This window comes from Halichoerus grypus, chromosome 10 (genome assembly GCF_964656455.1).
Source record: "Halichoerus grypus chromosome 10, mHalGry1.hap1.1, whole genome shotgun sequence".
Taxonomy (NCBI): Eukaryota; Metazoa; Chordata; class Mammalia; order Carnivora; family Phocidae; genus Halichoerus; species Halichoerus grypus.
The window spans coordinates 67073192-67145280 of record NC_135721.1 but is presented as its reverse complement, the minus strand read 5'-3'; the positions used below and the strand labels follow the sequence as shown (position 1 = coordinate 67145280).

Genomic DNA, 72089 nt, shown 5'->3' with positions numbered 1-72089 from the left:
TAAAATTAATCCATCCATCTCCTTATATATTTAGTTTTGTTTTTTGTTTTTTTTTTTTGTGAGAACATTTAAAATCTACTCGCTTAGCAAGTTTCAACTATACAATAAAGTGTTACCAGCTATAGTCACTAAGGGGTTTAAGCCCTTCACCCCTCTGAGAGGACCTGGGAGTTGGGAGGTTCCCTCTTGATTGTATGGCACTGGGCTGGGAGTGGGGTGTATGGCAAGATTGGGTCTCAATCTTGCCTGTTTCCATAGGTATTTTTTCATTCACTTGATGTATAGGAGTCAGGTCCTGGATTTCTTTCAGAGGTAATTGTCCAATGTGTAGCTGTATTGTGTTTATGGGAGGGGGGAGTTCAGAAGTATGTAGTCATTTTGGTCAACCTTGGCTCTTATTTCCTTTTGAAATGGCCTCAGTGGTATTTGATAAACTATGTAATTTATGTCATATCCCAGTGTCCCAGGCTTACCCAATACAGTTCACTAGAATAAAATCAACCTAAATTGGCCATTTATTTTGATTTCTGTCGATATTGGTTGTGCAATATAATCTCTAAAAAAATAATCCGTGTTGTATCAGTATACTATTCTTTTTATTACAATTTAATACACATTTAATTTATTACAATTTGTTCAGTCATTCCACTGTTGACAGATATTTTCAGTTTTTGAATACTATGAATAAGGATATTATGAACATTCTTGAAAGGGACTTTGTAGCTGTATGTACTTATTTCTCTTGGGTGTATAACTAAGGGTGAATTTGCTGAATTATGGGTAAATGTATATTTAGTTTTTTGGATACTGGCAAAGCATTTTCTAAGACTGTTTTACCAGTTTACACTACAACGGTAACATATGCCACCTTGAATTGCTGTACATCCTCACTAACACAGGCATTTTCAATCATTTTATTTATACCATTTTGGTGGTGTTTAGCAGTCTCAATGTTGTTTAAGTTTGCATTTCCATGATGACTAATAATTCTGACCAAATGTATATACTCTGGCTATTTGGACATTCTCATTAATGAAGTTCCTAGTTAAGGCTTTTGGCCAGGTTTTATCACGTACTTTATCTTTTTTAAAAAAATTAATGTGTAGTTCTTTACATATTCTGGGTATGAGTATTATGTCACATATGTGAATTGTAGCTGTCCTTTTCCGCGCTGTGATTTCCATTTGTACTCTGTTAAAGATGACTTTTTGATGAAGTTCTAAAATATTAATTTTTCTGTTTAATGCTTTTCATGTTCTATTTAAGAAATCTTTGTTTTTCTCAAGTCCTTGAAGATATTACACTCATGTTTTCCCTTGAATCTTTATTATTTTACCTTGAACAAGGGATCATGAACTTTCTTGAATAATTTTTTATGAATAGTGAGAGGTGGTAGTAAAAATTTTTCTATGCTACTGTTTAATGGTTCCAGCACCATTTATTGGAAAAACCAATCTCTAGCTTTCTCTAAATTACAGAAGAGTCTTTATATAAATTAGGTAATTATCTATCTGTGGGTTTGTTTCTAGGACCTCCAATATTTCTTAGTAGTCTTTTTGTATACATATGTACCTATATTACATTATCTTAAATATTATAGTTTATAGTATATTTTTGGTTGTTTAAATCTCCCAATTTTATTTAACTTTTCAAAGACTGCTTTGGCTATTCTATATTCCTTGCATCTCCAAAATTTTCCTTGAACATTGAACACCAACTGATACTGAATAGAATACCTACAGAGGTCAGTTAGATCAATTTAGGGAGAATAGAAATGTTCTTATGAATCTCCCCATTCATGAGAATTTATTTAAGTCTTCAATTTTTCTCAGCAATATGTTTAACTTTTCAGTGTAGGTATCTTGCCCAGTTTTACTTAAATGAGTTCTAGATATTTTATGCTACTTTACATAACTGATGATGTTTTATATAATTTCCAGCTTGTTTGTTTGCTAGTATATGGAGATATACATTTTTGGTTTATCAATTTAGTGTGTATTAACTTTACCAAATTCACTTATTAATTATAAATGTTTATGGATCCTTCTGGAATTTTTAAATAAGTAATAGAGAAATTTTGAAAATAATGGTGGTGTCACTTCTTCCTTTTTAATTTTTATACCTCTTCATTCTGTTTCTTTATTGTACTAGCTGGTACCTCTAGTAAAATGTTCAATGGATGGTTATAGTGGACATCTTTGCTCTTTGCCCAAGGCAGAAAAAAAAACATTCAATAATTCTTCCCATTAAGTATGATGTTAGTTGTAGGCTTTTTGTGAATAATTCAGATTATGGAAGTTCCTTTCTGTTCTTAGTTAGCTGAAAGTGTTTTTTGTTTGTTTTGTTTTGTTTTTTATTTTTTTATTTTTTTATTTTTTTATTATGTTATATTAATCACCATACATTACATCATTAGTTTTTGATGTAGTGTTCCATGATTCATTGTTTGCGTATAACACACCGTGCTCCATGCAGTACGTGCCCTCTTTAATACCCCATCACCAGGCTAACCCATCCCCCACCCCTCCCCTCTAGAAACCTCAGTTTCTCAGAGTCCATAGTCTTTCATGGTTCGTCTCCCCCTCCGATTCCCCCCCTTCATTCTTCCCTTCCTCCTCCTTCTTCTTCTTCTTTTTTTTTTTTTTTTTTAACATATAATGTATTATTTGTTTCAGAGATACAGGTCTGTGATTCAGCAGTCTTACACAAGGAATTCTTAATCTCAGGAAACAAACTGAGGGTTGCTGGAGTGGTGGGGGGTGGGAGGGATGGGGTGGCTGGGTGATAGACATTGGGGACGGTATGTGCTATGGTGAGCACTGTGAATTGTGTAAGACTGTTGTTTTATTTTGTTTTTTAGATAAGTAAACGAATGTTAAATTTTATCAAAGAACTTTATTCCTCTACTAAGATGATAGTGGTTTTTTATCCTTGTTGATCTGTGAATGTTAAGCCAACCTTGGATTTTTGGAATAAACCTCATTTGGAAATGGTTTTATTGTATTTATATATTATTATATTTATGGGTTCATGAGAGATATTGGCCTGTAATACTGCTTCCTTGTAGTTTTCTTATGACTTTTGATGTCAGAGTTGTGCTGGCTCCTTAAAATGAGCTGAAAGTTGGTCTCGCATTTTCATTTTTTGGATAAACGTGTGTAATATTGATATTATTTCTCCTTTTACTGTTTGGAAGAATTCATCAGTGAAGCATCTGGAGGCAGGAAATCCTTCCTCTCTCCTTTCTCCCTTCTTTCTTTACTTCCCTTTCTGCTTGCCTTTCCAACTTCCTCTCTTTTGGGAAAATTTTTGGAATACAGATTCAGTTACATTAATATGTATTGAATTATTCAGCTTTCATAATAATTTTTGGCAGTAGAATTAGTCCAATATTTGCTACTCTATAATGACTAGGCAGAAATTGTTTCAATTCTTTTTTAAATTAAGGAAATGCTGTTAATGTATGTTTGTGTACATATAAATAACATTGAAAGATTTTCTTTAAATGGTTGCAATTTTTAACTCTGGATAGATGATAGAGTGACTATTTACTTTTGTCCTTATATTCTTATATATTATCTGATTTAATTTTCAAAAAAAAACATATATAACTTTCAGTCAGAAAAGCAATGAGATTTATTTATTTAAAAATATTTTAATAAGAAAAAGGTACATTTACTCAGGTACTTGAGATAGAGTACTATTTTAATAAAAAACATAGCAGAGGTTATAAGAACGAGGCTTAATATTAATAGAAGTTGAAAATGTTTTCTTAAGTTTTCATCACTGTGACAATCAGTGTAAGCCTCGTGGAAAAAGCAATCATTTGAACCCTATGTATCAACATGCTATGACTGTGTCAACAATTCCTATGACAGCTATTACTTTAATAATCTGAATCATTATCCTGATCATTCACTTCATGTGTAGTGATGCTAAATTTTGATGTAGAATACATTTTTCTATTTTTTTCCATGTGTGTTTAGAGGCAGAATTTAACAAACCGATCAATAAGAACTTTCCAGGAGAATAAACAGAATAAGAAAATAAAATCCTTTTTCTATAGTAAGCCAGGAATGGAGATAATACCTTAGTTACTCTCAAGCATGAATACATAACAGAAGCAACTATTTAGTCCTTTAAAATATAAAATATATTCATTAAAACTCTGACTTAGCAGGTCTAGAGAAGGCTCCTAGGACCCATGGTTCTCAAAACCCTCATAATTCTGAGATCTAATCAAATATGAGAAATATTATTTCATTTATTATTTCTGCTCTCAAGTACCTACAAAAACCATAGACAAATCTATGTATTTACTGTTGTTAGAACAGTGTTTCTCCACCTTGGCACTATTGATATTGATATTGAGGGTGAATAATTCTTTGTTGTAAGGAACTTTCCTGTGTATGGTAGGTTGTTTAGCAGCATTTCTGGCTTCTAGTCACTAAATTCCAGTAGCACACTCCAGTCCAGTCCACTGGCAACCAACGATATTTTCAGATATTACCAAATTGCACCCATTGAGAACACTGCATTGAAACAACTGCCCTACCTAGGAAATAAAGAGAGAAGTTAGACAATCTGACAATGGATAATTCCCAGATAAATAAGAAAATAATAAAACTCAGGAGCTGAACAATGATTGTATACAAGGTACATAGCTTCTTTAAATTAGCAAGTCTGCCTCCCATTCCAGATAGTCAACATCACAAGCAGCTACCAGTGTTTACCGTGTTCAAGGTCCAGAGGCCTACATCCTGACCCTTTTTATATTAACCTCTTTTCTTTTTTTTTTGCTTCTATACTCCAGATCCTTTTTGCTTTGTTTATACCTATATACACTTTTGAAAATTTCATTTGACCTGTGAGACCCATTTCTTGTATGTGGTTCTTTAGTTATTTTTTTTTTTAATTTACTTATTTATTTTAGAGAGAGAGAGAACATGTGCACCCCCCCCACACGTGAGTGGGGGAGGGGCAGAGGGAGAGACTCTCAAGCAGACTCCCCACTGAGATTATGACCTGAGCCAAAACCAAGAGTTGCACACTCAACAGACCAAGCCACCTAGGCACCCTGTGGTTCTTCATTTCTGTTGTCAGGTTCCCTTTGTCGACCAATATTTGAATTCATCTCCTTGACTGTACACCTTTCAGTTGCTCAAGTTAAATACAATACTTATCCAGACCCCAAGTACCCTGCATATTCAGCACAGGGCCTTGCAGGTGGTCTTGTGCCTTTGTTAACATTTGTTAAGTAGACTCCTGGGGTGTTGGATGGTGAACCCCATTTTAACAAAAAGGTCACAAAATAACAGAAATAGAGAAGTTTTTTGCTTCCATGTACACTGGAGAGGCCACACACAGAGCCAGAGAACACCAGGACCTGGAACACATGCCTTTATTAAGGGCCATGGATGGTACTTTGAAGTTCCTCGGACAAGGCCCAACCGGTCAATTCAAACCAAAAAGAGCAGAGTTTTGGTAAGCTTCAGGGTACACAAAAGGTGCATAGGGGAAAGGCTCTGGGAAGTAGGGGTGAGTGCTATCCCAAGGGCAGTTGGGGAGTTGTATCACAACTTAACATTTATTTACGATTCTGCTTGCTGTTATCTAGGGCCTATGCTCACAGGAGGGACCAGTGTCAGTTCAAGACCTGCGTAGGCCACTTGGCCATGCAAAATGGATGCCACACCAGCAATATCATGGAGTAGTTTAGCTAAACTTTTTTTTTAAATTTTATTATGTTATGTTAATCACCGTATATTACATCATTAGTTTTTGATGTAGTGTTCCATGAGTTTAGCTCAACTTTTAACAGCTGGTCACTTAGAAGGCTCATCCCAGCCCCAGACATGTTTCCTAATCACTTTATGTATGGACAGGAATCACAAGCTCCTCCTCTTTCACAAGATCTGAAGGAATAATGTAGCAGGTCTTGTCCAGGACTGCTACTAGGGGAGCTCCTAGAGTGGAAAATCCCTCTATGACTTGCAAGCATAATTTAGGGAAATTCTTAGAATGTAATACATCATTCACAATTCTTATTTGGAACCTTAAAATTGAGTCTGGGTAAACTGGTAGATAATGTGCTGATTTATTGGTTAAGATGTTAATAGCAAGTGCAAGTGCCTTTATTTGAAGTGGATATAAGCCTTAGACAGGGTACACTTAGATCCACTCTTTACTGTGGAGTCTAATGTGTAGTGGTTACATAAATACAATGACGCAAGGCACACTCTAGTGAATGATGAGGCAGGTGCAGGGGACTTATGTCCATTTTATTGCTGGATGCTCCTATGCAGACACTGAATGGCTAACAGCAAAGGGGAAGGTTTAATAATGTTTCCTTCCAAGGTTAATAATCAGCAAGTTACGTAGAACACTTAGCCTGCCAGGCACTGAAAAATGCTGATGAGACCGGAAGAGCCATCTGCCTTGTGCACACTAAACCTGGAAAGATACTATTAATCCTGATCCTGCTTATCATGTATCATTCACACAAGCATCCATGCCAGTTTGAGACACTGAATGCTTCACAACTACCATTACTGATGAAAGCTGCAGAGTTTTCCTGAGGAGAATTGGGAGAAGATTTCAAAACTCATTGCAGTTTTGAAATGAGTTTTTTCCCCTCAAAAACACTAGCTGTAATGACTAAATTTTTGAGATTGGCTGTATTTGAAAGTCTCATAAATAAGAGCATTGTGTAGGGGCACCTGAGTGACTAGTCAGTTAAGTGTCTGACTCTTGGTTTTGGTTCAGTTCATGATCTGAGGGTCATGAGAGTGAGTCCTGCATTGGTCTCCGCACTGAGCGGGGATTCTGCTTGGATTCTCTCTCCCTCTCCCTCTGCCCCTACCCCTGCTCGCATGCTCTCTCTCTCTCTCTCTCTCTCTCTCTCTTTAAAATAAATAAATAAAACTTTTTTTTTTTAAAGTAGCATTGTGTATACTTTATTGTTCTGGAAATTGGCTGCAAGGGCAGGAAGGTAATCTGGAGTGATTGTTTCTAGGACTCTACAACTATGAGCTCAGAACAGACTTTGTTTGGTGTTTCAGCAATACCGGCTGACACCAAAGGTTGTTCTTTTGGCACTAGCTCTGCATTAAAACCTATAAGCATGAAAGCATGTAGGGAGATACAGTGATACTTGCCACATTCATACTGTAAAGGAAATTGAGTGGGGGATATGTTGACTCTAATTGGTATGTTTTCAGCCAGTCGCCTTAGAGCAGTCACTATGACTCAGAAGCAATGGTCATTTGAGGGGCCAGCTTTTCTTGAAAGAATATTCATAACTATATCTATACTAGAAGATAGTTACTTCCTTAGTGATTCAGGGCACTGAACAGAGAAGTGCCTTATACCAGAAAGACTTATACTGTGGATGGTTGGCTGCATATCATAGTAATTAATCAGTCCTGATATTTGATATACTTAATCTTATATTTTTAAGAGACTGAAGCAGACCCATCATTCCAGAACTATAAGAGACTAAGGAATTATTAAGCTTGGTACTAATTTATGCAAAACCCACAGTATGAATGAAAGGATAATAATGTAACTCCACAACTAACAAACAGATGAGAAGAAAAAAATTGATTATATGTGAAAGGATTTTGTTTCTGAAATAAGAGAAAGTTGGTGGGAACACATGTCTTACTAATATGCTGTTGGCCAAATAGAGATGAGATAATTGTTTGTAAATTACCTGGAAATGTCAGAAAGAAACTGATTAGTTTTCCAAGCCTAGGACACATCTCAGGGCCCTCCTTCCATAAGTGTCAAGCACACTCCCTATGTATATATTTCATTAGCCTGTGCCTTAGTGGATTGGTATATCTGAATTTGAAATATCACAGCCAATACCACTGATTCTCATATTAGACATTACAAATTAGATTTTGGATAAGAGTGATACTTATAAAGTACTAATCATTCGATCTATTGATTATGAGGTTTTGATGTGAAACATAAAAACTTACATTAGTATCTGAAAGAAGTTGTTGAGATTAGAATGTATTTTCTTATATAAATACTAATGTAGTAGATAAAGTCAAACATATGATTTATGACATAGCCACTATATAAAATATATTTCAACTATATCACAAGTACCTTAAAAATGCATCAAACTATGGTAGTTTGAGAAATGATCTGCTGCATAACTGCATGGATTCTTATAGTATCATAGATAATAATGGAAGAATATGTGCTTTTATAAGGAGAAATGTACACTTACAATTGAGAAATTTTCAAAATATAGCAGAATGCATTTGCTAATGTGATGTATTTATAAGGAAGAAATTAATTTTCAACAAACCACAGATGAACCCTGAGATAAATGGTCTTGGTTTTCATCATTTGGCTGGAAAGTAAGCATGTGCCTATTTATTATCATAATAATATTGTGTGTGTGGGCATGTGTTTGGGAAAAAAATGTATTAAAGTGTTAACTAGTGGGTCTTCTTATCAGTTTAAGGAGACCATCACTTCAGTCTGTTCAGGAGCCAAAGTTAACCACTTCCAGCCCTGCCAAAGAGCAATTATGGAAGACTGTAATTAGTCTTGCTGTTTGACAAAATTTCTGGAAAGACTCTCTAGTGTCTGTAATGCAAACGTTGACAGATGTCTAGGCCATTTGGTAGAGTAAAAACTATTGGGAACTCAGATATTAAGTCCAGATAACATTGTAGTTAGAATGGAAGTTTATTGATTGAGATGTTACTGACACAATTTCTGGATTTGCCAAGGGAAAGGATACTCAGGGCTCCTCTGAACAGACCAGATTCACATAATCCATATGAGTTATTTAAGGCTGTGAGCTTGGAATACTTTTGGCAGGAGACAAAGAGGCTAGTGGGGACCCATTTCCACCTAGGCTCTTACAAATGTGCAGACTTCTGAAGGAAGAAATAGAAAGTAGCTTATTAATTTATATTAAAATGGATTATTTGGGCAGGCTGGAAGATTTCACTTACATTCTCAGTATTCAGTATACATTCAGTAGAGTTTTGACCACAGTGTTTCAATACATATGGAAAATATGCTCCCACTTACCAAAATTATCTAGTTTTGTTTGGTTTATTATCCACCATTAACAAAATAATGAAATTTTTTAAGGTCCATACTATACATTACATTGCCTTTACACTGAGACTTTCGTGGGTATCTTTTTAGAGAGAGTCCAGAAATTTGAAGGAGGTTAATTTTTATGAACAAAGGGTTAGAAAAAGGGGGCCTCAGGAAAGAATCAGAAGGTGAGGTGTGGAAACACCTGGATGTTTTAGAGCCAGAGAAAGCAAGAGCAAAGAACATCAGTTCTTTATAAAGGAGAAATGAGGGGGAATACTAGAGAGAGTGATCAGTATCCCAGTGAATATATTAGACTCTTCTAGTCTTACTGATCATGTTCTTTTAGATGGACCCAGGGGGACCAAGGTATCCATCATGTTTATTGGTGTTTTGGATACTTATGTTACCCTATATCACATCCTCTCTACCTAACTTTTATTCTGGCCATTGCTGAGGCAAACAGACTCATGCAGATGTAAACTAATAGTGCTTTGCATCACCACAATCATTCTTTCTTGCTTTCTTTTCCTGGGCTTTTATAACTCTGTGTCAAGGAAATTTGTATGACCCCACTTTGCATTTATGCATGCTTTTCTAATAGCTCATGGCAGTGAGCATCCTAATGGGACAACCTTTACATGATAAGAGCTGCTGCTAAGTACTTCCTTTTTTGTTCTTTTTGTGGGCAATTGTGAAACTCCGTATATAAATCTCCCCAGAAAGTCCCAGTTGCATTGAGTACATTTTCCACAGAGGAGAGCTATTCTACAACTCATCCTTCTATTGACTTTCCTTCTCCACTATTTTATTGTGTCATAAGAATATATCCCAAAATAAACTAGCACACACAAAACCTTGCCTCTGCTTACTCCAAATGAATACAGCTACTCTACTCCATCCAGAAAATCTTAAGACTTATAAATGCTAAAATAAGCAAACCAACAAACAAGCAAAAACCCTGCTTATATAGAATTTTCAATATGGTGAGAAGGCAGGCAATAAACAAATGAAATGCATATGTGATATATAAGATAATAAAAATAAATCAGTGTAAGGTACAGAGAATGTTAATATTAAAGAACATTTTTTAAAGATTTTATTTATTTATTTGACAGAGAGAGAGATAGCGAGAGCAGGAACACAAGCAGGGGGAGTGGGAGAGGGAGAAGCAGGCTTCCCGCCGAGCAGGGAGCCCGATGTGGGACTCGATCCCAGGACCCCAGGATCATGACCTGAGCCGAAGGCAGACGCTTAACGACTGAGCCACCCAGGCGCCCCTTAAAGAACATTTTTTAAAAAAACTTTAAGATATAATTCACATACCATATGATTCACACATTTAAAGAGCACAATTCAATTTTTTCAGTACAAAAGTGTTGTACAATCATTGGCATAGTCTAATTTTGGAATATTTCACCCCTTTAAAAGAAAGCTTATGCCATTAGCTGTCACTTTCCCATTGCCTCTCAGCTTCTAAACTTTAAGCAATCAACAGTATTCTTTCTTTTTCTGTCCTAGACACTTTGCCTATTCTGGACACTTCATGTAAATGGAATCATTCTATATGTGATCTTTTGTACTGAGTTCTTTCATTTTAGCATAGTGTTTTCAGTATCAACCATGTTGTCGCACATAGTAGTTTTTTTTTAATTGGCAAATAAAATTCCTATGTTTGGATATATCATATACTTAACGATTCATCAGCAGATAGACATTTTGATTGTTTCAACTTTTTGGCTATAATAAGTAAAACTGCTAGGAACATCTCTATATAAACTTTTTTGTAGATGCATCTTTCTATTTCTCCTAGATATCTAGGTTAAAAACAAATTGCACCATGCTGGGGTTCAATAGGCAAGGGAGACTTTTGCAAGACTACTGCACAAGAGGAGATAGATTCAACTCAGTTCTGCTGAAACAAAAAACAAGAGGATTTTTACATGTTGGAGTGAGCTAATGGAGGTTGATCAACGTTGTTAGGCCTTCTGTGCTTGATAATTGTCTTTTATGAAAGTAAGATTCCTAACGTTCCCCCAAGAACTGGGACATAGGAACACTATCTCCTTAGATGGTCACATTTCAAAGGAATGGCTCCCAGGTCCTTGAGAAAGATATTGCTGGGTTCTAAAACTGCAAGAAGCTGGTAGAAGATTTATATCTCAAAGGGGCAGAGAAAAAAATTTTCAGTTCCAAGTTTTCTAAAGCAAGGGCTCTAAGAAATGGGAGGTTAATGGCTCAGAGTAAGGAAGAAACCTGTCTAAAGCTAAGGGGAACTTTAGGGCTGTCTAGGTTATAAACCTAGGAGTGGCATTGCTGTGTCATATGATAACTCTAGGTTTTACTTTTTGATGAAGAGCCAAACTGTTTTCTTAAGCAGCTGCACTATTTTACATTCCAACCAAAAGTGAGTAAGAGATATACTTTCTTCACATCTTCACAAATAGTTGTCATTTCCTGTCCTATGACGATGATGGTGATGATGATGATGAAGTCATCCTGTTGGCGTGAAGTGGTATCTTACTGTGGTTTTGTTTTGTATTTCCCTAAAGACTGATAATACTTAGTTTTCATATGCTTATTGGCCATTTGTAAATCTTTCAAGAAATATAGATTCAGATTCTTTGCATATTTCTAAATTGCGTTATTTCAAAAATTTCACTCTCCTTTTCAAAACATTTTTCCTTTTTATTATTGATTTGTATGTGTTCACATTATTTAATCCTATTAGCTTACATATTCTGGAGAATGCAGGTGACAGGTGAAAATAATAAATCCTCTCAGATCTCCTTTTTGTTTTGTCCCATGTTAATACTGGAAAAGGTGAAATAGAATTGCAAAGAATTATGCTTTCCATATCAAAATAGGGTACAAAATTCCTTACTATAATTACATCAGATGAATTGAAAGCAATTATATTTTACTAAAATGTAAAACTTATTTTTAAATGAAAAATGCTTGGTGAAAGTATTTGCAGTCCTATCTTGGGACTCAGGGTTTTTTTTTTCTTCACCTTTACCCCAACTCTCTTTAGTTACCACTAGTTGTTAACATTACACTCGTCCTAGAGCCTAGTCCTGCCTAGCCCTTTGGAACTGATGTGTATTGGCCCAGGTGCCTATAGTTTCAGCTTTGCATTGGTTACTGACTCTCAGATTGCTCCAGTCTCTACAAACAAAACTAGGTGCAGTCCTCACTCTGCCTGCACGGGCTCCTAAGACCAGTATCCTGACCTCCTGCTCGGCTAGGCTGGTGGAGAAGAAATTGAACACAAAGCAAATGTGTGTTAGATGGAAGCACTGAGGAAAAAAAGAGCACATAATTGCAGAATGGTGTATAGTATTAAAATATAAACTTGTTTGTTTTAACTTGGTTTCTTTTACATGTGGGCATTTTCATTATCAACTTTCAAGATCTCAGTAGCCCACATCATCAGAAAACAACATGCATTGCCTAAGTAATGTCCACATTTTGAATTAATAAAAATGTAAGTGGTTCTTGTTTTTAATAGCTTTTTTTCTACCTCCCATGTGGATTTACAATTTCCTCTGGTTAAGTGCTGTGAAAAATAAGAATTTAACTTCAGGTAAGTTTCCACAGCCTCACTAATTCTATTTTGAACTGTTGGAGAGACAATCTCCAGGATCTTTTTGCTTCCATGCTGGAAATATTGGGGGGAGATTTATTGAATAATGTCCCAGTCGAGAAATCCCACTCAGGGAAAGTTACAGAGATAAGTAAACACAAGGAAATGCTTCATAGATGATTTATAAGATAAAATGAAGCTGTCTAATGGGATCTTTTACATAGTAGGACCCAAAAAGAAGCGAAGTTATTTGCTCTAAAATACAAGATACAATAATACAGTAACCTCTCTTTATGATAACAAATAATCACAAAAATCTACTCCTAGCTAGTGTTTAACATTAAAAAAAAAAAGCAAGAAAAAAAGAGCAAAAATTGAGCTATTTATAGGACTGGTTAGCTCAGTTTGTTAAGATGTGGTATTAAGCAGGCCTAGACCATATAATTTAACCTTTATAAATAACTTTCAAAATTATCAATTTAAACTATTTCATTATAAAAATGAGAAAAGTGAGGTTTATAAAGGTCAAGTAAATTTTCCAAGAAGGGACTTAAGATTGGTACCCTCCTTTATATAAATTCTGTGTTATTTTCTCTATTTCACATTGTTCCTACATGAGATTTTTTTCCTAGCCTTTTCTGCAGCACATAGATTTCCATGGCTCATATTTTTTGTATCATCCACATGATAGACCCTATATTTCATGCAGTTTATCCATTGTTTAAAACTGTAAATATTTCAAAATAAGTATTTGCATTTCATCCCATTTTATAGTCAAAGAAACTGAGTTTCAGAGGAATTATGCAGATTCCATAAGATCTCAGAGTTAGTAAGTGACATGGCTAGGCTTCAAGTCCAACAGGGTTGTATCAAACAAGTCCATAGTCATTTTAGCAGACAGTGATGATTCTCTAGCTTTACTTCTGCTAAAGAACAAAGAGAGGGTGAAAAAAATCCTATTCTCTTCAGACAATATTGATGGCATTGCACGACAATAAGTATATTTATTGTATTATGTAGATAGGCAGAAACAAAGGATCAAACCAAGAAAAATCAGAAACCAAATCAAGCCAAAACAAAAACACAATCAGACACAGAAAGAAGATGGGAGAAGGAGAAATTGAGAGAAGAAGAATGCAGTTGAAATCTGAAGAATGATTCCCTTAAGTCCTTTTTTTTTTTTTTAAGATTTTATTTTATTTATTTGAGAGCTTGAGAGAGCGCAAGAGAGCACAAGTGGTGGGGAGAGGCAGAAGGAGAGGGAGAAGCAGATCCCCCCCACCCCCAGCAGGGAGCTCCATGTGAGGCTGGATCCCAGGACCCCAGGATCACGACCCACCCAAGCTGAAGGCAGATGCTTAACCAACTGAGGCACCCAGGCACCACCCCCACACTTAAGTCTTAAACTGACTCTTCTTTTTTTTTTAATTTAATTTTATTATGTTATGTTAATCACCATACGTTACATCATTAGTTTTTGATGTAGTGTTCCATGATTCATTGTTTGCGTATAACACCCAGTGCTCCATTCAGTATGTGCCCTCTTTAATACCCATCACCAGGCTAACCCATTACCCCATCCCCCACCCCTCTAGAACCCTCAGTTTGTTTCTCAGAGTCCATAGTCTCTCATGGTTCGTCTCCCCCTCCTATTTCCCCCCCTTCATTTCTCCCTTCCTACTATCTTATTCTTTTTTTTTTTTTTTTTAACATATAATGTATTATTTGTTTCAGAGGTACAGGTCTGTGATTCAACAGTCTTACACAATTCACAGCACTCACCATAGCACATACCCTCCCCAATGTCTATCACCCAGCCACCCCATCCCTCCCACCCCCCACCACTCCAGCAACCCTCAGTTTGTTTCCTGAGATTAAGAATTCCTCATATCAGTGAGATCATATGATACATGTCTTTCTCTGATTGACTTACTTCGCTCAGCATAATACCCTCAGTTCCAACCACGTCGTTGCAAATGGCAAGATTTCATTCCTTTTGATGGCTGCATAATAGTCCATTGTGTGTGTATGTATATATATATATATATATATATATATATATATATATATATATCTCACATCTTCTTTATCCATGATTCTTGATTATGCATAACTAAGAAGCATAACTAAGAAGTGACTTACCAAGTCTGGAAAAAAAAAAAAAAAGAAACCATCAGAAAGGAATAGGCCAAATAATTCCTTGAGTTCATATAGAGATGGGCATAATTTGTATTCCCTCCAGCTAGAGTTGAAGGATCACGTAATACACAGGGCATCTGATAGAGTTCTCAGGATATCACCTTAGATAGGGAGGTAAATTAACACTAGACTCAAGAGTGCTCTGGGCTCATCTTAAGCAAGTAGAAAAACAAGTCTAGAAAGGATCTAACTCATTCCAAATAACTCAACTGCATACCAAAACAAAGAGCAATACTATTTAAAGGATTACAGTATAACACAGAAATCAACAATTTAATGTACAAAATATAGAGCATACAATAAAAAATTATCAGGCTTGCAAAGAAACAAGAAAATATGATCAATAATCAAGATAAAAATCAACAAATATAGGGGCGCCTGGGTGGCTCAGTCGTTAAGCGTCTGCCTTCAGCTCAGGTCATGATCCCAGGGTCCTGGGATCGAGCCCCGCATCGGGCTCCCCGCTCTGCAGGAAGCCTGCTTCTCCCTCTCCCACTCCCCCTGCTTGTATTCCCTCTCTCGCTGTGTCTCTCTCTGTCAAATAAATAAAATCTTTAAAAAAAAAAAAAAAAAAAAAAAAAAAAAAAAAAATCAACAAATATAAACATATTCAGAAATAAATATTATTTGATAACCTACTGCATACTGAGTAATCTTTAGAACAGTGTGAAGCAATGAGAAAAGAGTAAACACGTTAATTACCTCATAATATGGTTAAGTTTAATTCCACTGTGAAAGAATATATTTTATAATGATTATATCCAAATGAGAAAAGAGTGAACACGTTAATTAATTACCTCATAACATGGTTAAGTTTAATTCCACTGTGAAAGAATATATTTTATAATGATTATATCCAAAAAATAAATGTATCCTTATTTTCTAGAGCAGCAGCAACTAAAAAATATATGTGAAAAACTAAATAATAGGAAACTGAAATAGTGTACAAAATAGGAAAAGTGAAAAGTTCTAAAATATTGTAATTTCTTGCATTATTAGAAGTATAAAGATACGTGCACGTGGATAAGCTGCTGGTAGACATGAACAATAATACTTTATTTCAAGAAAATATTATGAGCGCAGTTGTTCTCAAGGTAGTGACAAGACTCAACTAACTTAAAAGTCCAGGTTCAGTATATTTTATTATTCATTCTCCAACTTTCATAACAAAATTTTTTATCATCTATTTTATGTTGATAATATTAAAATGGTTAAAATGCAATCTGCCTTGGCAATAGAGAATACAGAAGATGATTAAGGGGTGCCATTGTGTAGGGGACAGTTACTAGACTGCAGACTCGACTCAGTAGCTAACTTTTCGTCTATACATGGCCAGATAAGAAATAGTTTAGATTTTGTGTGCCACGTAGTCTCTGTTATAACTACTAAATTTGGCTGCTGTAATATGAAAGCAGTAATAGATAAGGCATAAATAAATAGCCATGACTGTATGTTGCAATAAAATTTTATAAAAACAAATAGTGGTCTGGATTTGGCCCCTGGGCTACAGCTTTTTGATATCTGCCCTAAGCTATGACATTTGATGTATCTCTCAATGTAATACATGAGAGAAAATCTTAATAAATTGGCATTATAGGTTTTCAGGGAAATTCTTAGGATGGGTGTAAACTTCTATTAGGATTAATGTAACAGGTGAGTAAAACAGTTAGTTGTAGGAACCAAGGCCTGATTTAGAGCAAAGCAGATCAAGAACTGAAAGCAAAAAGCAGGCTGACACACAAAAAGAAGAAAGGATAGTTTCCATGACTGGATGCAGGTGGGACCTGTGTGTGCCATATGGAAGTTAAGAACCAAGGCTCTGACAGTATTCCAAGAGTGGCTACTGAGTCTAGTCTGCAGTCTCATAACTGTCCCCAACTTGTTTGTTTTTATCAGTGAGGATTTAAGTACAGAAACTGAGAGTAAACATTTTGGAAAATTGTACTACGATTTGACAGATTAATAGCATGTCTTTGAATTTAATAACCAAAAAATAGGACTTTTTTTTGTGCTTTTTAAAAAAAAGTTTTATTTTACTGGTAATATATTTATTGCACATTATGGAAATATCAGGTTGAAGTGAAGGAAAAGAAAAAAAAAACCTCTCATTTATCACACAATGTGGGAAACATGAGAGTTTTTCCGTGGCTATAGACCTGGACTTTCCAATAAAGTAAATATTCCTTTATTTTTTTTTTCTTTAGGATTTTATCTAATTCATTCCCAGTTTAATTCATTTTATCAAAAACAGACTCTAATAGAATAAGAAGAATTTGGCTGTAGCCACGAGGAAATACGCTTATTTTTATCATCTTTAGCTTTTATAAAGCTGAATAAGAAAATATCATTCTAAATGTTTTTATGTGCTATTAGTTGTTTGTGAATGTCTCCTCTGTCTAGCTGTAGCTAATCAAAAAAGTTAAATCTCGTTGTCATTTAATATGTAGCCTAAGTTACACAGGGTGACATTTAGCTTTAATGATTTCAATTTTCTTCCATCATTCTTTCTACTAAATTGTTCTAACTGTAATATTGTACTTTATGTGAGGAGCAAAATTATATCATTCCAAATAAGAAGTGTTTGTTCTGCTTTATCTTCTATAGATTTTTCAAAAGGAATACAATGTATTAACACATAGTCAAATAAAATCAACTTGCAAATGCTTTCCTTTCAGGATTCTAAGAATATTCTAGCTTCTAACATGGTGCTTTTCCTACTGAAATTTACAGTCCAGCCTGAGGGGTTTAGTAGAAAGTTGTTTAACACTTGCTTCTGAGTGAGATGAGCATAATGGCCCAATTTACAGGAAACAGCCAAAGCTAGTATTTATATCTTTTTTTCTTATTTTATTGTTTATGAAGTACTTCATGTATGGTCCCATTTGATTACCTGATCTTAAATTCCATTTCACAAAAGGAGGCAAAGGCAGTGATTGACTGGTGCAGGATCTCACAACTAGTAAAGGATCTGGAATTTGAATCTGAGTTTTCTAAACTCAGTCTCCTGTTTCTCTGTTTGTTCAGCTTTACTCTGCCATCTAATTGCCTATGCCTTTGCCATAGAATTTCTTTGCCTGGCTGTGTTTACAGCCTGTTGATTTAAGGAAACTGTATCAAATCCCCCAGTTATCAGCATGGAAAAAATCCAAACCCTTTCAAAGGTTCACTGTTATTGAATATTCATTAATTGGAAACCACTACCAAAATATGCTGAGTTGTGTTAGGCTCTGAAGTATAAAGAGGAGACAGAGTTCAGATGCATGAGGGAAACCAAACTTCTGAAAATGTTGCAAGTAATTGGCATCCCTTAGACAGTGCCACCTTCCAGGTTATCTGCATATAACTCCACAATCCTAGCATAATTGCATTCTCATAAAATGAAGCATCCTAAAACTATAGAAAAAATTTTCTGGCATTGGTGGGTAAGTTATAACTCTGTAGAAAATGCAATTGCCCTAGAGAAAACTTTTGATATGGAAAATAGCTCAGATTTATCCCAATGCCTCTTACAATTAGCTCTTTTACTAAATGGGCCTATTAATCTCAATATTTCCAGGATAATTGTTTATGGCTCAGTGATAAATATCAAGGCACCATCTGCACATAAAATCTTTTTATATTCCTTTCCTCTTGTTAGTGTATCTTGATGGTAATGCTATTCACAAGGCTATGTATTTACTGGTAAAGAAATAGTACATGTTCCTTATTGAGCTTTCGGTGACTTTATATACACCAAACATATTTTCTAATTTTACCTTTTGTGGGGAACTGTTCTGCTCTGAAAATTAGTAAAAAGTAAGGATCTATGTAACCCGTGGACTTAAAGTAGCAACCCTGGTTCACCTTGTCTTGGAGTTGTACCCATAGGGTAGATAGTACAGTTCAAGCAATTGTGTGGCAGAATACTAAAGATGTTCTCACCAGGAACTTGTTTGTAAATGGTAAATCGTATAGTATGTTTAAGTAATTGTGAAATATGTGACACTGACAGAAGAAAAGAAAACTCAACGTAGGTAATGACCTCTTTTTGCTATACCATTTATAAACAAATGGGAAATGTAACCATTGTGAAATTTCATCAAAATAACCCCAGAGTGGGACGCCTGGTGGCTCGGTTGGTTAAGCATCTGTCTTCGGCTCAGGTTGTGATCCCAGGGTGCTGGGATTGAGCCCCACACTGAGATCCCTGCTCAGCGGGGAGTCTTCTTCTCCCTCTCCCTTTGCCCCTCTCCCCGATCATGCTCTCTATCTCTCAAATAAATAAAATCTTAAAAAAATAAACCCAGCATATTTAAAACCATAATGTGCTTAATTCTTATTATAAAAGAAGAATAATATATTTGTCAACAGTTTTTCTTAACTCTGAGCTCAAATGTGCGACCAACCTAATTCATATCCTTTTGTGGGGCAATGACTTTCAACATAGGGTTGAGGGTGGCATATATCATAATAAATCATGTATACATTTGGTGAAGTGTCTTAATTTCAATTTCACAGAAAATGTGCAGATGCATTGATTGACTTGTTAAAGGTTATTTTCGAAATCTGTATTGACTTTTCTCACTTAAAAATTATTCCACGGATTTATAAAATGGGAGATAACATTTTTCACTATTCACATCTCCATTTCTTCATTCCTTTGTGTGGGTATTTACTAAGTGGGAACAGCTGGGCATTATCTTCATAAACTATTTCTTGTCATGTACTACTAGGTTTCAGAATCATACAACATTAATTCATTATTTTAAAAAAAATATCCTGAGTGTATTCTGTACTATGTATCTTGATATGCAGATTTACTTGTCTGTAAAATTCTCCCAAGACTGCGTGCTGTAGGTACAATAACTTCTCTTTCACAGATGAGAAAGAAGGACCAAAAATCTTAAGCCAGTAGCCCAAAAACATGTATCCAGTAAATGAGAAAGAAGGAATTGGGAAATTAAACTTCTAAATTAAGATGAGGGTTCTTTCAGTTCTTTCCAGTCGCTTTTCAAACAAATGTTATTAACTTTATTCAGACACTTGCCTATGACATCTCCAGAAAAGGGCAGAGACGGATTAGAAGCGAATGCTTATGGTCTGAGAATATGGAGAAGAGTAGAAAAGAGAACACTTACTGAATACTTTTATTTTCAGGTACTTTATATTTTTATCTTTCTAAATTTTATCTATAAAGAACACTATAGATTATATACACTGAACAATATAGTCAGAGCAAATAATCCATCCAAGATCATACAGTTTATAAGGAGAGAGGTGCAAATCCATAATTTCTGTTTTCAAGCTAAGGTTGTCATTCAGTATTTGGCATTTCTCAAACATTAGTAGGCTGCTGTAACAACTACGGACCAGTTAAAGCACAGATTCCAGAGCAGTGACATCAGCATAATGGTGGAGCAGATTACTCCCAAGTCTTGTACTCACACAGAAACATCAGAAGAAAAGAAAAGAGAAAAAACAGAAAATGTCAAAACCAACTTTGATGGAACCCTGGAAAACAGTTAAAAGTTTGTCACAACCAAGTGAATGCTGAATCAAAAACAAGGCAACTTGAAAACATAAGGAAAGTTTTCTGGTGTTTTAATTTGCCCTTGCCTCACTCCTTCCCTGAAGCATGCCAGTCCTAAATCAGAGGCAGCCCTATTCTCAGTGTGGGATGCTAGTTTCAGGTACCAGAGTGAGGGGTGCAGATCTCATTTGCAGATTATTGAGTTTGCCTGTTCTGCGCTGTCTGGGGCTACCGGAAGGAATGTGCAAGTGCTCCTATCTATTTTGCCTACCTCACAACTCGAGCCATAGAAGTGGTGAGCATGGCTGGAAAACTCTGCAAGGTGAACTAACAAAACTGCAGATGCCTGGGGCAAGAGATTATGTATAAAACACACAATTGACCATCAAAAGCATAGGAGGAAAAGCTGGGTGAGATTATGTCAGAAATTAGGACATTCAAAGGCACTTGTGTATACAGAGTGTTTAGAAAGCCACGTGCAACAAACAACAGAACACCAAAAATATATAACGCAAAAAATGACAGAATTGTAGGGGGAAATAGACCTATGATAATAGAGACTTCAGTATACCACTTTTTAATAATAGAACACTTGTATAAAAGATCAGTAAGGGAATAGAGTATAATATAATAATAATTTATAATATAATATAATATAATATAATAATATAATATAATCAGTAAGGAAATACTATAAACAAACTAGACCTAACAATGTACAGAATGCTCCCCACAACAGGAGCAGAACTCCTTCTCAAGTGCACGTGAGACATTTCCAAGATAAATCATATGTCATACCACACACAAGCCTCAATGAATTTATAAAGAATGAAATCATACAAAGTATCCTCTCCAACAATAAAGGAATGGAGCTGGAAATCAAGAACAGAAGGAAAACTAGAGAATTCACAAATATGGGGAAATTAAACTACACTCTCTTAAACAACCAGTAGGTCAAAGAAGAAATCACAAGGGAAATTAGAAGATAGAGACAAATTAAAATGAAAACACAACATACCAAAACTAATGGGATGTAGTAAAGACAGTGCTGAAGAGAAACTGGTAGCTATAAATGCCTGCATTAAAAAGGATCGCAAATCAATAACTAACTATACATCTTTAGGAAATAGAAAAGATGGGGGCACCTGGGTGGCTCAGTCATTAAGCATCTGCCTTTGGCTCAGGTCATGATCCCAGAGGCGTGGGATCGAGCCCCACATCAGGCTCCCTGCTCAGTGGGAAGCCTGCTTCTCCTCTCCCTCTGCTGCTCTCCCTGTTTGTGTTCCCTCTCTCATTGTCTCTCTCTCTCTCAAATAAATAAATAAAATCTTTAAAAAAAAAAGAGAAATAGAAAAGATGAACAAACTAAAACCAAACAGTAGCAGAAGAAAAGATATAATATAGCCTAGAGAAGAATTTAAAAAAAAATAGGGAATAGAAAAACAATACCAAAAAACAGTAAAACCAAAATTGGTTTTTAAAAAAATCAACACAGAGAAAGGAAGAAAGGAAAAATTAATTTGCAAGTATTAAATAATCAGAAGCATGAAATAGGCTTCTGCAGGACTAAGTTTGATAAAATGTGTGTAGTGTAATATAATGTGGGACCTATATCATTTCACACTTATATCCTTGGTGAATATCTTAGAAAAGATCACCATGAGCATCAGTGGAGGAGATGGACTATCTTAAATTGCAGAACCTTGGAAATTTAAGACCAAACTAACATTTCATTGTTTATCTTTGATCCATAAAATTATTTGGAGCAAGTAAAACAATATCTTAGCATGGTTTGGGTAGGGCATAATATTTTCTCTACTGAGTTCCCAGTACCTTAATTTCAAACTTCTGAAGACATATGTTATGACCTTTAGAAGAGGATGTGAATTCCTTATGAAACTAGTAAAACTGAAGGGAAAATTGTTTAAATCTTTATAGAACCTTTCCTCAATTACATGTGCAATATAAAATATATGTCTTCTGGGGCGCCTGGGTGGCTCAGTCGGTTAAGTGTCTGCCTTCGGCTCAGGTCATGATCTCAGGGTCCTGGGATCGAGCCCCTCATTGGGCTCCCTGCTCCGCGGGAAGCCTGCTTCTCCCTCTCCCACTCCCCCTGCTTGTGTTCCCTCTTTCGCTGTGTCTCTCTCTGTCAAATAAATAAATAAAATATTTTATAAAATAAATAAATAAATAAATAAAATATATGTCTTCTTAACCCATCCAGGCTCTCTAAAGTAACCTGTCTTTGTTTATCTATGATATTATTTACCTCTTTAAAATGTTTCTGTTAAAATCTTCATGATACCTCCTGAATCTGAAATTATTTATTTATGTATCAACTGTGTATCTAATATATGTTTTCTCATTAAATGTAAACTGCTTGAGGATTTGGGCCTCTTCTACATCACCAGCTCCTGTAACAGGGTTTATTTATTTATATATTTATTTTAAAGATTTTTTTTATTTATTTGACAGAGAGAGACACAGCGAGAGAGGGAACACAAGCAGGGGGAGTGGGAGAGGGAGAAGCAGGCTTCCCGCGGAGCAAGGAGCCCGATGCGGGGTTCGATCCCAGGACCCTGGGACCATGACCTGAGCCGAAGGCAGACGCTTAACGCCTGAGCCACTCAGGTGCCCCTGTAACAGGGTTTATAACATAGCAAGAGCTCAAGAAATATTTTTTAAATGAGTGCTAAAGGAAAATGTTATTATCCTCTTTACCCTAAATATGGAGACTTTTCTTACCACAAACCTATTTCCTCGTCCACACTTACTGACTTTTCTCTTTGTCCTCTTTTTGTTCTGCCTGTTCCAGGATTTTTAGACACTTTCCATCTGATTTTTGTCACTAATCTTTTACCTATTCTAGGTAGATGCCAGATATTCCCAGTGATTACACTTTAAGCACCTACGTGACCATACCATTGCTATGCTCAAAATTAAACCAATAAAGTATTCAAGGCCTCCACACTTCAACTCTATCCTCAGTTTCTGAACACACCAATTTCCTATCAACTCTGGCTCACATGCACCAAAGTTCTCACTCTTATCTTAACTCCGGCAAGAATGACAGCTCTAGTCCATAGTTCCTTGCACACCAGGAACTACGTTAAGCGCTAAAATTCATTATCTCATATAATCTTCACAACACTCCTGTAATTTAGATGCCACTGTTACATTCATTGTTATTTGCACGGGACAGGAACTTTGTCACAGGGTGCAGAGGGTCAGAGCTGGGATTCTAGTTGCTGTTGCTCTGGCAGAAGATCCTGCCCTCCCTGCCACTGTTCTTCATGCTGCCCCTGTTTCCTGCTCAGAGAGGTGTTTGTATGCTTGCTCCCCAAGTATTTACAATGGATCTCTCAGCTTCAAGGCGCAATTCAAATGCCACATCCAACTTGATGCTCTGAGTTGTAATTAAATTCTTGTTTTTCTACATTTTCTTATCCTTTTTATACTTATATAGCAACCTTTGTGTTTTTTGCTGTGCTATAGTCAGGCATATGGAAGTCTGCTTTTATAATCCCAAACATATTTTTATACTCATTCATGCCTGGCCTCCAAATGCATTCATTAAAAAATTTCTGAGATGTTTTTCTTAACAATCTGAACAAGAAATGTAAACAACAACAACAAAACTCCCAAACATTTCCATGATATTTTTCTTGGTTGTGTTTGTTAAAACAAAACAAAACAAAAAATCAAAGAGGCATATAATGAAATGTCAGAACTTAAGGAGAATAACAAGAGGGAATTGTTCAACTCTACTTCTAATAGACTTAGCTGAATCCCAGGAAGGCAAAAAGGCAATTTGCAAGTTAAATCGCTAATAAACCCAAACCCAATTTTGTAATCACTTTTCCTGAGCTGATAAGCTGCGGGTTCATGAGGGAACACTGACTATTTCCTAGAAGGCACCAGAGAACACCCAAGCTCCTGTCACTTCCTCCTCCAGTTTATCTCCTCCTGCTTAAATAAGCTAGAATCAGTAAAACAGGTTTATCTTTTCCAAAAAGGAAAGAAGGGAGAGAGGGAGGGAGGGAGGAAGGAAGGAAGAAAAGAGGGAAGGGAGGAAGGGAGGGAGGGAGGAAGGAAGGAGAAAAAAGGGAAGGATATTTGGAATATAAGGATCAACATCAGAAAAATGAGAGAAGAATTAACTTATATTTTAAAAATATTTCTTCTTTCTTAACATAGTTCTTTTTTGAATATGTTAAATTCCAGTAAATCACACAGCATGTTATAAACTTACAACGGTTATCAAAATACATAAAACCTGGTCTCTACATGTGTGAACAAGTCTAAACAAGTATTTTCTAAAATGTGTTGTGTGGACTATCACTAATCCCAAGTGATAGACATTGAAAAAAAGATATCTCCAAGAAGAATCCATAATGGCATTTTATAATGTACACGTGTTCTTGATGAAGAACATTAAATATTTTAATAATTCTAGAAGTAAAGTACTTGTTTAATTCTGGCTGACAATGAATTTCTCAAATTAATTTGAGCAAGTTACCCATCCCCTTAACATCTTTTTACATTTGAAAAGAACCTATGTAAAAGACTGTCTTAGCACCCCAGGTTATTGCTGCATGACCCATGGAGAAAAGCCTGTCACAGAGTATTTTAAGTGAGTTTTATTAATGTTTGGGAAAAAGTCTGAGTATTACAAATGTCATAGGACACCTCAAATAAAATTGTTATAAAATCCATACCTTGATTTTGCCCTACCTATTTAGGGTTATACTACTGGACAATAAACTAAACACAGAATCTCTCATTTTAATGTTCAGATAAATTATTTGGCCTTCTATTACTTGTAAAGAATGCCATCCTGGAGAAAAAAGACTATTTAATGATTTTTAAGTGTCATTTACCCCACCAGTGTCCAGAAAATATTGCATTGTCATGGGTCCATATAATTGAGTTAAAGATTGCCTGTTAACTAGCTAATTCTTACCTGTGTAATCAGTGAGTACAGGGTTGGACGATTGCCCAAGAATTATTTGCACTATTTTCCTATAGAGGGAGAGAGAGGCATAAAAAGAGGTAGGGGTCTTTTTTGGTATATCTTGGGGTCACTCTCCTGTGAGTTTTGACACTGGGATATGAGAGTATAATCAGTTACATGCTGATGTTACCTAAGGAAAGAAATCCATCTCCATTTTGAGGAAAATGTCTATATTAGCGTAATGTCATTCTTTTCTTAATGATAGCTTGTTTGCAGTACAGTAAAGATGTAGCTGTCTTTCTAGTTTGCTTAAACATTATCAGTATTAGGTGTTGAGCTTTATTCAAGGCCTTATTGGCATTCGATTTTCTGATATAGTATTTGATATATTGAATGCTCTTTCATTCCTGAGATAAACCTACTTAATCATGTTATTATGTTGCAATTATTCTGTGGAATTCAAATCGGTAGTATTTCATGAAGTATTTGTACATCCGTATCAATAAATAAGATTGTTTATGACTTTATACTCCTCTTCCACATTAAGTATATGCTTGTTGTACGATTAACATAGAAATGATTTTCCTTTCTTTTGCTATCTGAAGGAGTTCCTCAATTTAGATAATTTGCTGATAAAAATATCTGCACCCAGATTCACTTTGGGAGATAATATTGTAATATTTTATTAACCTCTCATTTGGATATTGATGAATTTTACTATTCTTGGTCTTCTCTGATTAATTTTGGTTGCTTATATTTTTTTAATAAGCTACTGCACAGAGATTTTTCAAAATAAGCAGACTTCTGCAATACTCAATGTCTTTGTTAGTATTCTTTATTTTTATCTCTTCTTGTTTTGGTTCAACTTTCCAAATTTGTATGTATATTTATTGCCATTTTAAAAAGAAATACATCTAGTATTTATTAAGTCTAGCTTTTTTTCTCATTTCCAGTTCATTCATATTGACCTTTTTCTTTATTATAACTCTTTGTGAAGATCTATTTCTTAAAATGAATATATGGCTCTTTTTTTTTATTTTTTTTTATTCATATAATACTCCATGAATTTAATGTTATATGTTAACAAATGTATCCTAGAATATACACTGTAGATTTTCATTACATGATTGTCATCTTATTAGTTAATAAAGAATTGGCAACTTGAGTGTATATTTCTTCTTTAACCCAAGTATTATATAAGCTATTATTTCTCAAATTAAAAAGTAACTTTGTCTTGCTTATTAAAATTTGCACATATTATCAATATCAATAAGCCTTTTAGAATTCTTATGTTGACACGTTAATTTGTCATTCTACTTCTTGTTCTTTTTCATGTATATATATATATATATACATATATATACACACACACACAAATATACGTTATATTAAATGATTACTATAATGTATGCCTGATGACTATAAAATATAAAATTATATGGATATTAACTTTAATTCAAACCTTAAATTTTTCCCATTTTACTGGTGATTTTAGCCCATTTACAATTTTAGGATATGAAGACGTTTTTGAAATTTAAATCACATTTCATGTTTTATATCTTTGTTCATTATAATTCATTATTATCCCTTTGTGCTTACTCAATTTTTAAAATTTTCCTAGAAATATGGTATTTGTATATTAGACATTTTTAATAGAGTGTTTTACTTAGAAACTTTTGACAAATTATTTTGAAAAATGCTTCCTCATTATTTCTGTAAAAAAAGTACATATTGTTTTGTTCACAACATAAAATGAAAAATGTATATTTATTTTTCTCTACACCTTGCAACACAGTTCTGTTTTCTGTAGTCTAAAATTTAAGAATAAAATTTTAGAAATACAATCAAACTTTGTAAATAGGTATAGTCATGAACAATGTGGTCTTAAAAATTAAATATTTATAATTATTTATATAAGGTTTATAATGTTAATAATCATATGTATGTGTTAACATACCTGTGTGTGTTTTTGTATGCATGTGTGTTTCTAATACTACTGCTTATGGATTATTGACCTATCTTAATTTTTAAATTATAAATATGACTGTTGTATAGTCTAAATTAGTTAATTGTGGTCAAATATAAATTAATGAATATGTTTTATATGTTTATATTTCAATAGTAATTAATTATAATTATGACATAAGCATAATCTTAATAGGTTATTTTAGTTTTTAAAATAGTTACATTTATAGAAAAAAACCTGCATTTTTCCCATCACAATATCACAGAGTATTTTGCATATCCATATGTCTAGTTAATTATTTTAGTTGCTATGAAGTATATTTCCTGTGTGGAATGGATATAGCATATTTAATTTAGTTAAGCCCTGCAAGTAGGTATAAAGGGTTTTAATGTACAATTTAAAAATAATATGAAATGGATATTCTTGCATAGTCTTCCTGCATATGCACAACTATTCTTGAGGCTAGAATAGAACTAATAGATTGCAGGGTGTGTGCATTTTTAATTTTCATAAGGTTACTAAATGGACCTTTGATTAGCTTTGCCCTTTTATATACCTGTCAGCAAGTATGAAAATACCCATATCTTCATATTCTAGCTAACTTAATAACATGAATCTTTCTAAAAACATTTTTAATCTAATAAAATATAAATTCAGAAAAAGGCATGGTTGTAAATTGTTACTAATTAGGAGGAATTTTTAAACTCTTTTTACCATTTATCAAACTCCCAGTTCACTAGCCATTTCCAATACAGGTAGACACTAACCTAATTCTAAAAGCATAAATTAGTATTCCCTATATTTTTACTTTATATAAATGGAATTACATAATGTTAACCCCTCTGCTTGCTTCTTTTGCTCAATCTTATGTTTTTGAAATAATTTCCACTGTCTGGGAAGTTGTAGTTTATTTACTCTCACTACTTTGTAGTGTACCCACTGTGTTACTATGCCTCAGTATATTTACCTATTGCATTGTTGATTGGCATTTGAGTAGTTACAGGTTAAGGTTGTTGTGAATAGTGCTGCAATGACCATTCTAGTGCATATATATATATATATATATATATATATATATATATATACATATATATTTATATTTTTATCTTTATTTATTTATGTTGAAAATATATCTAGTAATTAACTTGCTATGTCATAGGCATGGGTATATTTAACTGTAGTAGATACTGTCGAACACTTTTTCCAAAGTGGTTTTACAAATTTACTATTCATACACTAGGTAGAATAAATGTAGACTAGAGAAAGCAGAAGAACAGATCAGCAACCTGGAGGACAGAGTAATAGAAAGCAATCAAGCTGAACAGAAGAAAGAAAAAAACATAATAATGATAAATGAAAATAGACTAAGAGAACTCAATAACACCATCAAGGATAATAACATTTCCATTATAGGGATCCCAGAAGGAGAAGAGAGAGAAAGAGGGGCAGAACATTTTCTTGAAGAAATGATAGCTAAAAACTTACTAAATCTGGGGAAGGAAACAGAAATCCATATCTAAGAGGCACAGAGAGCCCCCAACAAAACTGACCCAAGGAGGTCCATACCAAGACACAGAAATTAAAATAGCGAAAAGTAGTGATGAAGAGAGAATATGTAAAGCCACAAGAGAAAAGAAAACAGTTACATACAAGAGAAACCCCATAAGACTATCAGCTCATTTTTCAGCAGAAACTTTGCAGGGAGTGACATGATATATTCAGAACACTGAAATAAAAAAACAAAAACAAACAAACAAAAAACCTGTAACCAAGAATACTCTATCCAGCAAAGCTATTATTCAGAATAGAAGGAGAGGTAAAATTTCCCAAACAAAACTTAAAAGAATTCATCACCACTAAACCAGCCCTACAAAAAATGTTAGGGCGCTCTGAGTGGAAAGGAAAGACCATAAGTAGGAATAAGAAAAGTAAGAGGCACAAAAACAGTAAAATCAAGTATATCTATAAAAATGAGACAAGGGATTTACAAAATAAAAGGATGCAAAGTATGATACCACATACATAAAAGGTGGGGAGGAGATGAATAAAACTTTACTACTTTTAGAATGGGTTCAAATTTAAGTGACCATCAACTTAATATAAGCTGCTATATGCAGAAGGTGTTATATATAAACCTAATGGTAACCAGAAATCAAAAACCAGTAATAGATATGCAAAAAATACAAGAGAAAGGAATCCAAGTGTATCACTAAAGAAAGTCAGCAAACCATGAGAGAAGAGAGCAAGAGAAGAAAGGAACAAAGAACTACATAACCAGCCATAAAATAAGTAACAAAATGTCAATAAGTACCTGCCTACCTAGAATTACCTTGAATGTAAATGGACTAAACACTCTAATCAAAAGACATAGGGTGATGGAATGGATAAAAAAGCAAGACCCACCTATATGCTGCCTACAAGTGACTCATTTTAGACCTAAGGACCCATGCAGATTGAAAGTAAAGGACTGGGAAAGCATTTATCATGTAAATGAAAGTGAAAAGAATGCCAGATAGCAGTACTTATATGAGACAAAACAGACTTTATTTTTATTTTATTTTTTTTAAAGATTTTATTTATTTATTTGACAGAGTGAGACACACAGTGAGAGAGGGAACACAAGCACGGGGAATGGGAGAGGGAGAAGCAGGCTCCCCGCTGAGCAGGGAGCCCGATGTGGGACTCGATCCCAGGACCCTGGGATCATGATCTGAGCCGAAGGCAGACGCTTAACGACTGAGCCACCCAGGCGCCCCCAAAACAGATTTTATTTTTATTTATTTATTTATTTATTTTTTTTTTTAAAGGTTTTATTTATTTGAGAGAGAGAGAATGAGAGACAGAGAGCATGAGAGGGAGGAGGGTCAGAGGGAGAAGCAGACTCCCCGCCGAGCAGGGAGCCCGATGCGGGACTCGATCCCGGGACTCCAGGATCATGACCTGAGCCGAAGGCAGTCGCTTAACGAACTGAGCCACCCAGGCGCCCCAAAACAGATTTTAAAACAAAAATGGGAATAATAGACAAAGAAGGACACTATGGAATCATAAAGGGAACAATCCAACAAGAAGATATTACAGTTGTAAATGTTGTAAATATTTATGCACCCAACATGGGAGCATCCAAATACATAAAGCAGCTAATAACAAAGGAAGTAATTGATAGTAATATAATGATAGTGGGGGACTTTAACACCTCATTTAAAAAAATTACCATTCAATCGATTTCTTCACATCTTTGCCAACACTTGGTATTTTTTGTCTTTTTATTTGAGTATTATTGTGGGTGTGTAGTGACATCAGCTAGTTTTGATATGCTTTTCCCTGATGACTAACATTCATCTTTAGTTATGTTTAGTGGCCATTAGGAAAACTTTTGCCCATTTTTCTACTGAACTGTCTGATTTGTTCTTGTTGTTGGTTTGCAGTTTTAAGGAAGAGTCTTTAGTAGGATGCAAGTAGAGCAAATAATTTCTCTTACTCCCCTGATTTTATTGTATGTTTAAATGATAGCTTTCTTTCTCAATGGCTATACTAATTTGCATTTTAATTTGCATTTTCTTAGTTACTTCTTGGGAGAAATATTTTTACGTTTATTGGCCATGTTATATTCTCTCCAGTGAAATGTCTTGTAATGTCAGAGTGATTATCTTGAGTCATTGTCTTTTTCTTATTTATTTTCGGTAATTTAAAAATTGTCCCTGGATATTAGGTTTCTTTTTTTTTTTTCAGTCACAAGCATTTTCCAGGTTATGCTTGTTATTTAACTTAGTTTAATTTGCATATAGCAAAGGTATAAATTCTTATTTTCCCAGCTTTATTGAGATATATTTGACATATTAAGGTATGCATTGTGATGATTTGACACATGAATATATTGCAAAAGGTTAGTTAAAATCTTTATCACCTCACATAATTACCTTTTTTAATGTGGTGACAACATCTAAAATCTAGTATCTTATTATATTCAAATATAATAATACGGTATTGTTAACTATAGTCACCCTACTATACATTAGATTCCCAAAGCATTCATTTCATAATTGGAAGTTGGTATCCTTCAACCAACATCATTCCATCATCCCTTACCTCAAACACTTGGAAACCACCATTCAACTCTCAGTATCTATGAGTTTGACTTTTTTACATTCCACATATAAGTGAGATCATACAGTACTTGACTTTCTGTCTGACTTATTTCACCTGGCGTAATGCCTTCAAGGTTCATCTATATTGTCACAAACGGCAGGATGTCCTTCTTTTTTATGCCTGAATATTATGTCAATATATATATATGTGTGTATATATGTACATAATAATATATATAGTGCATATATAATATATATACAATATACATATATACACACATATAATATATACACATATAATGTATATATAATATTTATATATACATGTATTTTATTTTATTTTATTTTATTTTATTTTTTTTTAAAGATTTTATTTGAGAGCGTGGGCGAGAGAGAGCAAGCACAAGCAGGGGGAGGGGCTAGGGGGAGCGGGAGAAGCAGACTCCTCTGAGCAGGGAGCCTGATGTGGGGCTCGATCCCAGAACCCTGGGATCATGACCTGAGCTGAAGGCAGACGCTTAACTGACTGAGCCACCCAGGCGCCCCACATGTATTTTATATATATATATATATATATATATAAAATCACATTTTCTTCATTCAGTCATCCATTGATGGATACTTAGAATATTTCCATGTCTTGGCTATTATGATTAATGCTGTCATGAATATGGTGGTGTAGATAACCCATTAAGATAACAATTTTATTTCCTTTGGATATATACAAAGAAGAGGATTACTGGATCATATGGTAATTCTATTTTTATTTTTTTTTAGTAATGTTCATAATATTTCCCTTAGTGTCTGTAAAAATTTACATTCCCACCAGTAATGTACAGGATTAGTTTTTCTCTACAGCTTTACCAACATTTCTTATCCACTCTTTTTGATAATAGTCATTTTAATAGCTGTGAGGTAATACCTCATTTTGGTTTTGATTTGCTGTTTCCTGAAGATTAGTGATGTTGAGCATCTTTTCATTTACCTGTGGGCCATTTTTATGACTTCTTTGAAAAAATATCTATTCAGGTCCTCTGCTCATTTTTCAATTAGATTATTTTTTGATATTGAGTTGTATGAGTTATTTTATTTTATTTTATTTATTTATTTTTTAAATCTTTTTTATTTTTATTTTTTTATTTTATTTTTTTATTTTTTAAAGATTTTATTTATTTATTTGAGAGAGAGAGAATGAGAGAGAGCACATGAGAGGGGGGAGGGGCAGAGGGAGAAGCAGACTCCCCGCTGAGCAGGGAGCCCGATGCGGGACTCGATCCTGGGACTCCAGGATCATGACCTGAGCCGAAGGCAGTCGCTTAACCAACTGAGCCACCCAGGTGCCCGTATGAGTTATTTTATATTTTGGATATTTTCCCCTTATCTGATATATGATTTACAGATATTTTCTCCCATTCCATAGGTTGCCTTTTCATTTTGTTGTTTTCTTCTTTCTGCTAACCCTGGAGTTGTTTTTTTCTTCGTTCTCTAGCTCCTTGAGGTATAAAGTTAGGTTGTTTATTTGAGATCTTTTTTTTTTTTTCTTAATGACATTTATCTCTATCAACTTTCCTCTTCCAGCTGCTTTTGCTGTATTCTGTAAGCTTGGTATGTTGTGTTTCCATTTTCATTTGCTTCAAGATGTTTTTTATTTCCCTTTTGAATTTTTCTTTGACACATTTGTTGTTCAGGAGTGTGTTGTTTAACTTCCATATATTTTTGAATTTTTCAGTCTTCCTCCTATTATTGATTTCTAGTTTCATACCATTATGGTCAGAAAAGATACTTGGTATGATTTCACTCATCTAAAATTTGATAAGGCTTGTTTATGACTTAATATATGATATATTCTGAAGAATGCTCTGTGTGTACCTGAAAAGAATGTGTGTTCTGTTGCTGTTCAAAGGCATGCTCTGTTTATGTCTATTGGAACCATTTGGTCCAAAGTATAGTTTAAGTCCAATGTTTGATGATTTTCTCTCATTTAATCTATCCATTGTAGAAAGTGGAATGTTGAAGTCCCTGCTAGTATTATATTGTCTATTTCTTCCTTCAGATCACTTAATATTTGCTTATATATTTTGGTGCTCCAGTGTTGGGTATATATATATTTATAATTGTATTGACATAAAGCCCACCCAAATATTTCATTATTTGTTTCAGTTATGGTATTTTAAATACAATGATTTTTGTAATGTAATAATGCCCTTTTAAAATATGGAGCTTAAGAAACCTCTTGACCTATAATTTAACCTCTTTGATATTATTTGAGTGCATCTTCCCCTCTCAATCATAAATGTCACTGCCTTTGTTCAAGCTCTAGTAATATCCTTCCTGAATTATTGAAAATGACCATAATATAAAAGTTTCAGCCTTTTTATTTGTTTGTTTAGATACAATTCAAACCCAGCTATACAGTTTCTTTGTTTAAATTTTTATTTCCCTTCTCACTGGATTTGGGATAAAATAGAAATTCCTTAGCAGCGCAGAAAGATTTTGGGATCTAACTTATCTGTCTCTCCACTTTTTGTGTGTTAGCCTTCTCCCATTCTATGCTTCCACATAACAAACTATCCTCAATATCTCAAAGATACCATGCATTTTCATGTTATGTATGACTTTAACTTGAAAAAGTTCTGACATTTCCCCTCCCCCCCACACTTTTTTTCTTTATCTAGGTAATTGTGTTTTGTTTTTCTTTTTTCCCAAAACTTGTTTAGCCATAGCACTTACAATCCAAATGGGAAGTTTGACATTAACAAGTAAGGACAAAAAGCATAAACCAGGACTTTCCCAAGAAAACCAGGTATATGGTGGTATTATTTCTATAAAGACTTACACCTTCTTTATGTTTACCCCCATATAATATCTTTTCCTTTGTCTTGTTTTGTGTAATTTGTTGTTCATATCCTCTAACAAACGTCAGTCTCAACCAGAGTAAAATCTTACTGCTTAATCCAGATATTAACACATAATTAGTATTTGTCACATTTTTAATATTAGATGGCTCTAGAAAATTCTTGGCGTATGCTACCTTTATGTGAACTTCAAGCTTATTTTCTTATTCTTTGATTGATGCTACTTCTGTTCTACTTACCTGTCTATATCTTAGTTTATTAATCTTAAACTCTGTCACAGATGAATTTACAACACAGAAAGCCTACCAGGTTCTGTAGAAATATTTTTAAGAAACATAATATCTTCAGTTTGAAGTAAAAATATCTAAAATGGAAAATATTTTCCAGAAGCCTGTGGTAGAACCATTTTTAATTTATCTCAAAGAAATGTGGAACTGCCCTTGCTGGTATGAAATGTAAAATCCTTGGCTATGACCAGGGCATTTCACTGTATTTGAACATATATTCAGGTTTCAAATTCTCTAGTGATCAAAATGAAGAATAAGCAAAGACTGAAAGCAAAGCCTCTTTAATGAGGGAGATTTGAACTTCAATATGTAGTTATATTAAGGTCTGTGTGCCTAGGAAAGATTAAGAAGGGTGCTTACCACTAAAAAGAGAAAATGTATATTCCCTGTCATTCAAGAATATACCTTCACTAGACAATTAAGAAATGAATGATAGTGCCTGCCTTCTTCTCCAGCAGTAAATTGCATTTTGGGTGTAAAAAGCACCTAATTGAACTAAATGTCCCATTTTAACCTCTTTTCTAACCAGATTTAGTAGAAATTCTCTAGTAAGTTCAACTCCACATGTCAACTTCACAGATTTCTGAGCACATGTTCTTATTTTATATAGTTGCATTGTTTTGAATTTGATGTCATTTGCTAACAGTGCAAAAAAGACACACAGACTTGGAGGACATTTAGAAATCCATCAATTCCTTATAAATCATAGGAATAAAGCAGATAGAGCACAGTTATGAATGAATTCCGAACTTGGTAAAATTCCATAAGCCTTATCTCCAAGTGAAGCAGTTAACATTTGAGGAATGGATTTGATCTCAGTTATGATTTACCTGGAAAATAACCTAGCCATTTTAAAAGTTACATTATCACTTAACTGAATTTTTGTGCAGTCAGCAGTTATATGTGAGATGGAGATGGTCGATTTTATACATATGAACTAAGACTTTACAGGGAGATAACATAGGCTGGAAGAACCCTTGTTGGTAGAGTAAGATTTCTCTAATTTGAAAAGAAATAATATCTCAAGTCAAATAATGTGGATTTATTCATCTACAGGGAAGATAATTTATGCTTAAGATCTAAGAAATATTTTCTCTAATGTTCTGAAATTAAATAATACAAATCCTTATTTCAAGATTGTTATATTTATAATGGCAATAACCATTCAAATAAAGTATTAATTTTTAAGCCATTAAATCTCAAATCCTATAAAAAGAAAGATAATTAGAACAACAGATTTCTGGTTTTCTTCTCATATTTCCTTTCATGACAATCAAATTCTTTCAACATGGGCAATTCCAGGATATATGGAGTGGAGAAGTGAAAAGAACTATCAGGTAGGAAACCTACCTATTCTGTGACTTCCATTTTCCAGCTTAAATCTTTGAACTTTAGCTTCCTCATCTGTAATATGAGCTGCATGGCTCTAACATTTATTCTAGCTCAGGCATTCTGTGATTACAGGGCATTCTTGTTGCAATTTGCTTGGGCTATATTCCATTAATTCCAGAGTTCCTGTACCACCAACACATTATTTTTGCCTGATGCCTTCTTCTTATAGGTTAATGTCTTTTTAGAATATAGGCTTAAAGATTCTTAGATCTCGGTTTTATTTTTAATGGAGCTGATATGAGAAGTCCAGGGACGCTTAGAAGAAGTCACTCTGAAAGAAATAGGTTTAGTATATACAATCTCCTGAAACATACTGATAACTTAGTCTTGATACCACTTTGAGCACAAGCAGTCGAATTGTTTCCATGGAGTGGTTCATTACAACAGCAAATCAAAATGGCAATAATCAAAATACAAGGATTTCTTTTGATCATCCAGGTAAGATTTTGTGCAATATTATCATTAATAAATACTTATAGCACACTAGTTGTATTATGCAACCTAACATCTATAACCTTGGTATATGGGAGTATATATTAGAGCAGTGGTTAATAGATACAGAGCCCTTTCATCCCAAAAGGGTCGGAATAATGTTCTTCACTCAGGAATTATCTCCTCAATTTCCATATCACCTTTGCAGGTTGGGAGAAAAAATTTTAATAAAATTGTGTAGAAAATTATCTATGTATATTCATGCCTGGGAAAATAAATCCAGAGAATTAAATGATTTCCCAAAGATCTTATAGAAACTAAAAAGGAATAACTGATATATATTAAGGGTTTTCTGTTTGTCAGACCCTCATTTAAGCCATTCACACACAGTATTTCACTTGCTACTGAAGACAGCCCTCATGTTAGATACTATTACGTACATTATAAAAATGAGAAAATTGAGTCACAGACCATTTGTATAACTTGTGAAACTTAGATTGCACTGCAGGCAAGACTTCATCTTAGTGTTGTTTTAGTTTACCAAGTGTTCTGCCATCCTAATGATAACTATTATTGTTTATCACTTTATATAACATTCTACTACAATATGATGTTTAATTTCTTAACTTCATTATAATGTTTTCCTTATTCTTCCATCTATATTACTTCTCCTAATTTCCACATATCTTCCACCAACATCGAAGGCCTATATATTTATATCTTAACATGTTTCTGAGTTGTAAGAATAACAATTTTTCTTACAAGACCTAACACCCTAGATTTCTATGTAGCAGAAGGATTCCAAAATTTAAGTATAATCAGAGAGAGCAAACAAAGCAATGACCAGGAATAGAAATTAAATATTAGCTGAACAGGGTGCCTGGGTGGCTCATTTAAGTGTCTGCCTTTGGCTCAAGTCATGATCCCAGGGTCCTGGGATCAAGTCCCGCATCAGGCTGCCTTCTTGGCAGGGAGTCTGCTTCTCCCTCTGCCTCTCACCCTGCTCATGCTCTCTCTTTCACCCTCTCTCTCCCTCTCTCTCTCAAACAAGTAAAATCTTTAAAAAAGAATATTAGCTAAACAACAGGTATCTAAACCTGAATAAAGGAGATAATGATGCTCTTTCCTGATGATCTTTCTCCAAATTCACCTCCTACCTCAAATATTTTTTCATATTACTATATGTTAATGTATATAACTTTATAATTATAAATCAAGATAAAAGGAGGCCAAGGAGAGAGTGATGTGCAATTCTCTTTGACTATTTGTCAAATGGCCGTCTGTATTCTTACTAAGACAACAAATATTTATGTAGGACTGACGTCCACAATGCAGGTCATACTATAGCTATCACAGGACTACCACTAAGCAGGAGTTTGATTAGAGAATAAATTATTCATGCTAAGGATCACTTTAATTCTTAGGTGGAGTGATAGATGTGTGTACACATTTTATTAATAGAATGTAAGATTGCATATATGTTACATATATACTCTTGCATATATCAGATACTATATTTAGAAAAATATATTTATAAAAATGAATAATCCATTAAAGCCTGAGGCCAGACTATCATTTTAGAAGTCATGGTGGAGAAGCCAAAATTGTCAAGTATCTGTAGATTTTTTAGATTGAAAACCTAAGCATTTCTTTCTAAGATACTCGGAAGAGTCAGAATGATTTGAATAAAGGGATTTCTTCTTTTTCCCTAACTTCCATTCATGAATTGACAACAATCCAATCCATGATGATCTCTCTTCACATCAGCTATCTGTGACTAGAACGGGGCAGAACACTTGAAATACTGCTTGTCTTGGAAGAGCCCTCTTCTATGGAAAGAGGCTACATGATTTTCCTCTGCTTAAGACACCAAGCTCTACTTTCTCACCCCGTTGTCCTGGTCACAATCCATTAAACTCAAATCTGCAACTGACACAAAGATATTTATAGACCTGATATAAGTAAGTACAGCAGGCTATGAGTTTTGTATAAAGACTGTGCTCTGAAAGAACATTTCATGTTAAATTGTGACTCAAGTAGATCTTAACTCATGAAGAAATTTAAAATAAAGCGGTTTATGGGTAGTGGAAACAGAGAGAGGGTACTTATAGAAATGTCAGGCATCATATCAGAAAAATAAGTAAACAGTGAAGACTATATACAGACAGGCACAAACAAAGAGAAGATAGGCCGTGAGTGGTCCATCATTGGAAAAGAGAGAAGTGGAAGCTCACTTTGTAGTGAACACTAAGAATATTGACTTGAGAGCTGCCATAAAATCTTTAAAAATAAAATAAAATAAAATAAAATAAAATAAAATAAAATAAAATAAAATAAAATAAAATAAAATAAAATAAAATAAAAAAACAACCCTTGATAGGGGTTCATGGATGGCTCAGTCGGTTAAGTGTCTGACTTCGGCTCAGGTCATGATCACAGGGTCCTGGGATCTAGGCCCGAGGCCCTCGTGAGGCCCCCATTGTCAGGCTTCCTGCTCAGTAGGGAGTCTGCTTTCCCTCTCCCTCCACCCCTCCCCCTTTACCCCTTTCCCCCCACTTGTGTGCGTGAGCCATCTCTCTCTCTCTAGCTCTCTGTCTCTCAAATAAATAAATAAAATCTTAAAAAAATAAAATAAAATGACCCTTGATAAATTTCATATCATTAGGTTTGGTTTATTTTTCTGCCTGACAAGTTCATTTTGGATGCTAATACCCATTTGCTCCTTAATCGGGTGTGGGACATAGCTTTGTTTTGTTATTTTTTTTATATATATTTTTATGTAAGTCCTCATGTGTCTTATAGCTGTAACTAGATTATAAACTTCTTCCACTATGGCTCCTAATACAGTATTGCGTATCTTGCATATTTTTAAAATACACTTATCAGTTAATCAATAACATTGAATATATGACTTGCTTTTCTAAATTTTAAATACAGCTTGATATTTTCGGTAAAATTCAGGTGAAGTTTTATTTTATCATCTATTTATCATTTTACCAAAGGAAAGCCCAACCATGGTGCATTTGGATATGAGTTTGCATGTTAATAATAACATGCAATAATTTGTCAGATTGGTTAAATGCATATCCAGTTGGAAGATGGCCAGTTTTCATGTACTCTCTAATTGATGTTGACCCTTATCATAAACCAATTTCCTGATTAGACAAAATGACAGGTTTCTGACCAAAACTGTTATCTACAATGCCACAAGATATCTGTCTGTTTAACTTTACCTCTTACCTCATTGCTCCTGCCATCTGATCAGCATTAAGATGTCAATAAATGCCAGAACTAATTGTTTCCACTTCCAAGGCTTCATGGACACCACATTCATCCTGTGTTCAATTAGTATTTGTCTGATCACTAAAAACATATAATTTGACATTCAAATTATTTCAAATCCATGGTAATGGAGAGAATATAGACTTGGCATAGCATATCTTTTTCTGATTTAAATAAAACTAAATTACTATTTAAATAGTTTTTAATATTTACAAACATGATTATTACATTCTATTGAAAACATTTTTTTAAAATTTTTTAAAATTTATTTATTTGACAGAAACAGTGAGAGAGGGAACACAAGCAGGAGGAGTGGGAGAGGGAGGAACAGGCTTCCTGCGGAGCAAGGAACCCGATGTGGGGCTTGATCCCAGGGCCCTGGGATCATGACCTGAGCCAAAGGCAGATGCTTAATGACTGAACCACCCAGGCACCCCTATTAAAAACATTATTGTTAAATTATTCAGTCATGGCTTCCATAATAACCTGTACTGACACATAAACTACACTCAACTGCATTGAGGTCTTGGTCAGTCTAAACCTAGAATTCCCTGTAATTTCATCTTTGTCCCTTAGAGACAGTCCTGGGAACTCTTCACAGAAATAGAGCATTGAAGTATAGGATGGAAAGATTGTTAATATGGTGTAATTTTATGTAAAAGGATCTGGTTTACAGAGGTACATAACACTAAGTATGCCATTCTGTTTAACATAAGACCTTGTCAAAATGCTATCATTTCTTCAGCTATAATATTTTAAAGGAAAAATACAAGTAAATCCTATATACTTATCATGTTGTTTGTTGTTGTTACTGTTTTTATAAAGTAAACTACTCTTAAGAAGTTTTTATAATCAGGAATTTGCAACACTAAAGCCAGAAACACTATTTCACTGTATTAACAAAAACTTCAAAGGAATGGCCACCATCTTACTTCTGCCTTTCAAATTTCACAGGGTGCTTCTAACTGGATATGTAAGTCTGGAAAGTGGATGTTCTGCTTCCAGACTCTGCCCAGAAGAAAGATATCCAAATGTTTGCTAACTACCAATCCACTAAAACCATCATATTTTCTTGAAAGGCCCTTAGTATAGGGTATAGTATATAGAAGGAAACCAACAGTAACTTTTATCATTACAATGTAATAATATGTAAAATGCCTAAAAAAAATGAAGAGATGGAATTATACAGAAATGGAAATATTTTTACAATATATGATGAACTGAGAAAAATTTGGAAAATACCATTGGTGAAACAAAACTTAATTTGGAAAAAAAAATGATATATGTATATGTTGTAGAAGTGTCAGACATTCAAACACTAGAATGTTAACACTGATTATCTCTGGTAAATGAGGAGTGATAATAGATATCTTTAGTTATTAGCTCATACATTACAAAAATACAAAAGCCAAGACAATATGTTAAATAAATATGTACCTTTTGTAGAGCCATCTTGAACAATTTGGTACACTATCCCCTGTGATACTGCAGAATAAGAATCAGTTTGATTCTTTTCTTCTTCTTCTTCTTTTTTTTTTTATTTCTTGGTGAGAAAAAAAATAAATCATTTTTTTAAATTAAGAAGGATTTAAAACGAAAACAAGAATGAAAAACTAAAAACAATTAATGAGATACTGGACATCCCAGAAGACTGCTTTTAAAGTTCTTCCCCAAGATAATTTAGGCCTCGATTTAGAATCACAAATTTGATAGTGGTGATTTTTGACAATTGTTAAATTTAGAGTCATACTTATATAGATCAATTTTATTCAAAAAAGGAAACTTATTATAATTCTGTCAATCCTCTCTGTAACTCGGATTGCTTTGCATATACAATTTATGCAATTTAGCATCTTGATGGTAGTTGTTGCAATAGCTTAGAGAGAAGTATGTTGATCAGGGAAAGATGTAATACAACCATTTTTCATCCATGCTAATTTTTACTTTTTTCCCTTATACTTAATTTCCTCAGCTATCCAAAGAACAGAGGCTATGAAACTGTCATGTGTTCTTACATACATTGAACTTAAAAAATAATGTAAATTTGATAAATGGAATCCATATTTGGCTACCCTCAACGTGACATGCTCATTGTATGATTCATTTAAAATGCTGCAACACTATTCACATTAGAGACATTTTCATTCATTTTGAAGTTATAATGGCTAATTTATTAGGTAATGCCATTCAGATATTTTAGAAAAACCTTTGTAACTATGTTTTCATAAGACTTCCACTTTTATTTTTCCTTCTCAAAAGTTGACTTTTATTTCCCTTATTTTACAGTCTGGCTAAGCTTAAGTATGCCACTAAAATGTGATATATGGAACCTACATTAATAATGATCATGATGGTATCTTTCCTCATAGCTGTACTAAATATATTTTCTTCTTGACTTTTTGTTGTTGTTTACTCACAATTTTAGTTCTTCTTAACCTTTTGTCATTGTTGGTATTACATGTTCTGAGTATCAAATAATGAGAAATTAAAAGTGAGGAAAAAGGAGGGGTGGGAGTAGTCAGAGTTGCTGGAGCCCTAAAAATTTCACTGAAAAGTAACAGACTCTTGAATTTTTGTGGGTTTTAATTTCTATCCTTTTGCCCACAATTTTGCTCCCAATATGTCTTGAGTAATTGCAAATTCCTACTCAATAGGTCCAATCAGTGTAATATATTCAATGATATAGATTGACATTATGTCCTGTTGAGGGGAAAGGCAAAGTTCCTGCTATCCAGATGTGACATAGGACTGAAAAGAGGATATTTTTCAAGATAGACTATGAAGGTGTATTGCAGGCCTGGTCATTTGAAAGCAAATTGCTCCTGATAGTCTTTACTATCAATTATATGAGAAAATGAAAACATCTCCTAGATCAATGGCTGTATACCAGTTACTAGGGGATTTCTTGATTTTTATTCAATAAAAAAGTTGTAATTCAAACAGTTGTAATTGGAGTCTGTAAATGAATTCTATGATAATCCATTGTCATTCTCCTAGATCCATTTATCTTTTGCCATGGTCAAAATATGAGTTGAAAGGGATGTGACAGGAACCACCGCCCCTGCATATTCCAAGTGATTGATGGTGGCAGTAATCTGCAATTCTCTTAGTATGCAGGACTGTTTTTGGTCTACTATTTTCATAGGTAGAGGCAGTACTACTGGTTTCCATTTATCTTCTCTTAACATAGTAGTCCTCACTTCAAGGGTCAGGGAAGTAATGTGAGGATTCTGGGTCTGTCTATTTAAATTGTGCATTTCGGAGTTGGAGAAATAACCATAGGGTGATTTTACAGAATTGTGTGCTCACTGTGAGATATACCTCAGCTGAAACTCCATTGATTATCTGACCTCAAAACCTCCTACTCAAACTAGTGGACTACAGTGAAGTTTTGGGTCTCCAGATATTTGAGTCCATTGAAAGACAATGTTTAGTTACCTTCTAAAATTATTTTTCTTTTCCCCAATACACAGTCATATTGAGTAAGATTAGCAGTATACATATTTGGCAGTGTAGCTCTTCTTTTCTGAAGATGACTCAGCTTCATTCAAAGCACTCAAGATCTGTTAACTGACTAAATTCTTGGACTTTGTAGATGGTCACCAACTCTATTTTAGTGGTTCAAGTCAGACTTCTATTCTCCAGATCTAGGGCTTTTCTTTTTATACAGATCAAATAAGACTACAGTAAGATTTCCATCTATTTTAGTTGTAGAGACACTATGATCAACTAACCAATGCTAAAAATATCTAACTCAGACATTTTAAATAATCTTTTGGCCCCACTCTTCATTATAGTAAATACTCCATTACAGAAACCACACCCACTTTTTTTTTTTTTTTTTTTGGAAATTAAGTGCTACCATTTGAGCCTTAATGGCTCAAGATCCCATCATTCTCCTTGAGTTTATAGATCCCAGGTTGATAGCATTAATCTCCACTGTGATTCTGACCTATATAGAGAATAGGTCAAAAAAGAAAAAAGAAAAAAAAGAAGAAAGCAAGCAAACAAGAAAGAAAGCAAGAAAGCTCTTGAAAAACTATGGAGTTCTGGGTGCCTGGGTTGCTCAGTGGGGTAAGCATCTGACTTCAGCTCAGGTCATGATCACAGGGCCTTGAGATCAAGCCCCTTGTGGGGCTCTGTGCTCAGTGGGGAGTCTGCTTCTCCCTCTCCCTCCCCCCCACTCTCTCTCTCTGTCTCTCTCAAATAAATAAAATCTTTAAAAAATATATAGAATTCTGCTTGAAATTTATTTGTCAAAGTTGTGGTTAAAAGAGTCTTCTTGATGCGGTGCCTGGGTGGCTCAGTTGTTAAGTGTCTGCCTTCAGCTCAGGTCATGATCCCAGGGTGCTGGGATCGAGCCCCGCATCGGGCTCCCTGCCCCGTGGGAAGCCTGCTTCTCCCTCTCCCACTCCCCCTGCTTGTGTTCCCTCTCTCACTGTCTCTCTCTCTGTCAAATAAATAAATAAAATCTTAAAAAAAAAAGTCTTCTTGAACCTACTGGAGTGTGTAAACATGTCTTACATGCTAAATCCACTCTATCATTTCAATCTCCGAAAGCTTTTGGAGAGGTATCTGTACAACACACCACGGAAATTCTGACATTTAAGATATATTTAGTATAAGTCACTATTGAATGCATGTTCCAATTAACCAGGAAGAAAACTATTAGGACCATCCTTAACCATGATCTGAAACATTGAATCTTGAATCTCTGCTTAGTGAACTCACATCAATAAATTTGGTGTGATCCCACTCGAAATTCTTTTCCACATGGTCTCTTGATTGTAAGATCTATTTCTACAATATTTCCTAGGTTTCTGTCAATATAAATGGGCAAAATAAAGTAATTATTTTAGTGTACATTACCTCTCCTCATGGGTAACACTTTGTACATTACCCTGGGACATGAGTCTGGCTATGTCTAGAAGCAAGATTGTGGAGTAGGTCCTAAGGTGGATCAGACAATACCATGCAAGACAGCTATTTCAGGGGAGCCCATTATAAGTTCTTCATGAAGGAAAAGCTAACCTCTTAGGCAAGAGTAGAAATGTTTCAATTGGCAAAGATGGCTGGGTGGGAAAATAGAAATTCAGAGCCTCCAGCTTTAATATCTTTTTTAATATCTGCTATATTCACAGCATCTAGGTAACTCCCAGAGAGTAAGTTATGCCCCCTTGGAAGTTGCATTAACAATTTCAGGCATCATAAATTTTATTTTCCAGAGAGTTATTAACAAGAACAATACTGTTTTATTGACTTGGCAAGTTACTCATCAAAACTGCCTGAATTCAATCAAACTATTAGATATTTCCCAAAAGTACTTGGACTCTGGATTTATATACTTATATAGTGGGTAAAATTAGTGAAAATTATTATTTTTTTTTTTTGCTGTTACTGAGTCTATAACAAATGAAACTATCACTACATTTACTATAAGATGTCAGAACTAAGTCTTAAAGGAATAATAATTTAGTCAACAGTTTTTAAGGATAAAATGGATAATATAGAATAATAGACAAATTTCAAATTTTAAATATGCTTATCTTGAAAATATTGGAATAGAAAGTTTTAATTACATTGAAATTATGAGATAGTCCTCACCCATCTAATAGCCCCCCTATCCCCCATGGATACACATGCTTCCTACCCTAAATAATTTGTCAAGAAGCCAATGTTCGTGTCTATCTAGCTAGGCAAAATTCTAGCCTATCATGGTCATCTCAGAAGTACAGAGGGGAAAACAATCAATAGAAAAGCCTCATAATAAATTCAAGAAAATATAATGCAAAATAACATTGAACATACTAAAATTTCCAATTTATATACTTAAACAAGTTCTATGATTTCATCTTTGTTGTCACTTCATGAAAAATGCTTTCTTCTTAATGTGACATCGAATTAGCATCAATCACATCATCAAGACATCATCATGTCTTGTGGATGGTAGTTAAGGCACCATAAGGCTGTTCACCAGCAGAGATTCAAGGTCATGGACCATAGTGATACCCCAGCAAATTTCATAATTCTCTGAAGTATCAAGGAGATTTTTTTTTTCTAGTAAAGACTTTCAGAACTTAAAAATTTATATTTCAGTTACTCTAAAAAGGTATAAAATAGTATTCTTATTGTTAATAAGCTTAGCCAAGAGATATATTAAATAAACACTTTGAAAGTGTTTACTCTTTTTCCAAAGGAACATATGAAAAAAAGGCTGTTGTTAAAGTTACACTTTGGACATTGTTCATGAAGGAAGTTTTTTAAGAAACAAATGGCTGAGGAACTGTCCCTTAGCACTTCAATTGTGTTTTATTGTATTACTTTTGATTGATTTATTGATTGATTTAAAGATTTTACTTATTTGAGGGAGAGGGAGAGAGAGCTCAAGTGGGGGGAGGGACAGAGGGAGTGGAAGAGGGATAAGCAGACTCCTTGCTGAGTGGGGAGGCTGACATGGGGCTCAATACCACAACACTGAGATCATGACCTGAGCCGAAATCAAGAGGCAGATGCTTAACCAACTGAGCCACCCAGGTGCCCTTTATTGTATTTTAAATCTCTCAATGTCAATTTCATAAATAGGAAGAATTATCCCATGAAATAAGGTAAAATGTTTTCAAGAGTGAATATAGTAAGGAAATGCATTTTTTTTTTTTTTTTAGAGTGAGGGAGAGAGGGATGGGTGAGGGGCAGAGAGAATCCTAAACAGGCTCCATACCGAGCGCCCAACACTGGCCTTGATCTCACAACCATGGGATCATGACCTGAGCTGAAATCAAGAGTTGGATGCTTAACCAACTAAAACACCCAGGTGCCCCAGAAAATGCAATATTTAAGGAAATCTTGGGAGTCGTTAGTAAGACATCAACTGTCTCTTTCTGAATTGGCAGAACATGAGAATAGAGTCAAAGATTTCAAGAATTTAAAAATTAAATGGACTGTTATTTGATTCAACCTCATCAATATTTTAGGTGTAATGAACCATCTACTATTTCTCTTCTTTTTCTCTGTCGCACCAACTCTCTAGACCAGGGTTTGGCAAACTTTAGCCCACAGCCCAGCCACTTGCATTTCTAAGGAAAGTTTTATTGAAACATATTCACACCCATTTACTTATTTTCTGTCTGCTTTAGCACTGAAAGGGCAGAGTTAAGTGGTTCAACAGAGATCATATGATTTGCAAAGCCTAAAACATTTATTATCTGACCCTTTAAGACAGTGTTGGGTGATCTATGCTCTACATTCAAGATATGCTGGGCTTTTATATTTGGACTATTGATCTATTACTAGAGTTCATGACTACTGACTTCACTAGTCTTCCAAACCAAATGATCAACAGCTAGTACATTCATTCAAAAACTGGTCAGAGACATCTCAACAATGCATCACAGCAAAGGATCCATAGTCTCATTAATGAAATTATATGTGAGTTAAATGTGCTATATCTTTGACTTCATGAAAAATTTAAATATCTACACTAATTAGCTGCTAAGTTTTATTTATTGGTCACCTCATCACAAACTGATTAAATAGTCTAGATTTTTCTTGAAAGTTTGAGAAGCTCAGGGCCCCTGAGTGGCTCAGATGGTTAAGCATCTGCCTTCGGCTCACGTCATGATCCCAGGGTCCTGGAATCAAACCCCAGGTCTGGCTCTCCACTCAGTGGGGGAGTCTGCTTGGGATTCTCTCTCTCTCCCTCTCTCCCTGCCTCTCCCATTGCTTGTACTCTCTCTCTCAAATGAATAAATAAAATCTTTAAAAAAAAAAAAAGGAAGTTTAAGAAGCTTAATTATTTCCTATGTGGTCATATGCATGATTAATATTTATTGAGAAATCTCTTTTTATCCCATATTATTCAAAGCAACCAATGCACTGCCTTCTAAATTAAAGGTAATTTAGAAATCAGGTTTGCTTGGTTTCTATTAATGAATATTTCTTATAATATTCACTGTGTTGTTTTTCTTTCAAGGATCTTAGAATGTTTATATATTCATGTAGGTCTTTGTCATAATCTCACACTTTCTCTGTGTTGGTCAAGTTCCTCTGTTTTAACATATCATCAAGGATGCAGAAGTTTAAAGTTAAGATTAAGGTCAAATAATATGCAGTAGAGCTTAGGGCAGGACAAATTCAATTCTCCAAGATGGTAACATCTGTTTTGTCAATACAACTCTTATTCTTCCAAATGTGCATGATCAAGGTAAAATTTAGCATTTTAGAGAATAATTGAAATTGCCAAGAATATAGCATCATTTCTAAAATTTTACCAGCAGCTCATCATTTACTGTATATTAAAATGTTTTGCAATCTTTATTTCCTGGAATTCAGTCACTGCTCATACACTAGTTTAAGGCAGATAGAATTTATGATATCACTTGCCCAAACACAAGTGGCAGCTAATCACTAAACCACCAGCCACTAACCTCCAGTCAGAGAATAGACTAAAAAAGTAAAATAGGGACTGTGTGGCTGAGTCTGTTAAGCATCTTCCTTGGTCTCAGGTCATGATCCCAGGGTCCTGGAATAGAGCCCTCATCAGGTTCCTTGTTCAGCAGGGGGTCTGCTTCTCCCTCTCCCTCTGCCCCTCCTCCCTGCTTGTGTTCTGTCTTTCTCTCTCAAATAAATAAATAAATAAATAAATAAATAAATAAATAAATCTTTTTTTAAAAAAAGTAAAATAATTCCAAGATAAACTATTGAGTAACAGCATTAAAATAAATTTGCCTGATTCTAATTTTCTTAAGATGCGCATATCACTTACAGGTGGACATTTTCTTTCCCAGGACACAAACATGGAATAGTGCATGTATTGCATCCTTTTAAAGTTTGTTAAAATTCTAATTATGCTTAGTAAAAGTATTTCATTGGATTAAGTCAAGATACAGCTTTTCTAATATGTCCTTACCAGGGTGTGGGATAGGAAAGTTGATATTTAGGATCCTAATTGCAAAAAATCAGCAGCAATAATAGCATAATCTAAAAAGGTATTGTAAACTCTTTTCAATTTAGTGGAATTTTCAGTCAGACCAGGTCCTGTGAATTTAAGTTCCATACGTTTACTACCTACTGTGCAAAATAAGTGGTTACTCTATAGAGTTACAAAACCTCTACTTTCAATTCCAGGAGGTCCTTTCTAATATTATGGACTTAATGAAAAATAGAAGTTTACTGTAACCTTTCATTCATATGTCGCATTTCAGAGCTAAAAGTACATTGAGAAAACACAGAATTAAATTCTCTTATTTTTCAGGAGAAAGTTAGTCTCATAAAATACTTTGTCTAAGTATCAGAGAATAGTGATGTATGTATCCTCTAATAAAATATCCTTATAACTCTCTAGCCTACCCATTCCTATCTTATTTTGCTTCTCAATGATTTCCTTACCTCACCAGGTATTCAAAAACAAATATTTGTAAATATTTGTTGAAAATGTAGTAGTTGACCTTTTAAAGTCTACATTAGTCGGGAAGAAGAAATAACAAACTATAAAACCAATAAATACATAAATTATATAGTATGTAAAGATATGATAAATTCTACAGAAAAATTATAGAGCTAGAATGATGTAGTGTGGAATTTTAATAAAATAGTGATAGTAAGCTTCATTAACAAAATGACTTTTGAAAAAAGATTTGAAGGAGTTGAGAGAATTAACAATGCAGATATCTATGCCACAATGCAGATGGCAGAGGGGGTCAGGGGAGGAATTCAGTTTACTTGAACATCAACAGGAGACCAGTATGGTTGGAGTAAACTAAAGAAAAAATCCAGAGAAGTTATGAAAATTCAGATAATGTGGAGTCCAGTAGGCCATTGTAAGAAGTTTGGTTATTATGCTGTAGGAATGGAAAACCATTGCATGAGTTTGAGCAGAGGAAAATTATCTGACTAATATATTAAAGGCTCGCTCTGGCTATGATATTGAGAATAGACTATAGACCACAGAAAGCAAATTATAAAGAAGGAAGACCTTTTAGGAGGTTATTGCAGTAGTGTAGGTAAGAGATGATGGTGACCAGGGCTGTAGAAATATTTAAAAGACTTTAAAAATATATATTGTTTAAGAACAGATAGGGTCAAGAACAATTTATTCACTCATTCAGGTGATACTTCAGTCTTTATGAGCATAGCTTATTGGTCATGATGGTTAAGATTTGAATTCAAGAATCAGACATGCTTGAGTTCACTGCCACTTAATGATTGCTAACTTTGGACAAGTTAATTGACTTCTCTAGATCTTAATTTCCGCATTCCTGAAGTTGCTAGTAGATATAAATTTATAAATTTATCTTTTCAATTCTGATCTCTCCTTCAAGTTCTATTTCTAATTTCTAAATGTCTTATTAACCTTTCAACTGATTATACCACGAAAGTTGAAGTTTGATGTGAATTTAAAAAAAAAAAATCATGTATTATGAAAACTAGAGGAAAAGGTAGACAAAATATCCTAACGGGGGGAACAATGGAATCATAAATAAATAATTGTTTAGTCCACAAGAAGGCAAGAAAGTATTATGATAAAAGACAAAATCCTACTTTCTTTGGCAATACAAGAGCTACAGATACAGATGGATAATAGGATGATTATATTACCAGGGAAATAAAAGGATAGTGACAGGAAAGCTTGAAACACACTTTTTTCACTGTATAGTCAATGGCAAAAGAATACTTGGTGAGGGAGGTAGTAAAGTGATCAAAGAAATAGAAGAAGAAACAAGATACTCGTATGATTGAGAACAAGGAAGAGATATGTCAAAAAAATGAGTAACTAAATGTATTGAGTGAGTCAGAAACATTAGTGAATAGAAAAAAATATTTTGTATTTAATGATTTTTCTAGACAATATTTTCTATTAAAAAAAAAGTTGGAAAGAAGCCAGCTGCATGAAAATATGTTAGGGGAGATGGGTTTATATGTGTTCTGGGAAGGGTGTTGTTTTAAGTTATAGAATATAAATAGAAAATGGTGATTCTATTTTGAATTTTCATAGTGCCTTTTCAAAGCATTATCCCACCAGCTATATTTTCTTCACAATAATCCCAAGAGGCCAGTAAAGCAAAGAGAGAAATAAAACAGTGAGGAAAAAAGTACATATCTAGTAATACAAGGTTGATTAGTAGAAGAGCTGAACTAAATCTACATGTCTGGAACCTTAGTCGAAAGTATTTATCACTAGATCCTATAGTTAATGGCCTTAAAGGGGGACAATATGTTACTCCAAAACATTTATATCATTGCTTTAATAAGAATATAGAGATAAATATTTTCAGCGGCAAAAATGTGCCCCATTCTAAATAATTTTCAGCCTTGGATTGGGACCACAGTGACTATATCTGACAAAATCCTAACACAATAAAAACAACTTTCAGGATGGGTCTATTCAGGCTCCCCAAGGATTTATAACACATAATGTCAGAGAGCTGTGGAGTTCAAAGGGTCCCCAAGAAAGAAGTAAATGGACTAATGATGTAATATACAGTGGCTAACTGAACATAAAAAAAAGAAGAAGAAGTAAACGAAGAACACTGAAAACTACAAGGACAAACCAACCACCAGCATGGTTCTCAGTGGGGATTGTGGTAGTCAGGGTGTTCTCCAGAGAGGGGAAGATAGATGTTTACATAACACATTACCTTAACTCCACTCATAGAAACCAAGTGTGCATGATGGGTTTAGGTGGGGAACAGTTTTAGGAGGTCTCTAAACATTATCTCCATACAGAAGCTTATTTGCATAATAACGTAGGTAACACTTCCCCATGGGCAGAAGGACCTGTGCATTAAGTGAATAAACTTTTTTTTAGATGTTGATTTATAATGTATTCTGAGTATTATTTGCTGCCAGGAGCGGTGTAGGTGAATGTGTACAGGTTACCCAACCATTGCTTACCAGAATACTGATAAAGGATATATAAAGATGGCAAGTTTATTACTCGTGCTGGCATGAACAATTTACTAGTACCTGGAGGTAAAGTGTCAAAGTCTACCGAAACTATCTTGCCAAAATTGAAGTGGTAGAGCATTCCCTTGAAATCCTGCTAAACTCACTCATATTATTTATTTAATTTCAAGTAGGGGACAAAAGGAGAGAAATCCTAAGGCTAAACCAATTTCTGTGCAGAGTGAGGCTTCCACAAGTACAAATATGGTGAAAATTGCTATTAAAAGGGACTGGCAAATGAAACTATCTTGCTAAAAATTAATAATAAACAATCTTTCAGATAAAGAAATAAGATTAAAGTTTTGGAATGCCAATTAGGCAAGCTTTGAAAGGAGTCCTCCCCTGCTTTTTTTTTTTTTTTTTAACTCAGAGATACCACATTCAGCTTCCAGTTTTTTCTCTCCAGAGACTGCCTTTGGCTTAGAGGTATCATGGGAAACAAAGTCTGGTCAGTTCAGGGAAGACTGGCCTACACTGTACGAGCCTGGTGCTGGGTCAGTTTCCCTACCTTTATGATGTATTCAGGCAGGGACCAGTAAAGAAGTAACAAATGCCGAACAGAGCAGACCTGACTGTGTGTTCTCATGGAGAATGTTGTAGTGAAACCTCTGTCAAAAACTTGGAGTGGTTTTGTCATAACCATGTTTCTTGCATGGTGAAGGGTGATGGAACTTAAGTCTACTAACCTTTATTAAGTGACCCCTATGGGTATTAAAGAGGTGAGATTGAATTCTAGCACCAAAGCAAGTAAACCAACAACCAAGTACAACCTACTTATCAAAATCTAAGTTTGGGTACTTCTTTCCACCAAACTGGATTTTCCTCAGAACTCCCCATCTCAAATATTTCTAGCCCCTAGACAAAATCCAGGTGTCATTCTTGACATCCTGACAATGACATTAAACAATATCTACAGTTTGTAAAGATGGGTGGGTGCAATGAAATTCCCACCAAGGTACCTTAAAAAACTACTTAATGGAGAATTCCCAATAAGGTTCTTAAAAGGGTTGTGCTGTCCTATATCACTAAAAATTTTGCTATTATATATGTTGTATTCATAAAGATAATAAAATAGATGAAATTGTTCATTAAGGGGCTCTACTTTGATTGGAACAGATCTGAGATATCCAGAATGTCTTAAAGAAAACACAAAGCCCGCTCTTCTGGAGTTGAAGTCAGACTACCCCTATTTCCTCAACTACATTTTTTGCATTGTTTCAAATACACATCTTTAAAATGGTGAGGGTGGGTTCATGACTTTGGTGGGTGGCTGTGTGAAACAGTCTAAATTCTTAATGGAAAAGGTAGTTGGAAGTGGCAACTGATATTCTAGTATTGAACTTGAAGCATCTGTAAGTCATATTTTTCCATTCATGTAATCTAATAATTGACTGCTGTATCAGTGAGTAAAATAAAATTTGGTGCTGATGGTACTCCACTAGCTGCACTGTAAATTCTGTAAGGTCAGAGATATTGTCAGTTATGTTTATAGCTGTATCCTGCAATAGTTGTACCCAACACATAACTTCAAAAAGAATGAAAGAACTCCCATCTCCAAATCATCACCCAGTGTTGTTTATCTTATCTACTAAATAATTGTTAGTCTTGATAAATATATGTATTTATCTTGTCCTGAAAGCAAACACTAGGTTTTCAACTGAGAGGCAGAGTTAGTATTACTTACAGCAATAATCAGATTGGTTCCCCACACCCCATTCTCCCCTTTCAGTGTTGTGTGGTGACAGCCAGATGTCACCCTGCACATATAAAAGGGATTTTTTTTTTCACTGAAGAAAGGAACCCTGAAATTATGACTCTGGGAGCTTATATGGGAGCTAGACGGCTGCCACTCCTCTCCCTCTGTGAGTGAGAGAGAGAGAGAGAGAGAGAGAAATTTGGCTTTCTAACATCTTATCATCTTTTGGAATGGCAATGGCTCATCTGGGTTTCATTGCCCTTTGAAATATAAAGATATAGCTCTAGGGAGATAAATCTCTAAAATCTGTCAGGTGGTTTCTCACTCTCTCAGCCTTGCTATTCAGTTACCTTTAACTTCTAAGGATTCTCTTTTAACTGAAATTCTTTGCTCAGAAAACCCAACCATGAAGAAACATGAAGACATTCATATTGCTTACCAGAAGTCTACAGATTTCTACCCTTCTACCCTGTCTTCACTACCATGTTGTCTTATTTTCTCACCTGGACTGCTGCAATAGCCTTCTCCCCATCTTCCCTCAGCCCGTATTGATTTTTTCCCTCACCCAGCATCTGGAAAGTAATTTTGCAAATGCAAAATGGATTATATCATACTTTAAATGGAACTTAGGTTATGAACCCTCTGATTCAGTTTTTGGTCTCACTTGCCCCTTTAGCTTGGGTCACCTGCCATGCTTCCCTGCTAGAATAATCACCACTTTCCCAAGGTCCTGATGCCATCATTGCTCATCTCAGCACCACTGTTGGTCTCAGCACCCCCTTGGGGTGAACACCAGTGTTCTGCATGGCCACCATCCTGGCCCTTGTTGAGAGGCACTGCACTACCAGCTCCCAGTCCTCCTATCAGATCCAGGGAAGCTTTGTCTTCTCTGGAGGCTGCATGGGGCAAGGTGGGGGGCTGGGGGGAGGCAGGTAGAGAGTCACTGACATGTGCAACAAATGTTAACAAATGAGATTCAGGATATCACATGAATCCAGCAGATAAATTGATTATTTCTTATTCCAGAGAGAAGAGAATACTCCTAGACTCAGTGACTCCATACAGCCTCTTGGGAAAGGTCTTGTGTGACCAAGAAATTGGAGGTGTTTTCTTTCAAACCTGGGGCCAAATCACTTACATACATCTTGTATTGACTTTTGTGGTTTTCTTCCCTTGCTTATCCTTTTCCTTTCCCCTTGCTTCTTTTGGATTGAAACCCAAAGGAGATATTGGCAGATAAACTTGTTTCAAACTCTGGGAAATTCAGACTATGATACACTGCTCATTAAAATATTTCATTATTTATTATTTTAATAAGAGAAAACACTGGGATCTTTCACATGGCCTTTATGGTCATGCAAGGCCTGGTGCTTTCTTCTCTTGAGACATTCTTTTCCTTGCTTTTGAAACTCTGTTTTTTGTTGTGTTGTTGTTATTGTTTTGTTTTTTTGTTTTGTTTTGTTTTTTTCTTTTTTTTAAGATTTTATTTATTTATTCATGAGAGACAGAGAGAGAGAGAGACAGAGGCAGAGGGAGAAGCAGGCTCCCCGCGGAGCAGGGAGCCCGATGTGGGACTCGATCCCAGGACCCTGGGATCACGACCTGAGCCGAAGGCAGACGCTTAACCGACTGAGCCACCGAGGCGTCCCTGTTTTGTTTTTTTTCACTTCATTCACTGTATTAAGATCTTTAAAACCCCAGGCTTCATATGCACCTGCCCTTTCCAAAATGGCTTACCCCACTCTTACTCTTGCCCTTTGCACTGTAGTTTATATTTATCTGTCAGGTCTCAGATAAAATATTACTTCTTCATTGTTTCCCTTTTCTTACTAGATCTAGATGAAGTTTCTTTGATGTATGATTATATTTCCCTCTAAATATTTTTCAAAAATTTCCACTCAATGTTAAACAATCTGTGACGCAAATATTTGTCTGTTTAATATTTGACACCCAGTTCACTCCTCCCACTGTAAATTCTACGAAGGCAGAAATTATGTTTTTTTTTTTATTTTTCCATTGTAAACACAATGCTACACAGAGTCTGGCAAGTAGTATGCATTCAATTAATACTTATTGAGTAGGTGAACAAATAAGTGGATAACTCAAAAAAGCCAAAAACATTTTCCTCACATTTTGAAAGTGACATGATTTGACCAGTTGTTTAATTACAAGAGTGCTTGATATACTGTAAAATAAAAAAGCACAAAGAAAGTAGAGCTTTGTAAGAATTGTGGCATAAATTGGAGAAAATGTCTGCTTAAAGGTCTGTTAATGCTTTGATAATAGGGCCCAATGGGGTAGTACTCTATTTGTTTTACCATTTCTTAATTAGAAGATAAAGTTTTTCATTCCAAACTCATTAAAGCAAGAATACATTTATGTATCTGAGCTGAACTTGTGAAAGAAACACACATATATATACATTTAAAATGTGTCTTGACTTTCTTTTCATATGCCAAATCCCAAATTTTTATTCATTCAATTATTGTGAAAAACATAGTGAGTATGCAACAGTCAGGAGTTAGGAAATAATTTTTTCAGGTTAGCAACAAATTTTGTTTGGATTTCAGTTGATTATCAAAAAGAAGAAAGAAAGGCAAAATAAGCAACATTAATGATTAGAGGTATGCGAAATTGAACATTTAAGGAAAAAAGGTGATTATTTATACTCCAGATTTTGGCTTCTGTTTTCAACTTTGATTTCATTTTGATAGGCATGTTTCTATCTTGTCTCAGACTCAGCATTTGGATGAGAATGCAGACATTACTTGGCAGGGCAAATGTTGCTGTAGACAGGAAAATAAATAATTATCATAAAAGTATGTGACTCAATATACAATAGAAAAATAGTTTGGTAGGCAGACTATTAAGATTATCCCCAATGGCATTCACCTTTTTGTAAGCCTGCCTCTTGAATGTATACAGAAGCTTCGAGTATGCTATGACCACCACGATTATATGGCAAGGGGATTTTTCAGATGTAATTAATGTAGTAGATCATCTGACTTTGAGGAAAGAAAAAGGGGATGAGGATATATCATGAATAGTAGATTGGGCCAGATTTAATCAGCCTTTTAAAAGCAGAGATTTTGTTTGTTTCTTTGTTTCTTTTTTTCCCATTTAGTCTAGAGGAAGAAAACAGTCATATTGCAGACTATATAGAGATGTGGCATCTAGAAGCTGAGAGAAGTCTCCAGTGAACAGTTAGCAAGAAAACAAAGATCTCAGTTATATAATCATAAGGAACTAAACTTGGCAGGTGCCTGGCTGGCTCAGTCGGTAGAGCGCATGACTCTTGATCTTGGAGGTGTGAGTTTGAGCCCCATGTTGGGTATGGAGATCACTAAAAGAATAAATAAACTTTAAGAAAAAAAAAAAAAGAAGGAACTGAATTTAGCTAACAACTTTAAATGAATTTGTAAAATGACCTCAGCCCCGAGATGAAAACTGTGACCCCAAGCTAACTTCTTGATTACAGCCTTGTGAGATTTGAAGGAAGAACCCAGCTAAGCAGACTCTAGACTGCTAACTCATAGAAATTATGAGATAATAATTTAATGTTGTTTTAAGTTCCTAAGTTTATGGTAATTGTTACACATCAATTGAAAACTAATATAAGGAGCACAGTCCATTTTATTTTTTTTAATATTTTTCCCCCACAGGCAAATGAACAGGCAATGTTTTCAAACATTGAAAAGTTTAAGTATTTTATAGGAGAAGACAGTCCTCTGATATTATAGACAAACACAGAAATAAGAAATTAGTCCATCATCCTATCTTTCACTCCTTCTTCCCAAATGTCACACATTGTCAAAAGCTGAGTTCGGGATAAGTATGACTAGTGATGAATATGATGTTAACTATTCGTCTTGGTCTATGACTAGGCCTCTGAGTATTGAGTTTTGAAACTTTGGATTATTCTTAAGGGGGGCTGGTGGTTAGGGGTATAGCCATATCTTAAAATTTCACATGAGGACTCCCAGAAGGCCCACCCACAAGAAAAGGCCAACCTTTTCTCTACTACTCAGCAAAAGGAAACCCACTTTCAACTCATTCATTCTCCTGCAAGCTCTTACATTAGCTAGAGAATTATCTGTCAAAGAGTTGGTTCCGCGAGTATATGCCATTAACAGTAGTAGGAGTTTAATCATTGCTTAGTCATGTCAATAAGTACTGTTGAACATTTTTGAGGCCATATTTTGCTGTCCCATCAGGCTATCTCAGATTTATTGCACATTTAATACAAAACATGGGACATACCATATACAGCCAGATCTTTTTTTTTTTCTTTCATCTATTCATAATGTCTGACAGAAGTGGTTAAAGAAGTAGAAGGAAGGGGTGCGTGGGTGGCCCAATCGGTTAAGTGTCTGACTTCAGCTCAAGTCATGATCTCAGGGTCCTAGGATGGAGCCCTGAATTGGGCTCCCCACTCAGCGGGGAGTCTACTTGTCCCTCTCCCTCTCCCTCTTCCTCTGCCCCTGCCCCTGCTCATGCTCTCTCCCCCTTTCAAAATAAATAAATAAATAGATACTTCTTAAAAAGTAAAAGGAAAATTACATGGGGTTGTCATGTCCATAAGGGCCCTAATTTGAGTGAAACAGCACTCCCCCTCCCCTTTGTAATGAACTTTAAAGTAGATGGTTCACCTATGGAAAAGAGCAACGCACAATTTTCTTATCAGATTCCATTCACTAGGGCTCAAGACTTGGCTATTGAAAAGAATGTGGTCTGGATTTCAGGACACATGAGCTAGTCTCATTGGGAGCCCTGGAGAGAAAGAACACCAGGGGCATGTCACAGAGGAGGTGATATTTGAATTTATTCCTGAAAGCTAAATAGAAATATGGATGAGGGAGGATGGGGAAATCTGTGTATGTCTAGATAAAGAAAAAATATCCAAGCTTCAGGATATTTGAAAGAGTTAATCACACTCCTGAACGTGGGGAAATGCAAGTAGTTGACTATGGCTAGAACAAATTTTTTTTTCCCCTGGGATAATAGTAAGGTATGATGCAAAAGACATGTAGGAAAGGCATAGTTTGTGCAAATCTGTCATTTGAGATTTATACATATCAGTGACCATCAGATGTTCTAGATAGTAATTCAGTAGGGGCTGATTTGTATATAAAAGCAGAATCTCTCCTTAGAGGGGAGGAGAAGGAACAGTAAGGAAAGAGAGAATTCTAAGTATTGGTTCCAACAATCAAAGTGGAAAGACACTTTTTAATGGAATATAGTAATAGCCACACTAATTGTTCATGCCTGAAATTATGATACAGAACATGAAAAAGCTGAACGATCCATGTATGGTATTAGTAGACTCAGTACCAGTGGCATTTGTAGCAATAGAATATCATAATCTATATTAACAGCCTTTAGAATAATTATCACAACATAGAAGAAGAGAAACGTGCTTATAAAATTACAGATTTCTGCTTCACAAATCAGCCTTAGTGAATTAGAATTTGGGGGGATAATTTCAGGAAATCTCATTTTTAACTGTCACCTCAAATGATTTTTTATAATTGCAAACCATAGCTCTATACTACACATTTTATGAAAGTTGGAGAGTGTCATGTTTAACAGGTTTACTAGTATTTCCCCAAAGACTAACACATGCTATCTATTCAAACATATTTACTGAGGAAATTGGTGAAATCTGTATCTTCTTATCTAGATTATTACCAAATGTGCAAAGTTAAGACTGGTAAGAGAAAATAATTTTTTAATGATAGGAGTTTTTGGTAAGTTTGTGAGAAAATCATTCTTTCATAGGTAGCCATTTCAAAGAACAATCTGGAGATATTAATAAAAAGTGAAAAATGGATAACCTTTGAATTACTCAATCCACTTACAAGAATTAAACCTAAATGAATAAGTATGAAAATATATAAACATAAGGGTGTCCATTGCATTACTGCCTATAATAGAAAAAAAATCAGTAATAACCTAGATTCCCACTAAGTGTATACTTGGGAAATGAATTATGATGCATTTATACTTTTGAAACTTAGCAGCTATTATGAGAGTAATAGATAAATGTAGTCTGATGTAGATAGATAATAACAATATCTATTTTGTGAAAATATTAACGGTGTATATATAACATAATACCATGTATAAAGTGCATTTTTAAAATGTATAAGATCTTGGGGCATCAGGGTGGCTCAGTCGGTTAAGCGTCTGCCTTCGGCTCAGGTCATGGTCCCAGGGTCCTGGGATCGAGCCCCGCATCGGGCTCCCTGCTCAGCAGGAAGCCTGCTTCTCCCTCTCCCACTCCCCTTGCTTGTGTTCCCTCTCTCGCTGTGTCTCTCTCTCAAATAAAGAAGTAAAATCTTTTTTAAAAAAATGTATAAGATCTTTATACTCATAGAAAATACCTGGAAGCTTGCAAATAAAGTTGTCAGTAACAATGAGATAGCAAAAAACCTCAGTTTCCCATCCTGTGTTTTTTTGTTTTTTTTTTTTTTTTACTCTCACATTACTACCACATTCACAACACTTGTGACACCAGATGTGTGGAGTTTTTCTCCCACCGAGTAATTCTCTGACAATGGCTGAGTGTCCTGTAATTTAACTCAATCTGACACCATCTTCAGGTAACCCATAGGTTAAGGGATCAGTGCCATGAAATGACCTACTTCAGATGCCAATCACAAGTACTGTGTCCCAGGTTGCCCTTGCCCACAATTTCTGTCCAACTTGGCTACAAATTGGAGGTTCCCATAATTCCTTCCTCAGGTTCAATTATTTGCTAGAGTGGCTCACAAAACTTAGGGAAACACTTATGTATACCAGTTTATTAAAAGCTATGTAAAGGATATAGATGAACATCCAGATGAATAAATACATAGGGGGAAGTCTGAGAGATTCCTGAGTGCAGGAGCTTCTGTGTCTGTGGAGTTGAGGTGCATCACCTTCCTAGTGTGATGCATTTACCAACCTGGAAGCTCTCCAAATATTATACACTTGGGATTTTATGGAGGTTTCCTCACTTAACCATAATCAATTATTTACTCCATTTCTAATGCCTCTCCCCTCTGTAGGGAAGTGGGGGGTGGGGCTGAAAATTCCAAGTTTCTAACAATGGCTTGGTCTTTCTAGTGACCAGCTCCCATCCAGAAGCCATCCAGGAGCCCACTCAGAGTTACCTCATTTGAACAAAAGACACTCCTATCACCCAGGAGATTCCAAGGAATTTAGGAGCCATGTGTCAGGAACCATGGTCAAAGACCAGATATTAAAACATAAGATACACTTAGCACTCTCTTACCACTTAGGAAATTACAAAGGTTTCAAGGGATCTGTGCTAGAAACTGGGGGCAGAGACCAAGAAATATATTTTCTATAATCTCAGTTATTTCTGTAAATGTGATTGGTAGGGGGCAAGTAAAGTATATACGTCTTACTCTTTAGAATTATTTAATTTTCCTATTTTCAACCACATATTGCTTGTATAATATCAAATTAATACAGATTTTTAGATGGTCTAGACCCACATGTACAGGAATTCTAACATTTTATCATTGATATCTTCTCAGACATGGACAGATGGTTACGATAAAAACAATTCAATATATAACTTAGAGAAAAAAGGTAAAAAACAGCATTTTCCCCATATGTGAATACATGTTGTAGTATAGAAATAAATGGATAAATATGCAAAATATTAATTTTGGGTAATGGGATGTTGGTAATTTTCATTTATGTATATTTTGTTGTGTGTCTGAATCTATGGAAACAAATTAGGAAAAAGATTTTCATTTTGTTTTAAATAATTGATTTATATTAGTTATGTTTTTAGAATACTCTTGTAAGTCGATCTAACCTGTTTTCATATAAAAAAAAGTTCAGCTGCTGATCTATTTTATTATTTTTATTTTTTTATGTTATGTTAATCACCATGCATTACATCATTAGTTTTTGATGTAGGGTTCCATGATTCATTGTTTGCTTATAACACCCAGTGCTCCATTCAATATGTTCCCTTTTTAATACCTATCACCAGGCTAACCCATTCCCCCACCCCCTGCCCCTCTAGAACCCTCAGTTTGTTTCTCAGAGTCCCTAGTCTCTCATGGTTTGTCTCCCCCTCTGATTTTCCCCCCTTCATTTTTCCCTTCCTACTATCTTATTCTTTTTTTTAACATATAATGTATTATTTGTTTCAGAGGTACAGGTCTGTGATTCAACAGTCTTACACAATTCACAGCACTCACCATAGCACATACCCTCCCCAATGTCTATCACCCAGCCACCCCATCCCTCCCACCCCCCCCCACTCCAGCAACCCTCAGTTTGTTTCCTGAGATTAAGAATTCCTCATATCAGTGAAATCATATGATACATGCTGATCTATTTTTAAACTCTAGTTATAGTTATATGAATATTAAATTTACATCAGTTAACACTTAAGCTATTAATTGAAATCCACTTAAATTTACTTCAGTTATTTTTAGAAATTGAATACAGTTCATATAATTTTATCCTAAATTTAATGTGTTAACGAAAATGCATTAACATCTTCTATTACTCCTTTGATATTAGGTTAATTATTTGTCAATTAGATTTATTCATGTCATAATCATTAAAAGTTAATGTATTTCAATATTCTAAAAGGATTTTGTTTCAAGTCAATGCTGAAACACACAATTGATTCTCTCTGTTTTTTTCATCTTCCAGTGAGTCAAATAGCCAACTAGAGTGGAATCACCCTTAACTGCTATCATTTATCAGTAGTTAACCCATCCAAATTTTCCAAAACTGTTGTTAGATTTCTGAATTAAAAGAGAACATCAGTGGCTAATCACTTATTGTTCAAGCAATCACCTAATATTTTAAGAGAGGAAGAATCATATAATATAGGAAACAAAATTAAAAAAATCATGTGTTATTGCCCCTGTGACATAATTTTCATAATGCTAACCCTTAGAATATTAAGTACATCATTAGCAATAGAGAATAAGTATAGCTCATATTAATTCCAATAAATAAGCATTATTGGACTTATGTATAGTTATTATATTTCTCTGTCAAAAATACCTATTCACAGACATAGTAAATGTTTTGTCATTTGAATATTTTACAGTAAAGGAAAATATCGGGACAGTGTTTTAAATCTTTCAAATTGTGAGGCTGTCTCCCTGCTTTAAAATCATATGAGGGGCACCTGGGTGGCTCAGTCGTTAAGTGTCTGCCTTCGGCTCAGGTCATGATCCCAGGGTCCTGGGATCAAGCTCCGCGTCGGGCTCCCTGCTCAGTGGGAAGCCTACTTCTCCCTCTCCCACTCCCTCTGCTTGTGTTCCCTCTCTCACTGTGTCTCTCTCTGTCAAATAAAATCTTAAAAAAAATATATATATCATGAATCATTTAACTACAGAGATATGCAATTTTCAAGAACAAAGAGAAGACCAATGAAAGATTTTATCCTTTTTTTTTTTTTTTTTGTCTTTCAAGACACCATTTTAGCAACCTAAGATTCTTTTTTTTTTTTTTTTAAGATTTTATTTATTTATTTGATAGAGAGAGAGACAGCGAGAGAGGGAACATAAGCAGGGGGAGTGGGAGAGGGAGAAGCAGGCTTCCTGCGGAGCAGGGAGCCCGATGCAGGGCTCGATGCGGGGCTCGATCCCAGGACCCTGAGATCATGACCTGAGCTTCGAAGGCAGACACTTAATGACTGAGCCACCCAGGCGCCCTGCAACCTAAGATTCTTTAAAAGCTGCTATACTCACCTCTGCAAAGAGGCAGAGGCTGGGATCCCACAGTAAAATTCTCAAAGCATGTTTGAGTAAATGCTTCAAAGGATGGGGCATTCTGGCCTTATTCTGACTACCCCACTGGATATTCACTCATAGTTCTCTTACATCATGCAAAGTATATGCAAGAATGACAACTCTCTAACCTCATTTGGTTACCAAGAAATAGATGACTCTGTTCTCTCATGGAATCATTAAATATGAGGTAAAGACAATTTTTGGATAAATATAATTTTACAAGCAAAATTTGAAAACATATTTTTTCTTCCCTTTACACAATAGACATAATTTCTCTTTGTGGAAGTCAGACACATTTTAGAAAGGTTATTAGGAAAGGAAAAAGGGTTTTATTACCGTGAATATGTTAAAAAAAAAAAACCAAACTATTCATAATATGGTATCAGGAGGATCTTTCAACGCCATAGAGTTGACTAAGGATCATCTATAGCTGTTAGATATATAGCATATTTTCTTTATTGATAAAATAAAAAAATAATTAATTAATTCATATTATCTGTAAATATTTCAAATATATTTTGACTGTGCACATGGGCAAAAGGGGACAGACTGAGGCTACGAAGAGGTGTAGCTTTTGCTATCTGCCCTTAGAATGTGATGGTTAAGGACAGGCCATAGACAATCGAGTCCTATTATATGAATTCAGTTCTCATTTATTATCTGTGTGACCTTGGATAATTTATTTAACCTCCCTATCCCTAAATATCCTTACCTAAAGGGCTATTGGATGACTGTGAAGATTCAGTGAATTAATATATATAGTATACTTCACATAATAACTGGTAGTTAAAAGTGCATAGAATGCTTGCTATTCAATTAACCTGTTTAGAAGTCTGAAGAAATATATGAAATGATTAGCAATGAATAATGATAGAATCTACTAAGCATCAGTCAAGTGGTATGGATAGGCATTTATATGTGTTCCCAGGGGAATGAAATGGAGCTTCTCATACTATAGGCTTACTATGAATTGCAGAATGGGTGGAATTTCATATAATGCATTTGTTTTCTATTGCTGTGTAACAAATTACCACAATCTTTGTGACTTAAAATATACCCAGTCATTAGTTTCAAAATTCTGTAGGTTAGAAGTCTCTAACCTTAGTTCCCTTTCAGGATATCACAGACTAAAATCAATTGGCTAGGTTGAGTTCTTGTCTGGAGGCCCTGGAGAAAATTTCATTTCACAGTTTATTCATACTCTGGGGAAAATTCAGGTCCTTGTAGTTGTAGGATTGAGGACCTAGGTGTTATGGGGAAAAGCATGGCCCATGCCCTTGAGAATATTAGAAGAATACTATAGACATGCATGAAATAATTAGAAACAGTATAGAGTAAAAGCACATGAGAAGCTAAATATGGGCTAATAGGATATAATACTATATGAATGCTGAGAAGGAGCTGAGTTGGTTAAGATTCACCAGTGAGGGTCCCCAGGGTCTTGGGACTTAAATTGGGATCGTAAAGATGAGTAAGAGATAGCTCAATGATCAAGAATAAGACAAAAATCCATGTAGAAAGTAGAAAATTAGTGGCACAAAACTAACACGTTACAGGGATGCCTGGGGGGCTCAGTTGGTTAAGCATCTGACTCGATTTCGGCTCAGGTCATGATCTCAGGGTCCTGAGATTGAGCCCCACATCGGACTCTGTGCTGGGTGTGGAGCCTGCTTAAGATTTTCTCTCTCTCTGCGCCTCACCCTGCCACCCATTCTCTCTCTCTTTCTCTCTCTCTAAAAGTAGAAAAAAAAAAAAATGGGGCACCTGGGTGGTTTAGTCAGTTAAGCGTCTGCCTCTGACTCAGGTCATAATCACAGGGTCCCAGTATCAAGCCTCGTATCAGGCTCCCTGCTCATCTGGGGTCTGCTTCTCCCTCTCCCTCTGTTCTTTCTCTCAAGTAAATAAATAAAATCTTAAGAAAAAACAAACAAAACAAAACAAAAAACCTACTAACACATTACAGAGGATAATATAGTCTGTCTTAATATTAGATATTTAAGTAAGCATTTTTCATGACTGCCGGATCCAAAAAACAGTGATAGGGCAGTGCCAACCTCAGTATTAAAATAAAATTCACCTGGATGTTTTTGACAACATTAATTTGGTATGTAGTACATATTAATTCTGTTTCTAGAATACCATGAGAAGTCCTTTCAACAGTTGAATTAAAGAAAGACAAAATTCCAAGAACTATAAAATGAATGTAATAGCTATAATCATTCTTATAATTTTATTTTTAGTATTCTTGTGAGCTTTCACCCAGACTGCTAGTTTATGTCCTGTAAAATCATATCTTCATGAAAGAATTTATTTTCAGGAAAACAGTTGTGGAAATACAGGTGACATTGTTCTCTTTGTAAAAATGTAGTGAAATAAAATTTATTCTGGGAATATTTGGAGATTGTTTATAAGTGTTTATTTGTTTTGGGAAAAAATTCAACAACAAAAAAGTATATATAAGAGTAAAAATTCAAGCAGGCTTTAAATTTCGCATAGCATAAGAGACTCTTAATCTCAGGAAACAAACTGAGGGTTGCTGGAGTGGAGGGAGGTGGGAGGGGTGGGGTGGCTGGGTGATGGACATTGGGGAGGGTATGTGCTATGGTGAGCGCTATGAATTGTGTAAGACTGATGAGTCACAGATCTGTACCCCTGAAACAAATAACACATTATGTTCATAAAATAAAAAAAAAATTTCGCATAGCAGCATTTCATGGTTAAAAAAATGGTATGTAAACATTATAAAGTCTTTCAGTGGAAAATGATCTAAAAAATCTAATAACTGTACAACTGAGTTGTTAAAATTTTAGAAACAAAATTAAAAGTACATGAATTTCAGGGAAAATATACTTTAAAAATTTTTTTTTAATTATTGGATGTCAAAATTCTACATACCAAAATATCACTAAAGAAGTCATAACAGTCATTGAATACTTTTATTTATAGGTAAGGCTAAAAACTGTGAAGATTAGGAATATAGAAAAGTATAAATGTTAAAAATCTTGATAATGTAGATATTTGAATAATTGGGAGGGAGAAGGAAGAAATATGAGGGAAATGTAACGATGCTGGTTTCCTCATTACATATAATTGAAGTCTGAAGATATTTCTATGTTAAAAATCTAGCATTAGTACTTTATACACATAAAGATTTAGAAGTAACCAGTAGTATAAATATAATGTTCTATCTATCTACCTATCTATCTATCCATCCATCCATCTATTCAACTATCTCTCATCTATCTGTACAAAAATCTGAACAATGATAGGAAACTTTATTTTATCTATTTTAAACCATGAACAATCAAATAGATAAAAAAAGTTGAAGGTATGGATGACTATAAGTAAATTAAATGATAATATATAATCATAATGTAGAGAATGTATCTTCTATTTTAATTTCATGAAATATTTACAAGAATGCATGGAAAGAAAAAATAAATTAAAAATAAGCATTTTATAGACCATATTACTTGTTGACACTGAAATAAAATAAGAAATTAGCAACAATTACTAAAGGGTGACTTTTTATTAAATTATTTTAATAAAAAACACACAAATCTGATTCTTTAATTAACAGTAGCATAAAAAGGTATAAAGATATAGTAAATCTAAGGAAAAAATAAAATTATAGCTACAGGTGGCATACAATGCAATAGAATAATAGACACACTTTTCAACAAGTAAACTTGAAAGTTTTGATGAAATTCATGATTTTTCTTAATAAATAGAAACAAATTCCACAGAGAGTAGTGGAAATTAAATTTTTACTCTCCTAAATGTACACCAATCTCACATGATTTTGTGTGTGAATACTACCAGGTTTAAAAAAAATAATAATTCCTACAGTATTTAAATTATTCCAGAACATAAAAAAAAACCCAAAAGACTTCCAGTTAATCCATACCACAATCACATGAAGAAAGGACTTATAATATATGTGCAATTTCTATGTATATGCAACAATTCTTAATAGTTTCAAAATCTCACAATGAACATTAGCTTCTCCTTTTCTAACTTGAATTTAATCATCTACAGAATTCTATTGGAGTTCCCTGCAAAATATCTTTTGCTCACTCTTTCCTCTTTGGTTTCCACTTTCTAAATCCAAGCCATACCACTCTGGCCTTACATGATGACGACAGTAATTTTAATAATTGGTCTCTGTGCTTCCAATCTCTCATACCTCCAATCTTTCCTACACATTCCTTTCTTGAGATAATTTCTTTACCCCTTTCTTACCCTTGTTCAAAAATTTTCTTGTCTCTTCTCCAGTTGGCACTTATAGTGTTCCTCCGTTTGTTACAACTTGTCCCTACAGCTTTATTTCTCAGGTCCCATGCAGACAACTCTAAACAAATTGTTCTTTTTACCATTCTCTAAAATATTCTGAGCTCTATGGATTTGTTTAATTTTGTGGTAATACTTAGAGTACTTTATTTCTCCTATTCTGGCTTTTCAAACCCTTCTATAGTTAAGATTTAACTTAAAATCCTATAATCTATGAGAAAGTTCCCCTACCCCCTCAGTTGTATTGTTTATCTCTTCCATTTACACACAGACTTCTTTCTATATTAAGTATGTTTTTATTCCTCTTATATCAAAGTTGTTTTAACATGAAGCTCCTCCCTTACACTGGGAAGTCCTGAGGAGAAGTGATCATGTCTTAATTATTTCCACAGACTTCACAGCAAAATGATTGCACAGAAAAGTGATTAAGGAATGAAAGTATCTATGCTTACCATAAATCAGTCTATAATATTTATCCTTAAAGCTGATAGTTTTAGCATTAGTAGAACTAATGCTAGTAAAAGATGGGTTATTAAGAGGAAGGTAGAATGTAAGATGCCTTAGGGTTTTCTCTTAACATCCATGTTTATCTTGTTAACCCTAAATGTTTTCAAGTGTGTTTGAGGAATGTGATATTGTAATTTTTTAATTAGACAGTTTTACTTAAAGTTCACTTACCATTTTCTGCATAGTCAGTGTTAGCTGATTATTTCATATTATTATATGGTGTTTTCTACATAATACTAGGATACATTCATGTATATTTATTTTATTGAGTTCACTATCAGTTTGTATAGCCATTATGAACCATATGACTCATTTATTCAGCAAATATTTACAGGGCAACTACTAAGTGGCAGAGACACTGTGTTCTATTATCCAGAACACTTGAAAAGGCGTATTTGGTGCTGGGTGGAAAAATAAGGTTAGTTTAGCTACTTATCCAAGTAGGATGATATTTAGATGCTGAAAAACCAAAAGCCACCGTAATTTAAGCAAGTTATTCATTTCTCTTTATGTGAATGAAGTCCAGAAGTAGTTGGTTCAAGGCTGGCATGGCACTCTATGGTTTAAGGTTATCTTGTTGCTGTACCTTCTTTTTTTTTTTTTTAAGATTTTATTTATTTATTTGAGAGAGACAGAGAGAGAGGGAGAGCAGAAGCTAGGGGGAGGGACAGAGGGAGAAGGAAAAGCGAGCTCCCTGCTGAGCAAGGAGCCCGATGCGGGGCTCGATCCCAGGACCCCACGATCACGACCTGAGCCTAAAGCAGACGCTTAACCAACTGAGCCACCCAGGTGCCCCGTTGCTGTACCTACTTTAGCACTTATATGTCAGACTAAGTCCAATCTGGAGAGAGAAATCACATAGGAATCAAAACAGGGAAAGATGTATATAGTAAATTATTAATTATAACAGGATTGGAATTTAAAAATGTGGGCTAGTAAGAAATTAAGATGGCTCTAAAGAATATTGAATAGCAGATGTGAAATATGTTTAATATAATAGCAGATATGATATGATATATAATATGGTATGATATGTTATAGCCACTGCTGTAGGGCTGAAATAAGGCATTAAAAGAAGAATTCCCCTCATCTACCTGCCCCCAATGAGGGATATAATCTGGATTTTGTTGGAGAGAGCAAGAACATAGCTCAGAATGGAGAGGAAGTTGCTGTGAGGCAACACTGGCAGAACATGTTGAAAATATGTTTTCTGTAACTTGCCAGAAATCGACACTCTAGGATTCTGGGGAGGTGTCTCATCAAAGGCTCTTAGCTACAAAACTGTCTGAAGGAGGTTCCCAGGGAATTGTATGGCCACTGGGTGGTGCAAGATGCTGGATACTATATCTGGAGAAGCTGCAAACACTGCAAGGAGACTGAGCCTGGAGTTGTTGCTCATATTGGAGGAACTCAGTGCTAAGCAAACCATGCTCTGCAGGAACCTGCATGGGAGACCTCAAAAGGATTCTGGAACAAGATCAAACTCTTTCTTTCTGCAGTGTACTAACTTTCTTTCTCCAGCACTGTACTAACTAAGCTTAAGAAAAAAGGAAAAATATTTAAAAGGAACTGATCCAATTTTACAGAGCAGGCAAAAAGGGTGAATTTGGAGCTAAGAGGCATTAAATGGGAAACCAGCACACCCTGTGATCCAAAGTTGCAACTAGAGGAGGTATCACAATTCCAGATTTCAAGATATACTACAAAGTTGTAGTAATCAAAACAATATGGTACTGGTACAAAAATAGACTCATAGATCAGTAGAACAGGACAGAGAGCCCAGAAATGAACCCACATTTATGTGATCAATTAATCTATGACAAAGGAGGCAAGAATATACAATGGGGAAAATGCAGTCTCTTTAATAAGTGGTGCTGGGAAAATTGGGTGATACATGCAAAAGATTTAAACTGGACCATTTTCTAACACCATGCTCAAAAATAAACTCAAAATGGGTTAAAGGCTTAAATGTGAGACCTGAAACCACAAAAATCCTAGAAGAGAACACAGGCAATTATTTCTTTAACATTGGCCATAGCAACATTTTTCTAGATATGACTTCTGAAGCAAAGGAAACAAAAGCAAAACTAAACAATTGGCACTGCATCAAAATATAAAGCTTTTGCACAGTGAAGGAAACTATCAACAAAATGGAAAGGCAATTTACTGAATGGGTGAATATATTTGCAATGATATATCTGATAAAGGATTAATATCCAAAATATGTAACAAACATGTACAGCTCAACACCAAAAAAAAAAAAAAAGACAGTCTGATTAAAAAATGTGCAGAGCATCTGAATAGACATTTTTTCCAAAGAAGACTGATACAGTTGATAAATAAACACATGAAAAAAATGCTCAACATCATTAATCATTATGGAAATGCAAATCAAAACCACACTGAAATATTACATTCTTCAGAATGGCTAAAATAAAAAAGACAAGAAATAACAAGTTCTGGTAAGGATGTGGAGAAAAAGGAACCCATGCGCACTGTTGATGGAAATGCAAATTGGGTCAGTCAATGTGGAAAACAATATAGAGGTTCCTCAAAAAATTAAAAACAGAAATACCAGATGATGCAGTAATTCCATTACTGGGTATTTACCCAAAGAAAATGAAAACACTAATACAAAAATATATATGCACCTCTACCATTATTTGTAATAGCTAAGATATGGAAGCAACCCAATTGAACATTTATAAACGAATATATAAGGAAGATGTATATATACATGATGGAATATCATGTAGCCATTAAAAAGGATGAGATCATGCCATTTATGACAATATGGATGGACCTAGAAAATCATTATGTTTAGTGGCTAACTGACATAAATCAGACTGAGAAAAACAAATACCATAAGGTTTTACCCATATGGGTTATCAAAAAAATAAAAAATCCAAATGAAAAGCAGAATTGGACCTATAAGTAAAGAGAACAAACTGATGGTTACCAGAGTGGGGGGGAGAGTGAGAGGATGGGCAAAATGGGTGAAGGACAATGGTAGATAGGGGCTTGCAGTTATGGAATGAATAAATCGTGAAAATAAAAGGTACAGCATAAGCAATATAGTCAAAAATATTTTAATAGCATTGTATGGTGACAGATGGTAGCTATACTTGTAATGAGCATAGCATAATATATAAAACTGTCCAATCACTATGTTGTACACCTGAAACTAATGTAACATTGTGTGTCAACTATATTCAAGTAAGCTATGAAGCTATGAAGAAGAATAAAAATGCACTTAAAACTAGAAAGCCCAATGGGGAAGGGGGTTTCTATTTATTTAAGGAGATAAATATATGTGATATATGTGCATAAATATAGGAAAGGAGTAAGCCATTCTTCCAGAAACATGGAAGAATATTTGCAAATGCTGTGAGGTGGGGGGCATCTTGCTATATTTAAGAATATAGAAAAGTAAAAGAAAATCAATGTTGGTGGAGAAATTAGTGGCAACATAGTAGAAGATGAGGTTTGGGAGACAATCAAGACCAGATCATAGAGCCTTGTCAGCCATGGGAAGAAGGAATCTTTCTGATACACACAAAAAACATACAGTAACAGGAATGATTCTCATTTTTCCAGATCTTTGCTCATTATTTAAAATCCATCCTCTCTTAAGTGTCTGCCTTTCATATTCATGAACTCTGGTAAATATTTCAGAGAATAGGACTAGATTTACAAGGCGAGGTGGGTTGACCATCAAATAGGGAAAGAACTATATCCTGAATCTCCAAGCTGCTGTCTGAAAGTATCTGACCCAACAAGTGGCACTCTTAGATATTTGACTGATAAGCTATACTAAATTTGGATATTTAGGCAGAAGGATGATATTTCACTTATAACTTTTATTTTTATTTTTTTATTCTTTTTTCACTTTTTTTTTCACTTGTAACTTTTAATCTGAAGAAACCATTAAACATAGTGTTCCTCTTTCTCCACAGTCCTTGCATAAAGTTTTGGTTTTTTGTTTTTTTTTTTTACATCTTTAAGGTTTTGAGATATACATTTTGTTGCATTTTAACCAGATAAAGATAGTGAAGTGACATATATTTAGTCTTACAGTTTATGAAATATAGAAATTTGATGAAGAACTACAAGGATAGATAATCTATGAGATAACATCAGACCAAGAAAGTAACAACCCATTATGAATGGAGATGCTGTAATTTAACCTTTCTGAACCTTGTAAAGTTGTGCCTCCAATAAGAAAGAATTACACCAAACAGAAAGAAGTTCATAC

General features: G+C 34.8%; 1 long non-coding RNA gene across 1 annotated transcript; it reads right to left on the bottom strand.

The window, feature by feature from the left end:
• Positions 1–14579: 14579 nt before the first annotated feature.
• Positions 14580–41165, bottom strand: LOC118522987 (uncharacterized). The gene is made up of 3 exons (XR_004910879.2): positions 41060–41165; positions 39581–39703; positions 14580–14808 (listed from the first exon to the last, which is right to left on the bottom strand). It is a non-coding gene; the product is annotated as an uncharacterized LOC118522987 (long non-coding RNA).
• Between the last annotated feature and the right edge of the window lie 30924 nt (positions 41166–72089).